At 41.3% G+C, this 70,498-nt stretch overlaps 7 protein-coding genes and 1 long non-coding RNA gene across 16 annotated transcripts in view; 3 read left to right on the forward strand and 5 right to left on the reverse strand.

Annotated features, from left to right (window-relative positions):
- Positions 1-3,264: 3,264 nt before the first annotated feature.
- LOC134189673 (uncharacterized) lies at positions 3,265-9,597 on the forward strand. Its single transcript, XM_062658027.1, has 7 exons — positions 3,265-3,485; positions 3,591-3,667; positions 6,675-6,972; positions 7,042-7,151; positions 7,213-8,656; positions 8,717-9,251; positions 9,312-9,597. The coding sequence occupies exons 1-7, from the start codon at positions 3,365-3,367 to the stop codon at positions 9,379-9,381; spliced, it is 2,655 nt and encodes an 884-aa protein (XP_062514011.1). The 5' UTR covers positions 3,265-3,364; the 3' UTR covers positions 9,382-9,597.
- A 9,104-nt stretch (positions 9,598-18,701) lies between these two features.
- Positions 18,702-20,820, reverse strand: LOC134190196 (uncharacterized). Of its 5 annotated transcripts, none has more exons than XR_009971608.1 (4): positions 20,670-20,820; positions 20,521-20,594; positions 19,231-19,360; positions 18,702-19,163 (listed from the first exon to the last, which is right to left on the reverse strand). It is a non-coding gene; the product is annotated as an uncharacterized LOC134190196 (long non-coding RNA). The 5 variants fall into 5 exon arrangements; XR_009971606.1 differs by adding an exon at positions 19,549-19,607 and having other exon boundaries at positions 19,231-19,351; positions 20,521-20,820; XR_009971604.1 differs by having other exon boundaries at positions 18,706-19,163; positions 19,231-19,351.
- A 1,015-nt stretch (positions 20,821-21,835) lies between these two features.
- LOC134189900 (uncharacterized protein K02A2.6-like) lies at positions 21,836-23,374 on the forward strand. The gene has a single exon (XM_062658294.1). It carries the CDS (start codon positions 21,836-21,838, stop codon positions 23,372-23,374), a length of 1,539 nt encoding a protein of 512 aa, XP_062514278.1.
- A 9,241-nt stretch (positions 23,375-32,615) lies between these two features.
- On the reverse strand, positions 32,616-33,222 carry LOC134190131 (large ribosomal subunit protein uL29m-like). Its single transcript, XM_062658558.1, has one exon. It carries the CDS (start codon positions 33,102-33,104, stop codon positions 32,691-32,693), a length of 414 nt encoding a protein of 137 aa, XP_062514542.1. The 5' UTR covers positions 33,105-33,222; the 3' UTR covers positions 32,616-32,690.
- Positions 33,223-34,614: 1,392 nt separating this feature from the next.
- On the reverse strand, positions 34,615-36,226 carry LOC134189496 (transmembrane protein 267-like). 2 transcript variants are annotated; one of them, XM_062657786.1, is made up of 3 exons: positions 36,020-36,147; positions 35,886-35,960; positions 34,615-35,046 (listed from the first exon to the last, which is right to left on the reverse strand). In XM_062657786.1, the coding sequence occupies exons 1-3, from the start codon at positions 36,071-36,073 to the stop codon at positions 34,711-34,713; spliced, it is 465 nt and encodes a 154-aa protein (XP_062513770.1). In that variant the 5' UTR covers positions 36,074-36,147; the 3' UTR covers positions 34,615-34,710. The 2 variants fall into 2 exon arrangements, with proteins under 2 accessions (XP_062513770.1, XP_062513769.1); XM_062657785.1 differs by having other exon boundaries at positions 35,886-36,226.
- Positions 36,227-36,259: 33 nt separating this feature from the next.
- On the forward strand, positions 36,260-51,036 carry LOC134189494 (apoptosis-inducing factor 1, mitochondrial-like). The gene is made up of 15 exons (XM_062657779.1): positions 36,260-36,480; positions 37,341-37,503; positions 42,571-42,683; positions 44,720-44,853; positions 44,920-45,004; positions 47,915-48,076; positions 48,135-48,243; positions 48,314-48,358; positions 48,471-48,533; positions 48,619-48,707; positions 49,005-49,145; positions 49,209-49,351; positions 49,417-49,570; positions 49,623-49,886; positions 50,795-51,036. Exons 1-15 carry the CDS (start codon positions 36,262-36,264, stop codon positions 50,879-50,881), a joined length of 1,971 nt encoding a protein of 656 aa, XP_062513763.1. The 5' UTR covers positions 36,260-36,261; the 3' UTR covers positions 50,882-51,036.
- Positions 51,037-51,462: 426 nt separating this feature from the next.
- LOC134189495 (protein phosphatase methylesterase 1-like) lies at positions 51,463-58,271 on the reverse strand. Of its 4 annotated transcripts, none has more exons than XM_062657782.1 (15): positions 58,181-58,271; positions 57,975-58,081; positions 57,785-57,876; positions 56,799-56,856; positions 53,087-53,138; positions 52,952-53,026; positions 52,742-52,827; positions 52,597-52,687; positions 52,441-52,506; positions 52,274-52,379; positions 52,138-52,207; positions 52,017-52,082; positions 51,913-51,957; positions 51,781-51,840; positions 51,463-51,716 (listed from the first exon to the last, which is right to left on the reverse strand). In XM_062657782.1, the coding sequence occupies exons 1-15, from the start codon at positions 58,252-58,254 to the stop codon at positions 51,709-51,711; spliced, it is 1,056 nt and encodes a 351-aa protein (XP_062513766.1). In that variant the 5' UTR covers positions 58,255-58,271; the 3' UTR covers positions 51,463-51,708. The 4 variants fall into 4 exon arrangements, with proteins under 4 accessions (XP_062513766.1, XP_062513765.1, XP_062513768.1 ...); XM_062657781.1 differs by having other exon boundaries at positions 51,776-51,840; XM_062657784.1 differs by lacking the exon at positions 58,181-58,271 and having other exon boundaries at positions 51,776-51,840; positions 56,799-56,852.
- Positions 58,272-66,444: 8,173 nt separating this feature from the next.
- LOC134189906 (uncharacterized) overlaps positions 66,445-70,498 on the reverse strand; it is a 19,106-nt gene continuing 15,052 nt past the window's right edge. Inside the window, exons 3-10 of the mRNA XM_062658304.1 lie at positions 69,752-69,865; positions 69,475-69,546; positions 69,350-69,415; positions 69,176-69,251; positions 69,059-69,112; positions 68,068-68,112; positions 67,965-68,006; positions 66,445-66,752 (exon numbers count right to left, since the gene is read on the reverse strand). Coding sequence (XP_062514288.1) covers positions 66,693-66,752; positions 67,965-68,006; positions 68,068-68,112; positions 69,059-69,112; positions 69,176-69,251; positions 69,350-69,415; positions 69,475-69,546; positions 69,752-69,865 — 529 coding nt within the window. The 3' untranslated portion in view covers positions 66,445-66,692. The remainder of the gene's footprint in view (positions 66,753-67,964; positions 68,007-68,067; positions 68,113-69,058; positions 69,113-69,175; positions 69,252-69,349; positions 69,416-69,474; positions 69,547-69,751; positions 69,866-70,498) is intronic.

A 70,498-nucleotide genomic window follows, 5' to 3' on the forward strand; every position in this document is an offset into this window, starting at 1 on the left:
GTCGCTCCGGAGGATATTGAGAAGACCGCGTTTATTACTCCTGTTGGATTGTTTGAGTTTACCACCATGCCATTCGGTGTCTGTAACGCTCCCAGTTCCTTTCAACGGGCAATGGATTCTGTTCTCGCTGGCCTCAAATGGCGTACTTTTATCGTGTATCTTGATCATATTCTTGTTTTTTCTATTGATTTTGACAGCAATCTTAAAGATTTGGAAACAGTATTCCAGCGACTCCGACACCACAACATCAAGTTGAAACCTATCAAATGCAATTTTGCCTAACAAGAACTTTGTTACCTTGGATATCTGATCAACCCTGACGGTATCGGCCTTAATCCCGCCAAAGTAACAGCTGTCACTTCACTCAAAGTGCCTCAAACCAAATCTCAGTTCAAGTCATTCCTGGGTTTGACGTCCTACTACCGCCATTTTGTTCCATCCTACGCCGCTGTTGCCGAACCACTGACGCGATTACTCCAAGACAACACTCCGTTCCAGTGGACTGTCGCTCAGCAAGAAGCTTTTGATAGTCTGAAACAACAACTCACGTCTGCGCCGCTTCTTGTTCATCCTGACTGGAGTAAGCCCTTTCTGTTACAACGGATGCTTCTGATCTTGCTATCGCCGCTATCCTGGCTCAGGTCGACGACCACAACAAAGAACATGCCATTTCTTATGCTAGTCGTCAGCTGTCCGCTGCCGAACGTCGATACGATACCCGCCAGAAAGAGCTTTTGGCCGTTCTGTACGGAGGTGAGTGTGTTCGGAAGTATCTTCTCGGTGTTCACTTCACGTTGGAGACAGATCACGCTAATCTTCGATGGCTAATGTCTGCTAATCATCAAGCAGGTCGTTTAGCTCGCTGGGTTCTGAGACTTCAAGAATTTGATTTCACTATCCGTCACAAGCCGGGCAAAGCGAATACTAACGTTGACGCCCTGTCTCGCCTACCGAACGACACATTCGTGATTCAGCCCTCTGATGTTCCTATCCTCGCTGTTGGTCCAGACACTATTGCTCTTCCGACTCGTGATGAAATCCGGCAACAACAGGTAACTGATCCGCTTTTACATGATGTCCTCGACTTTCTGAAACACCCTCAAACAAGGGAGGCTTCTCCAGAAGTTAAGCAGGTTCTTCGCGATACCGGCACCATTTCGATTGACTCCAGTACCGGTCTACTTATGCACACTACTGTTGTCAACGGACGTCGCTGTCATGTACCTATACTACCACCAGCCACCCATCTAGTAGCTATGAAAGCTTTACACGGTCTGCCGATCGCCGGTCACCTTGGGTACAAGAGCACCTATCACCGTATTCGTGCACAGTTCTACTGGAAAGATATGGCTCAAGACATTAAGACATTCGTTCGCTCGTGTCTTCCTTGCCAGTCCCGTAAGCCTCCTCCACCTCGTCACTCGGGTCATCTACAACTCTTCAGTGCATCTCATCCTTTCGAGACTGTTGGTGTTGACATCTTCGGTCCACTGCCACGTACAACTCACGGCAACCGTTATGAGGTCGTGATGGTTGACAGGTTTTCTAGATGGACAGAGTTCGCTCCAGTCCCGGACATCACTAGTACTACGGCTACTGTTGCTGATGCTTTTGTCAACTCCATCATCCTTCGTCATGGTTGCCCAAACCACGTAATCCCTGACCGTGGTTCCAAATTCACGTCCAATTTTTTTCGCGCATTGCAACTCGTCTTGGTATCTATAAGCTCTTTACCAGCGCCTATCATCCACAGACCAATGGTCAAGTTGAACGAATGAATCGATACCTCGCTGCAGCTCTGATCGTGTACGTCAATGAGCATCAAGACGACTGGGATCAATATCTAGAAGCCCTAGCTTTTGCATACCGCACTAGCTTCCTTGAGGCTATTGGCAACACCCCTTTCTACCTGGTGAACGGCCGTGATCCTCGTCTACCAACTGATGTTTCGTCCAGTACCCCTCACGATCTTGAAGTCGATGTACACCAGTACGGTTTGTCGCTCACCCAGTACATCAAAGACGCTCACACCGCCGCTCGTCATGCCCAAGACAAATCGGATGTCTCTCGTAAGCGATATTGTGATGCCACTTACCGTATCGTTCATTTTGACGAAGGCAGCCTGGTTCTTCTGCATCTGCCTTCCCGTCAACCAGGTCGTTCGCCTAAGCTCTCACCGCGTTATCAGGGGCCCTACCGAGTCATTCGCAGACTGTCCGACGTTCTCTACAAAATTTCTCACTTGAAAACCGGTGCTGTCACCACCATCCACGTACAGCGTCTTCAGCAGTACATACCTCTTGAACCTCCAGTGGCTGTACCTAGTCGACCAATCCTTCTGCACGACGATTCTAACAGTGACACGGAGTCCCGTTCTTCGGCCGACGTTCCTGCTCGCTCTACTGCAGCCACCGTCTCATCTGCTCGACCCGTTCGCAGTACTGCTGGTATTCCGGCACAACGGTTTGCAGATTTATGACTTTTGCTTGTTTATCCTGTCTTTTCGTTCGCTTCTTGTTTAGTCGTTTCGTTTCGTTTTGTGTGTACTGTTTTGCTGTAGCACACATGAGGACTTGTGCCCCAAGAGAGGGATTTATTGTAGAGTGTACCTAAGAATAGCTCATAATTAGATATGTGATCCGTGCTTCCGGTATCGTAGAGTATATAGCAGAGCACCTATAGTAATAAAGTGTCTTTCGTTTGTTCTACGATCCTGCACCCGCCTCTCACTACAGTATGCTTAAATAATCAATTAAATTGATTAATTAATAATAATTACAAACTTAGACAAATACACACATACACACATCTAATTTTACATGTCAGTAATGATGTAGTCGGTATTGTAGAGTTTTGTGAGATAAACATTGCAGAAATTTCCAAAAGATAGTTTCAAACTTAATGCACGACTAACAAGGTCCTTGGATTGAATTATTGTGTGAATTCATGTTAATTTGTTTCTGCTGTGTATGAAATCTCTACAATAACTAATATTAATGAAATAAATGGTCACATGACATAATATGTTACCAGTCCTTCTCCTGGCAAGTGGAACAAAAAGAACGTGGAGCGCGCGCGAGGAGGAGGACTGGGGTAAGTAGCCTCGTCCCCAGACTCTCTCGCGCTAGTCTTGTCCGGTACCCGTATGACAATTCCAGGCGCTGGAATTGTTATACGGGCACCGGACAAGACTAGCGCGAGAGAGTCTGTGTACTTGACAAGAGCTCGATCGACTATGACGTCATAGTTCTACTCGAAGTCCCGGCTAAGCGAATGATTGTCTTGTGCTTGCTAATCCTTGAATCATTGTGCCCATCAGATTGTAGTAGCAATATGATTCTTTCGAGCGCGTGAACTTTCTTTCATGGCAACAGACAAGCAGCCTACATCGTGCTCAGCGTACGACGCGGAAGCGACAGCTGCAGTAGACCAGCAGTCACATTTGAAATCCCAAACCAAGCTAAGCAACCGGCAACACATCGAAGGTATCGTGTACACTGCTTTTCGTATGAGAGTTGTCTGTTCAAAGTAGCAGACTTCCTGATCGGCCATGACCACGCCTACCTCCTTTCTGGTACTGTGCTGTTTAGTTGAACAAGGACAAAACTTACCAGGAACACGTGGGGAGTCTTCCGAAGATGATGCGATTAACAGTCGCTTACCACAGGTACGTTCTAATGTAGAAGTTGTTGCTACATCAACTTTCATTTTCGTTTATGGGCGTGGTTAGGTGCAGCCTGACATTATTGTACAGTACAGTCAACATTTTTAACGATATTTTCATCTATCACGTCGGTGGGCGGGACTCATCACTGATAGTAAACCGCGCCTGCAGCTTGGTCACTATTGTCTCTAGAACATGGTAGGAAAACATCAAGTTTCATCGTGTCACTTTCGTTTGCTGAAATTGAGGCGTCAAGAGAGTGGTAGGGGAGCTAGATTATGCGCAGTTGCATCAGAAGAGCCAAAGAAAGAAAGGAACGTTCAGAAGAGAATTCAAAAAAGCTTGCATGAGCGCTCACAAATTAGTAATACAGTAATATGTATGGAGATGATCTCGAAAGTAGGGTAGGTGTACCTGATTGTGGACACTCCCCGGTAATTTGAGTTACAATCGCTATTTTCTCTGGTTGCCTGCACGAAGAGACAGGGAAACATGTTGGATATATGCACCAATGTCTAGGCTTGGTAACAGTACCTGTAGGACTAGAATCGCACAACATCAGCTAGCGCACTATCACAATGTACAGGATAACGTCTGTAAACAGCCTGGACGCGGGGTGTATCCTAATTGTGGACATTTTTTCTCCGTTACAGAAAGCGACCGAGCCTGAGTAGCAGCTGGACTAGATACCTGAATGGTTGCCTCACAAGCTGATATTTTGGGCCGCAATCAAAACCATGTTCTGTGGTATATTACCTCTGTGTAAGATGGCGTCATGCCTTTCAAATTTTGCAGAAACCAAGTGTCCTGCCTATGATATGATGCAGGAGATGATCAATCATGTTTAGATGAACGTCTGAACTGTAAACTGTGGTTCTGGCATCTTTTTGCGTTGCTGGTAGAGCTGCTTATTGATATCAGACAAGGTAGTTTTGACCTTCCACCTATTCTAGGTGAGTTTATAGGTTTTCATTTTGTGTCTTATTGTTGCCAGATCTAGTAGCAGTGAAGACAGTCAAATTCTGACTGGATTACGAATGTCGCTGATATTGACATTCCACCTACTTTGTTCGTTCTCATTTCATACCCTATTGTGGCCAGATGTGGTAGCAGTGAAAACAGCTAGATTGTGGATTACTGATGTCTTTGTCTAGTATGTGTGAAGATATTCACGTGTTTACTGGACTGGAAATACACGTTCGCTCCCTGCACATAGTGCGCATCTCTAGCACGTTACAATCAACGTAACTATAGGCTCAGAACTTTACCAAAGTACTTGATAATTACTTAACTAACGTCAGGGCACTTTCATGATCCAACAAAAGATCGATTCGTATACCTTGAATTTGTGAACGTGATGGGAGGAACCTTGTAGGTGCTAACAGTTTTTCGCAGGTGAATTGTGGTGATACACAGCAGAACATGGTTTTGATTGCAGCCCAAAATACCAGCTTGTGAGGCAACCATTCAGGTATCTAGTCCAGCTGTTACTCAGACCCAGTCGCATTCTGTGGCGGAGAAAAAATGTCCACAATTAGGATACAACTCTGTTTGGGCTGATCACAGACGTTATCCCGTATATTTTGCTAGTGCGCTAGCATACGTTGTGTGATTCTAGCCATACATGTATTGTTCCAAAGCTTAGACATTGGTGCGTACATCAGACATGTTTCCCTCTCTCTCTGTTGCAGGTTACCAGAGAAACAGCGTTTGTAACTCAAATTGCGGGGAAGTGTCCACAATTAGGAACACCTACCCTAGTAGTTATTTAGTATAAGCAGAGCAATCTGGAGAGAGTTGAATAGCTACCTAAAATTTAGTTACGCATCTTACATAAGTGTATCATATTCCAATAGCTCCAGCTCAAAGTTGTCTAGATTCTGCTTTCGGTATTTTGGCCAAAAGAGACAGAAGAGATGTTGTGACTATTCTAGAACATTTTCAGAAGAAAGGGGACAAGCAAGAAATGATGAAAAGCGATCAAGGCGTGACTTTTGCAGCCTAATCCGGAAAACATAAAGAAATGCGTCCTAAATGCTATATTGACCTTGTGGCCAATCTGCTCAAAGAGTATATATAGTGCTCGTCAGCGTGTGCGAAATTGCTAGAACTCCAGGGAAGGGATGGGGTGTAGAACAGCTTTACTGTTGATGCACATATATATTTATTCAAAAGTACGTAATCAGGATGGCGTGATCTGTAAACAAAACAACTCCATTGATCCTGGGTACATCCCTAGCTCATGAATTCTGCAAGTGACACGCCTTTGCACCGTCTAGATGCGAGCGACAAAGAATACCCACAGAAACTCGTTAGTGCTACTCATGTTTGTCGTCTGTTTAATTAAAGAGTTTCCTACACTCTTCTCTATACTATAGTATTTTGCGTTCAATTATCCGATTGAGGCGTTCAATTATCCTATTCGAGCATTCAATTATCCGACTCAAGCATTCAATTATCCGAGGTTCAGTCATAGAAGTACCAAATCTCTAGCAATAATTCTCTCAGTGTGATACGTAAAGTCAAAACCGCACACATTTCTTTCATGACGTCTCTCTGGCATGCGTCGGGGGGGGGGGGGGGGACTGGGGAGGCTTTACCTTCTCCATGCAATCTTTTGTAGAAGTGCCAAGCAAAGCGCCATGTTTTCCTCAGGTTACCAAACAAACAGATTAATCTTGGTGTGGTGTGTTGACAACGACGTTATAACTATCTGTGTGATGGAACACATCATCATTTCAGTTTGGTGAAGGCTTAAGCCAGTGCCGAAAAAAGTAATGACAGCTGAAGTGCGCATATCACACCTTCCCCAAAAATGACGGACGTCCATGCTGTGGAAGTAAAAAAGTAAAAATGGGGCGTGGATTTGCAGTGTGATTTATTAGTACCTCGGACCACACTACGCCGGTGACCGCCTTATGTTCTAATCACGCTTGCCACAGTTGTATAGTCTTTGGACGTATTGTATACATATAATCACCACCTCTGATAACATCAACTCTTTAACTAGGTGTATTCAGGCTGCCGGACCGTTCTGTCAAAAGAATTCGCCATGTTTGTAGGAGTGCAGAAAATCAGTGAAATGTGTGATCGTTTACAGCTTCAAGTGTCTTGCCAACAGCATTCTACAGAAATAATTATCAGTGGTACTTTGCCATTCTTGAATATGTTTCGTCAGGATGCTCTTCAAGTATGGGCAGCATTCTCACATGACCATGCGTGTAGTGTGGCGTTTGGTAGTGGCTGCGAGCCACGTCATTCTCCTGCACAAGCGTCTGCAGAAAAGTTGGAAGGACAAGAGAAGCTTGGTATGGTGGTTTTACATCGCTTACCAACTTTCGTTTTCTTTATGTTTTTGTGTACTGACTTGATTTCAGCTGGTGAACTTGGCTTTGATACAACAAAGCAAAGCTCTCGTCATCGCCCTTCAGATGAAGAACATCATGAAGGTGCTGGTGTTCTTGACAATCACATGTCATCTGTTGACGTAAGATATTCGTGTAGCTTTTCCGTTATACGTTATGATCTGCATTATTGCATTCATTTAGATATTCCTTAAGACAAAGACACAGTTGGGGCAAGGAGTAGTTCTGTTTTTTGGCATCTTGAAAATCGATGACCTTTGCACACAGTTTCATTTGCAATTGGTTGCCGATCAGAAGCGTTCGTCTGTTTGTGTGGTTGGTATTTACAGCGATGTTACTGCCTTTGGTTTGCACATCAATCAGCTTCTTAGGGACTGTTCTTCTAGCTCGGCATATGTCCGCATGTTTGGCGAAAACCTCCCTGCTATACCGTCTTCCTATTTAGCCGCCTCCCCGTCTCCATTGCTAGATAGTAAGGCAACGGCTTGTGCGTCATCAACTAGTGACGGGGATGTGGTTCACAAGGAAACGGCAAAAAATGTAGCTACTGGAGAATCTTCGGATTCTACCCCGAAAAGGTCGGACCCCATGCAATTGAACAAATCTACCTACGACATCGTTGAAATTACTGCCAGAGAAAAGCTGGAGAGCATTCAAAAGGAATGTCACGTGAAAATAAGAAAAGAGTCTGTTCCAGGTTCAGCTAATACTGAGGTTTTACTTGTAGTGGAGAGCAACAGTAGCAATTGTGACATACAACATGCGGCTGAGTTACTGAAGCAAGAATGTCTAATGGTTTCTGGAGCCTTAAAAAGGGAAGTTAAGATTCCGTTGAAACGTGGCGCGAACGTTGTTGCATTAAAACAGACAAAATGGGAAGAAATGAGAGTGAAAGCAACATTTACAAATGACCAATGCACTGTATACGGTCTGGAAGAGGACGTTCGCGCAGCCGAAAAGCAGATAGGACACTTGCTGCGTCGTACACCATTATCGGAGGCAACTGAAGGGTTTGAGGCTAACTTTACCCTTCAGGGTGGCCAAACGATTATCGTAAAGAAAGGAAATATCGTAAATGAAGACGTCGATGTTATTGTAAATGCTGCAAATTCAAATTTACAACACGACGGAGGCGTGGCTGCCGCAATTTGTAAGGCCGCAGGAGGAACCTCATTTCGGGAAGAATGTGCACGTTTAGTTCGCAAACGTGGACGCGTTACCGAAGGTGACGCAGTGTGCTCAAGGGCGGGTCTATTGCCCTATAAAGCAATTGTTCACGCTGTAGCACCTCGTTGGTCTCACTGGTCAACGGAACACAAGCGTATCATTTCACTTCTAGAGAAAGCATGTTATAACAGTTTGCACTTAGCTGACAAAAGTAATGGAACGTCTGTAGCCATACCAGGTCTTGGCTCTGGTGTATTTGGTGTTCCAAAAGATGTTTGTGCTCAAGCACTTTTTGTTGGAACAGAAAGGTTCTTTCAAACTAATCGCTCTTCCGTCATTAGGCGAGTTGTTTTTATTGATCTTGATGACTCATCCGTGGCCGAGTTCACGAAAGAAGCAAGAAAGCGGTACGGAGATACTTCGGCAAGTTATACCACTCAAGCCAAACGTGACGCCAAGGGTAGCGACGGAACGTTTGCACAATTTTTTCAAACGTTAAAGTCTTTCGTGCCGTTTTTAGATTCAAAAGATACCAGCAAACCTACCACTGACAAAGATAAAAGTGCTGAACATGAGCAATGTCCTATCTGCTACGACCGAGATGTAAATATGAGTCTACCCTGTAGCCACCGTTTTTGCCAACAGTGTATTGACCAATGGGCAAAACAAAAAAAGCTTACTTGCCCTACGTGCTCGCGTCCGTTTGGAAAAGTGGAAGGGAATCAGCCTAAAGGTGGTAATATGACTACCACTATTTTTAAGACAACGTCATTGCCAGGTTATGAGCGATGCGGTACTATCGAACTCAGGTATAACATACCGTCTGGATGGCAGGGATCAGAGCATCCTAATCCTGGTCAACGGCATCATGGCACAACTCGAATAGGATACCTTCCAAACAACCAAGAAGGCCAAGAACTTCTTAGTCTACTTAGGAAAGCATTTGAAGCACGTTTAGTTTTTACCGTTGGAAGATCAATAACAACAGGAGCCGACAATGTCGTCACTTGGAACGACATTCATCACAAAACAAACATGTACGGAGGTCCCCAGAAGTGAGAAACATCTTGAAATTTTATTCGCAGAAAATTGTGTTACAACGTGTTTGTGTTTAGTTATGGCTATCCTGATCCAACGTACTTGCAACGACTGCGGGAAGATCTTCGTGCCAAGGGCATTCAGTAGTGGTCATGTGACCAAAACAGTGTTTGTGTACTGTGTGTTTTGTTTTTTGTTGCTTGCAAAGCTTATCGTAGTTACAGACTTATAATTTGTTTCTACTTTGATTTCTACGGTGTTGATGCAATCCAATTGCTTGCAGCTGTTGATGTTTGTTGTTGTGGAACATGGATCATATCGTATAGTCACTTGTACTTGTCGTTGCCGGTGAAGATAATGGTCTTCAATCACATGCACACTGACGGACCGCATTCATTTTAGTGCACGCAGCTGGACAGCATTCGATCATGCATGCATGCGCGAAAGTCTCAATTGTGAGCTTGGGAAGCTATATAGGTAATCTGAAGTCTGTGTACAGTAATACTCAATTAAATATTGATCTCTCTTTGGCGTCATTTCTATAGTAAACTTGTGGGAGATTTCTTAAAACTAGAAATGTCTATATGGACTCCATTATCAAGATCGGCTTTCTGACATTCCCTCTCTTTATTAACAACATCTTTCCGTACGTATACAATTAGTAAACGAGACGTTGGCAATTGGACAACGCGTAAATAGTGATAACAATCACCTTCATCTTTGATATGATATGAAACCACATATCAAACTAATATTCAATCACAAAACAGAAAGTTGCTACTAAAGTAATCAGACTGTACGTCAGACTTTAGTTCAATTATTCAGATTATATACAAGTAGTATATAGACTACCGGCTATGGACCACCTCTCTAAGGCTTCTAGGAAGCCAATATTTCTTGCACGTCCCAAGTCTGTAAGGATTCTAAGAAGTTATAGTACTGCTTGCACGAGTGATCCAGCTTTTTCCCCATCTATTTGATTGGTCCACCCCCTATCTCCCATCCGTGAGTCTAAAGTATGTATTATCTTGTCCATCCAGTAACTTCCCTCGTCGAGGGCGCGCTCCCCACTCGGCTCCCGAGACGCAAACACCTATTAGGAGCGCAAAAACATGTTTCGCGACCACGATTTTGCAACTCGGCTACCCATGTTTCGGCTACCAATATTTCTGCGCTTTCTATCGGTGCATTGTAGATAGTCCAACATGTCTTGGGGTAGCAAAATTGCGTCCTACTATGCGATGTAATCTATAGTATATAAAATGGCGATACCACCTTTACAAATTCTTGCCGCTGCTCACGCGGTGCGTTATCACGGATTGACTCTTACCGAATTTCCTGTGCGTACACAGAAAGTTCTAGGAGTCTACTGTTTGGGTGGTCGAATGCATCCCAATGGGAAAGGTTTCATTGCTGACCAGTATATACTTTCTCCCAATGAAGTCAATCATGACCATGGTTGCCGCTTGCGGTCATACCACTACGGTGCACCTAGCTCGACAACTTGGCGCCACTCACGTCCAAGAGGCTATGAACATGGCTGCATACGGTGGTCATACAAACGTCGTGCGATTGTGTTACAACTATTACAAGATCGATCTCGACGAAGCCATGGAATGGGCCGCAGAAGGTGGTCACGAGGCAGTCGTCCATTTATGTCGAGAATTGAGAGCGACCAATCTCGACTCGGCTATTTTATGGGTCGTAAAATGTGGTCGTGAAAACGTCATGCGCCTGTTTCGTGATTGGGGTGTCACTAATTTCGATCTACCCATGGCCTAGGCAGCAGACGACGGACGTGCGACTATGTCGCGAAAGGGGGAGCCACCGACGTCGACCAGGCAATGGTATTTGCCGCAAGCTGCGGTCACAAATCCATAGTTTGCCTGTGTCGCAGTTGGAGTGCCCACAAGATCGACTGGGCTATGGCGTTTGCGCAAAGAAGATCATGAATCTATCATGCGACTACGTCGTAATTTGAAAGCCACAGACGTCGACAAGGCTATGGTGTGTGCAGCAAGCAATGGTCACGAATCTATCGTGTCGTGATAGGGGTGGTGAAGACTTCGACACTACCATGGCTCACGCCGCCAGGTACGGTCACATTAGGATTGTGATTCTATGCCATAGATGAGGAGCAATCGACCTCGAATGGGCCATGACATGTGTCGAAGAGGGGGATCACAAAGAAATCGTGCAATTGTGTTCCATCTGGGCCGTTATCGATTCAGATTGAGCAGACTCGCCCACATCATCATTATCAATCCTATAAAAGAATATCTTTTAAATATGTTTTGGTTCCTCGGATGTCGGTTCGGGAGGTGGTATCCAAGCAAATTTTTTTTTGGGGTCCACTTCACACACACATCCCGGATATATAGCCCGGATAAGTTTAACTTGCACGTGCACGGTAGACCATTCTCACGTGCACGCATGCTGGATCATGCATGATTTAGTAGTTCGAAATGTGTTGTTACGCTGACAGATCGTGGGAATTGCGCTTTCTCTGCGAGCAGTTACCACACTCAGTAAACAGCAGTGTCTAGTGAAAGGAGAGCCCCAGTATGGGAATGTTGGTTGCTACAAACCGTTTTCTTTGCAGAAATCGACTTTCTCGAGAAACAATTGACTCCAGAAAAGCTTTGCGTGATGCAGCTATCATACAAGACGGCAGAGGTTTGTACATTTTGCTAGTTAATTGATATTAGTTAATTAAGTAATTATTAATTTATTAGAATACAGTATTTAGTAACATTAAAGCACAATTTATGTATTTATGGTAGTATTTTGAACCTTAAATGTGATTTAATAAATAGTAATTTATAATTTATAAGTGTATATATACAGTAGTGGACAAATTATTTGCCAGGCAAGAAATTTCAAGGGTTTTCAGGATGTTTGTGTTTGAGTGGAAGCACAAAATATTAATAAAGCGACTTCTTGGTCAATGTTGGTCATGCAATGGGAAAATCAAGACTAATTGGTACAGAATTGAGTCTAAATCAGTTGTTTGTTGCAATTTAATTAGATTATTGTTACAACCTAGTTAAAACAGATTAATTAAGTTTACATTACAACTTATCAAAGCATATTCAATGCAAACAATATTACAACCTTTGAAAACAAACTAACTTATCAATTTATGCTCATATCAGCACTTATTTCCATTCTGTAGTCCAGAATATGATGAAAAATCAACAACAAAACTACCCGGCAAATACTTTTGTCCACTACTGTATATACTAGTAACTATTGCAGAAGAACCTGTTTATTAATCATGTACTCTTCTGTTACTGCAATTAATTTGTTTGCATAAGAAATGTATGGCATACAGGCAGGATTAGAGGAAGTTGTTGATCCGGACAGTCTGTTGCCACAGAACAGTTTTTCGTTAGCCTAAAATACATAGAATCAATCCATGATCCATTTTAAAATAAAATTAAAACACACACAATGAAGATGCCTATTTCTCTAGTGGGTGCACAGTTTGCTGGACATAAAACTGGAATGACTTGTTGTGAACACTCATTCTGAACACTGTAATTACAATCTGTTTCTCTCTTTATATCAAGGAATATTAACATGAACAGTTTCCTCTACTCAAAAATCTTGTATCCTTGTACAGTTTAGATGGCATTAGGGGTATTTGTTTTCAAACTAATTGTCAGATTGTAGTTTCTCCCTGTTCTCTGGTGGATTCGTTTGGGGATAATGTTTCTGTTGAACGTGTTGGTTGTAGTTTTGGCTTTCATGAACAAACTTGGACGTCCTGCTGATGCTGGACGGGTAGAAAAGGACTTGAAGTGTCGTCTAGCTACAGCAGTAGGTTGCACTCGAATCTTTTTCTTTTGTTTCTGACTCCCACCTCTTTACCAAACATATGTAGAGCAGAACGCAGTCGCTGCTGTGTACCAGGCGAGTGGATTCCTTTGCCTTGTAGTTTCCAATAATTAGAACAAAACCTTTCTACTGCAGCTATGAAGCTGTCTGTGACATGACTTTCATGCAGTCCATCCTTGATATCTTTAGTGACCTGTAGTACTCTTTCAATGACGTCCCTTGACTTTTCATAGCTCCTCTGTTAATTGGTTGTGCTTGATCTCTTTTAAATGTATTGCTAAAATCACTGTTGTTGTCAGCTGCAGTTGCTACTTCAGTTGTTTCACAGGAACAAGGAGCAATTTTTTCAAAGGAACGTTTGATATCTTCGTCAGCCAATTCATACTGATGGAAAGAGACTTTAGATGTTCTTCTTCTGCTTTTTGGTGGACACTACTGTAAAAGGAAATGGGTTGGCAGTGTTGTCCTAATGCCACTGCTGCAAAAAGCTGACGGCCTTGAGGCGAATACGTTGGGATAGTATTGGCACTTCTTTTGCGATACTTCATTGCTGCTGCAAATTGGTGTTTGCAAGGTTGACTTTGCATTCCGATGGGACAGGTGCACTCACCCAGTTGTAAGTCTACTACCACATTGTATTCTTATCTGACTGACTCACAACAGTGTAAACGTCTGGGTCATCTGATGCGACAATGTCGTCAGATGGAATGGTGTACGCTTTTACTCCTGTCACAGTAAATCTTGTAGAGACAAAATGATCTAATCTGTTTGTGGCAACAGATATTAAACGTCGCTGGTAATAGAGTTTGCGAGTCTGTGTGAGAAGATTGAACATTTGTACCACATTCCAAGCTTTATTCCTTTGGAAAAGGATGTCTTTTATGATGCGTATGCTAGCCTCTGAATTATGGTTAGTATAGTTGCCTCGTGTGGGAAAGTTCTTTCGGAAACACACAGCCTGTTCTTTCCTCTGTTGCCAGTAATCACCTAGTCTCTTTTGAATGTCTGAAAAGGGCTTTTGTCTACTTTACGTTTGATTTCAGTCAATGCTTGCTCACTTGGGGCATAAACAAGTTGTTTTGTTAGTGCCATACAGGTAATTCTGTCTGTACCACAGATACCAAAATTTGAGCTCCAAAGCCATCTTCATATACTTTGTAAAAAATCAAAGACACATAGGTGTAATTCCGCTTGAGGCCATGTACTCTTTAGAGCAATCCGTTTGCTTGCACAGTCATCTGTCTATCATGTTAGTGGTCCAAGATTTGGGCCTCTTCAAGAAAATGCACACTTGGGCAGTATGTGGCACAGTACTGTAAACCCTGCTGACAAGGTAACAGCATCTTCACTGAATGTCATAACTGCAGCAAGTGGTAGAGCTCCTATTGATGTGCCGCAGCTAAGTATGAACACAGCTGTGTTCAAGTTATCAAGACTGGCTGTTGAGTTACAAAAGACTAGCTTTGCACTTTGTGTGACCATTTCATGGACTCTGGCCATGAGAGGAGTGACTAGAGCTAAAAGGAAGGGCATGGCATCAGTCTTTCTGGTTTTTGGTTTAGGTTCATTCATGTTCATTGCAGCTGCTGCTTCATAAGGTTGAAGAAATACTTTCCCAAGTTTAGGTTCATTCATGTTCATTGCAGCTGCTGCTTCATAAGGTTGAAGAAATACTTGCCCACCCTCTTTTTCATGTTCCTTGTTGTATCGTTGTACTTCCTCGAGCAGTCGCTCAAACATAGCCTCTCCATTTTCTGGTCCAGTGTTGTCTGATCGCCATTTTCTAAAGAGGCGTTGAATGTCTCGTACGTTTGGGGTTATGGCTCTGTCTGCAAGAGTGCTCTCAACTACTCGTGGATCACTTTTCAGTTGAATCTGGGTCAAGTATTCATGTTTTGCAGACGCAGCAGAGCTGCCAGACTCAAAGAGACTAATTCTTGCTTTTTCACAGCTTCTGTGACTGGCCTAAAGCTGAGAGCATGGCCACCGTGGATTGGGTGGTATGTGATTGTTAAGGCAAGATATTCAGGGTGGTCTGAGGTTCTAGATGCCTCAGGTGGGTATACCCTAACTATTAAAGTGCTAGGACACATTGACTTTTTGTCTTGTGTGGAACAATGTATGGTGGTTTTCTTTAGTTTGCACTTCTTTTCTGTGGACATTTGTTACAGAGTTTTCTGTTTCCTGTAATGATGACAATGACGAACAGTTTTAAAAAGGAGCCGCCATCCTTTTGCTTTGAAACCTGTAGTGATTCAATAGGTGGTTTTTGAAACCTCTTCAAAATGTGTAATTAACTGGACAGCTGCAGTTTCACAATTGGCACTTGTCCATGCTTCTAGAGTAAAGTTGCATGTTTCAGCTCCTAGGAAACTTTCCAATTCATGCTGACAATATGAGTCAACAAAATAGTTGTACCGCTGAGGGAGCAAGGGTATAATACTGGTAGGGAGGCCTGAATCAGATTTGCATTCTTGTTTGGCATCAAGTGGGTGCTCTAGATTGGCTTCACTGGTAGTTTGAAATTGTTGAAGTGTGTCTTTGCTTAAAGTGCATCTCTTGACATAAACTGACTGTTGTTCTACTACAGGCATGGAGGTTTCACTGACGTTGTCAGCTTTTGTACCCTGTGAATGACTCTCATTAGAAGTGCATCAGGTTACATTAGAAAGAAAGGATTCCTCTTGCCAGCTGAAACGGCCTTAGCGAGAGTGACTTTTTCTACCAACTTTGTTTGCTTTGTCAGGCATATAGCAGGAGGGCCAATCAGTAGTTGCTTTGCATGGTGAAATTGCTGAAGAGTTACATTTTCTCCTGAAACTTTGGTCTTGAAAATTTTACTCAGACTTAAGCAAAGCTTCTGGCGTTTAGGTTGCTTGAGATGGTGGCTTTGGATTTGCTGAGACTGCAAGTTTTCATCAGCTAATATGGACTTATCTATGGACTTATCTAGGATATTTAAAATTTTAATTTGATCAGAAAGCAGCCATACTGCTAAGGTATTCGTCAGGTAGTGAGTATAAGGGCTTGGTTGAAGCAGGGTTCTCCCCAGGGCGTTTGAGTGTAGCGCTGCGCTACGCTTGAATTTCTACTTCACTCTCAGAGATCACTGATTGAGATTGTCTAGATATGCTCTAGATACGGGATAGCAAGTGCATGTGAAGGAAACATAATCTTAATGATGTAATTTGCATGTTTAGAACCTGCTTACTAAGTAGGCGGCTTGAAGAAAGCCAATACTGAATAGGACCGCTGACTGACCACTTTTCAAGAATAGTTCCAGTCAGATTCCAACAGCTGTGCCACTTCAAAGTGCAACTTCTTTGCCATACAGAACAAGATGTGATGGCTACAATTGTGAAGAAAGAGAACCTTTCCTTAGTGTTTCCAAACATTTGTAACCTTGCAGCCATTGCCCAGCTAATCCCTGCTTCCACTGCTGACTGTGAGAGGGCTTTTCTGAACTGAATAGGATAAAGACACCTCTGAGAAACCCCGTCTGAGCAACAAAATCACAGTGCAACTGCTGTTTATCTCTATTGAAGGTCCCTGTTTAGAAGACTTTGACTTTAACGCTGCATGTCTGGAGTGGGCTTCCAAGAGGAACAGATGCATTACAATATTGTAACAGAGTCAGCATAATTTCATTATACAGTGGACAGCTTGTAAGATTGAACACAGTTTTGCTTGTTACTCTCTAATGTAGCAGCAACCTTAGGGTATATACTCAGTCACTGTTTGAAGCAATGATTACGAATAAATAGTATGTCATTGTGTTTATGCATTCAATTGTGTCACATTGTGTATCTAGCAAGCGTGCACTGCTACTTAGTAGACTAGTTAACAGGTTTGTCAATGCATGGTTACAAGTCACAGCAATATCTTGACTTCAACAGCTGTCCATGCTAAATTCGTCCAACTAATGGATTACTGATAGCTCACAGCCTGTAAACAACAGCTAGTATAGACGATTTTCAGCAGCAAGTCTAATATATATTGATAATAGATTAGTATTGCAATTGGGACTTTGTCGTGACGTCAGTGGATGGGCGTGGTCTTAGGGAGGGGCTAATGCTACGCTTTCCTGAAATCCTGGCGAGAACCCTGGTTGAAGGTAAAGTTTGAGTTTTGCTTTGTCACATAGAAGGACAGCTGTGGTGAACAGATGTGTGCCCACAGATTCTCTGGAGAAAATGCTGCAACTACCAAAAAACAAAGGCAATAACCCCACAAAGAGAAGAACATGTTTGTATTGGGAAATTTTGCAATGCCTTGATCATGCGTGTTTTCCATCTTTTCAAATGTCGGCCTATGCATAGGAATCAAATCATGAATATCCACTCTTTCACCTAAGGCAGTGCTTACATAGTCCAGTGTTTGTATTAGTTCTACCAACAATTTGGTAGGAACTGGCTATCCCAATGGGCCACCATAGAAGGAAACTTTGAATTCAAATCTAAAGCAACCACTGTCCAATGATTCCCACTGATCAATGTATTTGATGCAACAGAAGATCCAGTTATGGCATCAATTTGTACGTTGACAATCAGGAATATAAGTCTAATCTTCTTTCTGTTGTTCAGAGCTAATGCTATGGATGTGTTCAACGTGAATTAGCAAACTTTGGATAGCACAAGGCAAAGACAATCTTGTGATGAGCAATTGAGAAGCGATGCCATACCTTCAAGCAGTGTATCAGGTAACCATCTGTCACATGCCAGTCTAGACATTTAGTAGCTACTGTCACGTCACCAAATGCCACAGCAGAGGCTGGCTTGTCTGACAGAATTTGTTGAAATTGCTGTATCTTGCTCAAGTTCAAGAGTTCAAGATTCAAAGTGTCAGGAATGTGACAGACCTTGTTGAACCACTTGTCTTCTTGAATAACCTTTGGGAGGACACCACTTAGACAGGAGTATGGACATTAAATTAAGGAACAAACTTGTTCAACTCAAAGTATTTGTATTACTTTACTGCAGCTAGGTGGCAGAGTATTACTAATCGACATGTGTAGTTGTGAATTCAGTTAACATGACTAGTGGTGAGCTAATATGATTTGTAGTATTCTGGACACGAACAAATTCTCATGCATATTGGTTAATATCTACACTGTCTAAACAAGATAGTGTAGGCACACTTTAAAAGAAGCATGCTTTAGCTATAGGTACTTAGCAAGGATGTGTGGTACATGTGATTACAAGTAACTACTACATGTAATGTACAATCTCATAATTAAATGGGACATGAAATGCTAACTAAAATCATCTAGTCACTTAGACAGAACACTACAATGTGTAGAAAGAGATTTAAAAATTTACCTGAAGAATGAGATGCTTGATATTTTGCATTGTGTGTATAGGATGTGTGAAGAATATTGGAAGGTGGATCGGGGAATGACATGTTAAAGTACTCTCTAGCAAAATCTAGCGACTGCTGTGACATTTCTTACCAGATTTATGACGTTTGTTTACCAGTTTACAATGCTGTATACGCATAACTCAATCTTAACCAGTTATAGTCATTACCAGTTGGATATAACAGTGTACGCTCTAGATGTTAAAGAAAGACTCAAAGTAACATAATAATGTTTTGTGCTTGTATATACGTAGTTCTATTTGTGGTCAATTTGAGCATGGTATAAGATACTGTGAATATGCATCATCAACTGCTCCATCTCATCATAGTAAAGAAACACCGCCCTTTGGTATTTATCAAGTTTTGAAACCAGAATTACTGTAACAGCTAGCCCTCATATATGGAGCCCTATCTGAGAAGACTCCCAATCTAACAGCCAGGGACACAATGAATGGCAGATCGCTCAAGTGAGCATTATAGATATAAATAGATACACCCACCATCATCATGTATGCAAATCTATTCAGAAATCACTTTCAGCATGGCTGGTCTCCCAAAAGATCCTGCAAATAATCTATCAAATGTACAAAGTACAATAGCTAAAAGCACTACGAGTCAAACTGCAATGCAGCTATACAAACTTAGTTGCACTCATTTCTTCAGAAAATTGGTCACGGCAGCTCCCTGAAGAATAGGCACTTTCTGTGTAACTCTGGAGAATCTCGAAAGATGAACTAAAAATTCAAACCTTCTTTGACTTACAAGTGCAGTACATACAACTGAAACATTGCATGCAAGTACCTTATCGAGATCCAGAAATGTTAACTAATCAAAACATAGGTGACTTATGCCTAAACCACACATGTAATTCGTCTTCTGGCAGGTGCAATAATGGAAGTTATCCAGGTTACTCATCTAGAATCTGCAACAACTAGAATAAAGAAGTTACGTTGACTCTATTTACAATATTGACTGTGTTAATTAATCAAAGAAAATATGAAATGTATTAAATCAATAAATATTAACTGCAATAATCAATCGACATTTACTATATAAATTTAATTAATAACATTGACTGTAGACATCAATCAAAACTTCCACCACTAAATATTAGCTCACCACTACATATTAACTGAATTCACAACAACAAATGTCCTGGATTGTTCATATTCCTTGATCTATAGAGAGGAACAGATTGCAGTTAGAGTTTTCAGAATGAGTGTTCAGAACAAGTTATTCCTGTTTTATGTTCAGCAAACTGTGCACCCACTAGAGAAATAAGCATCTTCATTGTGTGTGTTCTAATTTTATTGTTAAAATGGATCATGGATTGATTCTATTTTAGGCTAATGAAAAACTGTGTTCTTTTGCAACAGACTGTCCATGGCGCAGATCAACAGCTTCCTGTAATCCTGCCTGTTTGCCATACATTTCTTATGTAAAACAAATTAATTGCAGTAACAGCAGAGTACATGATTAATTAAAAAACGAGTTCTTCTGCAATAGTTACTACATATATATACATATATTTAGAAATACATATATTTTTACATAAACCCACCTACGTGGGTATCTAACACACATTATCCATATATATATATATATATATATATATATATATATATATATATATATATATATATATATATATATATGTTCAGCATTAAAACGTTAAAAGCTATTGCATCTAAAACTTCAGCTGTCAGCGGAATTCGATTCCATCAAGCTTTCCAGAATTTGACGCAACAACTTTCGGTACAGTTGTGGAAATACAATGCAAGGATGTTGTTCAGAAGAATTCAACTTGAAGTACAGGACATTGATAGTTGGGATATACCCACCGTAGCGTAGTGTAGAATTTGGTAGTTAGTTCTGTTTAAAAAAAAAAAAAAAAAAAAAAATATATATATATATATATATATATATATACACTTATAAATTATAAATTACTATTTATTAAATCACATTTAAGGTTCAAAAATACTACCATAAATACATAAATTGTGCTTTAATGTTACTAAATACTTTATTCTAATAAATTAACAATTAGTTAAATTAACTAATATCAATTAACTAGCAAACTGTACAAACTTCTGCCGTCTTGTATAATAACTGCATCACGCAAAGCTTTTCTGGAGTCAATTGTTTCTCGAGAAAGTCGATTTCTGCAAAGAAAACGGTTTGTAGCAACCAACATTTCCCATATTGGGGCTCTCCCTTCACTAGCCACTGTTGCTTACTGAGTGTGGTAACTGCTCGCAGAGAAAGCGCAATTCCCACGATCTGTCAGCATAGCACCTCACATTTCGAACTACTAGCCATTTGTGCACGTGAGAATGGTCTACCGTGCACGTGCAAGTTAAACTTATCCGGGCTATATATCCGGGATGTGTGTGTGAAGTGGACCCAAAAAAAAATTTGCGTATCCAACCCGATATACACCAAGGTTCGTCGTACAGCTCTTCTTCCATCTCCTCCTGCTTGGGTGACATTTCCTCCACATCTGGAAGTTTCAGAACACGCAATGCCGAGTTAAGCGCCTCATCACCGATTCTATCATGCTCGCGTAGTTCTATGATGTATTTCAGCATCTTCGATGTTAGAACGAGCAATGCATAGTTGACTGCCGTGTACCACCTATATTTTTCTGGTCGTATAGTTGTAAGAGGTATGTGAGCTCTTTAGCGGATGGATTCAAAACACGTAATGCACTATCAAGCGCCACCGCACTGATATGACTTTCGTCGTACAAATGTAAGAAGTATTCGAGTGGCTCCATAGCTATATAAACAGTTACATAAAAACGTTGCGCCCTATTAGAGAAATAAAAAATCTATAGAGATATAAAAGGTTGTGTACGTGCAAAGCAGGCGATTATCAAGACATGCCGCGAACCTCGAGAAGTTCTCCAATGTTCTCATTGTTGGACCACCATCCACTACAACGACGAGTGTTGGTATTGCGCTTTCCATTGCCCTCCAAAATTGGAAGGGATTGATCCCATAGCTAAAAATGTGAGTTTGATTCAAAATCTAGTTAAAAGAGAGTGCAAATGGGAATACGAATGCGGAGGATGTGGTAGATTCTATGACATAGAATACCCGAGAGCGGGATCAAACACCCACTACTTTCAAAGATCCAAATACAAGATCAAATACAACCTCAAAAAAAACAATTAGAACGATTTGATATCACCGAAGATCAGAAGAGGACGGTCGTGATGAGAATATATGGTTTCATCCAAGAAAACTCATCAAATTGGCTTTGGCTTTTATTCTATCTAAGATGTTCACGCGAATAGGTCTTCCAGAGCAAGCCCAACGCTGTGCCCCCACATTCGAAAAGACTCTAATCAACTACGAGCAACTATGGAACACTATATCGAAGATCTTATTCAAGGGTGGAAATGTTGTCAACAGACACCGAACTGTTGAAAGGTGAACAGACACCGATCGCGAATTATATTGCTGAACTTCACAGGCTATCGAAGCACTGCGATTTTGGAGACTACCTGGATACAGCGCTCAGGGATCAACTGGTGTGCAAATTATATTACGAGGCTGTGCAGAGAAAGATCCTTGCCGAATCAGAGCTGACCTTAACGAAGGCAGTCCACATTGCACAAGCCGCTGAAACTGCGAGAGACGAAACGCATGCTTTACGTGGGACTACCACATGGCGACCACCTGCAAAGCAAGTCAAAACGGCGTTTAGCGTACAACGTGACACAGCAGGTGGCGCTTACAAGGCAAGGCAATTAGACAGCAGAGAATGCTATAGATGTAGCGGGCGTGGACATCACCCCAGTACATGCAAATTCAAGTCTCAGAAGTGTCATTTCTGCAAGGGACAAGGGCATATCAGTAGAGTATGCCGCAAACGATCTCAACAAGATGAGCTCAAGAAGGGCACCGCAGCCGTACGTACCACAGTGAAAGGCAAGCCACAACCCACTCATCAAATTGATGAAGATACTGTCAGTGTGGCGTTTGCTCAATCTGGAAAGGGCGGAGTCAAGATCACACTGGAAGTAGCCGGCAGTCAGATACCAATGGAAATGGACACAGGAGCCACAATGGCGGTAATACCCATCAGTGTATATGAGCAGTATCTGTCCCATGTCCAGCTACATGCAAGTACGGTGTCATTGAAGACGTACAATGGTGGAAGACTCAAGGTGAAAGGAGAGGCAACTGTATCAGTGAGGTACGGTGAGCAGCATGCTCCTGCTAAAATTATAGTAGTAGATGTACGGGGTAAACCAGCCATTCTGGGGAGGAACTGCTTAAGTAAGGTCCGGCTCGATTGGGGATCTCTGTTCAGTGTTGAGGCAAGCCAAATGTTTGACCCCAAGGAGAAGTTTCCAAGATTATTTGTTCCCGGCGTGGGTACTGTACAAGGGCATGAGGCAAGAATTACACTGACAGCTGAGGCTAACCCGAGATTTCACAGGCCTCGACCGGTGCCATATGCTCTACAAGAAAAGGTCAATCAGGAACTAGATCGCATGCAACGCGAGGGAGTGATACGACCAGTAGAGAAGAGTGACTGGGCAACTCCAGTAGTTGTAATTCGGAAAGGGAACGGTACAGTGAGACTGTGTGGTGACTACAATGTCTCGACAAACCCCTATATAGATATGGGAAGTTATCCAATGCCGAACCCCCAGAATTTGTTGGCAACCTTGGCTGGAGGAAGACGATTGTCGCGAATGGATCTGAAACAGGTGTACCAGCAGATGTGTGTTGCCTCTAATAGCCAACATTATTTGACGATTAATACCAACAAGGGTTCATTCACAATTAATCGGATGCCTTTCGGAATATGTTCAGCGCCTGGAATTTGGCAGCGAACTATGGACAACCTCTTGTCAGGAATTCCTGGTGTCATCTGCTATTTGGACGACATATTAGTAGTTGGCGAAAATGAAGAACAACATGAGTAGAGGTTGTTAACAGTGCTGAGACTATTGGATAAGGCTGGTATGAAACTGAAACAGGAAAAATGCGAATTCAATCAGCCGCAAGTGGACTACTTGGGTCATATTATCTGTGAGCAAGGCATCTCACCCTCGGAGACTAAGGTCCAGGCGATTAGAGATGCACCGGAACCGACGAACGTGACAGAGCTTAAGGCTTTCCTTGGCTTACTCAATTACTACGGGCGGTTTTTGCCAAAATTGTCAACGACCTTGCATCCCTTGTATGCGTTATTAGGCAAGAATCGACTGTGGAAGTGGGGATCTAAGGAAAGAGAAGCATTCCAAAAAGGGAAACAGAAGCTTCTGGAATCAAAATTTCTGACACATTACGACCTGCGAAGGCCAGTGAGTCTGAGTTGTGATGCATCACCTTATGGGCTAGGTGCCTGTCTGACACACATACTGCCAGATGGCGAGGAGAGACCGATAGCCGGATCTGCAGACTGATCAATATAAAGATGCTACCTTTCGAGCAAAAGACCTCGAACCAGGATCAACTGTAAGTGTCTGGAACCCGAGACAGGACAGTAGAGAGAAGTGGTTAGGTGGTACCATAGTTCAGAAACTGGGTTCCACAAATTACTTGGTCAATGTCGGAGGAAGTACTAGATATGTACATGTGGACCAACTAAGATCCAGAGATGAGAGGAGTATGTCACACGTGGCAGAGACAGAAGAAGCACCAATTTCAGTGGCCCTGGATAAAGACACACAGCGAGATAAAGCAGCAGTTGAAGAGAACACAACAGTTGAACTAGGTGAATCAAGCCAGGAGACACCAACGACAGCAACAGCCGAGTTATCACCCGGAGCAGAAAGAAGATATCCGGCGAGATCCAACAGGAGACCTCCTGCTAGATACCGACAAGACTAAGGATGGAGGACTGTGGTGTATTGTGTGTACTAATTAGTTAGAGGCGGAGTTACGATGACATGTATAAGATAGCCGTAAAGCAATTGCATTGTTAGAGTCTGTGTTCCGCGTTCAGATATAGTTTAGTGTGTCTATAGCAATAGAGCGTCAGTCTTCCATGGTGTAGAATCAGTGTGTGCGTTTAAGTGCAAATACAGTACAGTATTCTTCTGCGAACGCTGTCTACACGGATACACGCGACAAGACCTTCTCGAACAACACAAACCCGACTGTCGAGGTATCGGACATCGCGCCATCCGAGTAGAGATGCCCGAAAAAGGCAAGAACAAACTCACTTTCCAGAATTACCAAAACCAACTCAAAGTCCCTTACACCTATGCAGACTTTGAGTTTCTCATCAACAAGATCGAAGGTCCCATATGTGATCCCAACAAAAGCAACACCGAAAGACAGCTCATTACGAAGCTTTCGAGTGTTTGAGAGTCCCACTGAAGACGACTCGATCACCGAGTTTCAATACATCAAGTATCTTCCCAACAATCTTCCCAAGGTGGGCACGACTGACATCGAAGTGCGATGGCAACTGAGTGCGGACCCGGAATGGAATTATCACGTCTACTGTGTTATCTTGAATGATCGATACAAGACTTTGGAAACGGAGCTTGAAAAGATGAATGTGATCGTTTAACGTAACCGTATATATAAATAGAGACATGAGTTACATCAATTACGGATTCACTCTGACCGCTAGTCAGAAGCAGGCGCGACAAAATGCACATCAAAAACAAATGGGCTACACCCTACAATTATCTCATTCTCAGCTTTTGGAAGACGATTATCTCGCTCTCACTAAGACGCAATACAACAAGATTACCAAAGCGAAGAACGAACGGTTGGAATATCGAGTTGTAACTATCCAAGACGCAGACAGCATAAAATGGCTGAGCCATCGGTGCTATCATTGCTAAAATAATGCCCCATGTCTTCAAATACACTCCCAAAGTACTGGGCACTCTAGCTAGGTCTTGCCGCAGCATCTGACGGAATACAGAAAGCGATCTCTGGAAGTGGGAAAAAGCCAGGCGTTGTGAGAAACATCGTCGTACGAAGCAGGCGTTTTGGGACTATTAAATCAATGATGGGAATAATGCTCTGCAGTCTAGCAGCTCCTCTCATAGGTAAACTGTTTGAAGCCGGATCCCCAGGCAATGTTGGCGCTAGATTAATTGCCTGCTACCGCTGGCAAAAAAATTACCTAGTATTAAAGAAAGAAGAGGAAAACGTCTAACTCTTCCTGGAATCTGTTGATCAATATACTGAGAAATCACGTTGTAGACAACTACAGAGGAACTTATAGCAAAGATGCCATACCAGCTAATCCCAAAGACGACGAATGTCTCGTCATCAATCTGGAAGATTACTTTGATGGTAATGGTACCCATTGGGTAGCCATATACACATGTATAACGGGAAACGAGATGTAGAATATTTTGATAGTCTTGGTATGCGACCTCCAAGTGTGATCTATCAATATATGCAAAAAGACGGGTAAAGGTATCGTGTATAACTCCAGTATGCTACAGGATATCAATAGCGTTCTGAGTGGTTATTACTGTATCCACTTCATAGTCCACCATTGACAAGGGCGTCCTATGCGTGATATTCTTCTCGATTTCACCCAAGTACCATCATCGGGCAACGAACGACAAGTAGGAAATTTTATGTAGACGTATATATAGCACCATGTCGTCGTACTGTGTGAGGTGTAAAAAGAAAACTCCAGAAGTTAATTCCACCGCGGTAAAACCAAGAATAACAGAATAGCCATGAAATCTGTATGTCCTGTATGTAGAACCAAGAAATCCAGATTCATATCTATGAATGAAGCCAAAACGGTGGGTTTCTGGGTTAATAAAAAGTCTGCTTGGTTTGGGCGCTGCCAACCCTGTTGCTGGTCTGAGGTTGCCCGGCATTGTTGGTGGAGGTGGTAAAAACGTAAAAAGGGTAAAAAGAAAAAAAGTAGTGTTGACAGATCAACTCGCCGAAGGACTCCATAAACCCGCAAAACGACAATTTTCCAACGAGACGTGTCAGGGTGTGAGGTGTGGACGACAGTTGGTCTGCGGATCTCGTCGACATGCAGTCTTTCTCCAAATACAACGATGGGGTCAAGTATCTTCTCAATGCCATCGACGTGTTCAGCAAGTACGCGTGGTCGATTCCTCTACGGGATAAACGGGTAAAGCTATTGTAGAACCTTTGGATACGATCATACCTTCCAAACCAAGGAACTTGTGATTAGATCATGGTGGTGAGTTTTATAATGAAACCACGGGGATCGCTGGTTAAGGTTAAGAGAAAATAATATTCACAGGTATTCGACTTACAATGAAGGTAAAGCAGTGGTGGTAGAAAGATTTAATCGGACTCTGAAAACGTACACCGGTATACCCTTTCTCCCAATAAAGTCATGGCCATAGCTGCCACTTGCGGCCATGTCGTTATGGTGCATCTAGGTTGACAACTCGCCGCCACCCACGTCCGAGAGGCTATGAACAGCTGCCGGTGGAGGTCACGACTACGTCGTGCGATTGTGTTACAACTATGACAAGGTCGATCTCGATGGATCCGGAGTCGTGGAATGGGCTACACAGGTGGTCACAAGAACGTCGTGCGTTTATGTCAAGAATTGAGAGCCACGGATCTTGACCGGGCCATATTGTGGGCCCTAAAAGGTGGTCACGAAAACATCATGGGCCTGTGTCGTGATTGAAGTGTCACCAATTTTGATCTACCCATGGCCTGGGCAGCAGACGATGGTCGTGAAGATATAGTGCGACTATGGTCGCGAATGGAGAGCCACCGACGTCGACCGAGCTATGGCGTTTGCCGTAAGTGGTGGTCAAGAATCCATAGTTTGCCTGTGTCGTGATTGGGGCGCCAACGAGATCGACCGGGCTATGACGTATGCCGCAGAAGAAGGCCATGAATCTATCGTGCGACTATGTTGTGATTCTTGAGCCACCGACGTCGACCTGGCTATAGTGTCTGCTGCAAACAACGGTCACGAATCTATAGTGTACTTGTGTCGTGATCGGGGTAGTGAAGAATTCAACGCTACCATGACTCGCGCCGCCAGGTACGGTCACATTAGGATCGTGATTCTATGCAATAGGTGGGGCGCAACCGACATCGAATTGGCCATGGAATGTGTCGAAGAGGGGAATCACGAAGAAATCGCAATTGTATGTCATCTGGGCCACCATCGATTCAGATTGAGCAGACTCACCCACATCATCACCAACGCAACTAACCCTCTAGAAGGGTAATGTTTTAATATGTTTGGTCGCCCATGGCAAATGTCTTCCATGGTATACACCGAGATTCCTCGAATGTCGGTTCTGGAGATGGTACCCAACCCGACATACACCAAGGTTCGTCGTATGATTCCTTTTTGTTTCCTCTTCCTGCTTGGGTTTATACGACGCTTCCTCCATATCCAATCTTTGTCGGGAGGTCTCAGAACACGCAATGCCGAGTCAAGCACCTCATCACCAATTCTATCATGCTCGTGTAGTTCTAAGAGGTATTTCAACATCTTTGATGTCAGATCGCGCATAATCGAGTGCCGTGCCACCGATATGCTCCTGGTCGTATAGTTGTAAGAGGTACGTGAGCTCCTTGGTAGGTGGATTCAAAACGCGCAATGCACGGTCAGGTGCCACCGCACTGATATCACTTTCGTCGTACAAGTTCAAGAGATCTTCGAGTGTCTCCATGGCTATATGAATGGTTATATAAAAATATTGCACCCTGTTACATAAAAACTTATGAGAATAATATAGTCTATAAATATGAAATGTTGTGCACGTGCAAATCAGACGATTTGTACGACATCAGTACTTGCTGCGAATCTCGAGAGGTCATTTAATGTCCTCGTTGTCGGACCATCCACTACGACGGCGAGTGTTGGTATTGCGCCCTCCATCCTCCGAAGAAATTGGAATGGATCGAGCCCGTACCTAAAAATGTAAATGTGCTGCAAAGGTTTAAAAGGTGTACGAATAAGAATATGTATGCGTGGAATGTGGTAGCATCTACGACGTAGACCGCCCGAAAGCGGGACCAAACACTTACTACGTCAAAAGATCCAAATACAATCTCAAATACCACACCAGGAACCAAGAACGCTTCGATCTCACCGACGATGAGAAGAGGACGGTCGCGATGATAATTCGACAGATAGAGAAAATATAGTATATAGTCTCCACCAAAAAACTCATCAAATTGGATTTTATTCTATCCAAGATATTCTCGCGATTGGGTCTTCCACAGCAAACCCGACAATGTGCACCCGACGATGTGCACCCACCGCCCAAAAGACTGTAATCATGTACGGGAAACTATGCAACTCTATCGAAGATCTTATCCAAGGGTAGTGAGGTTGTCTACCCAACTGTTGAACGTTTCCATTTGACCAACGCTCGTCGACCCTTCCTCCGTATCACCTTCTCGATACGAAACACGTCTTGGAATTTCTTTTGTAATTCTGGCTCGTAGAAAGAGCCCTCTATATTCTCCCAGTTCCAGTGTTTGATCTTGTAGGTCACCGGGTTGATGTTCTGTATTTCGACAATCTCGAAGACATCTTCGGTCCAACTGGGTGTGTATCCCTTTTCAAAGATCTTCTATTTAGCAATACGAACACGATTACCGATTTTGAATTTTGAATTTTTACGGATACTTCATCACCATACAGATGATTTCAAACGAGTTCGTTTTTTTCTGGCTTTGGTGAGTGTCATTCGTATAGATCTATGATAGGAGGTATAGTATTGTTTCAGCAGGGTATCCGAAACGTCAATATACCTATTGGTGTTGTTGGCCAAGAAATACTTCCACATAACTAGAGCATGATAGGAGGCACCTAAGTTCATGTAATTAACAGTTACAAGGCCATCACGTGCTAAGAGACAAGGTTTACACTCACTTATGCGTACGATGGATGTTTTGTCCAAACACGTCCCAACACTGGTGGTTGATCGGACTAACAAAACAATTGGTAGAACATTGTCTTACGTCCTACTGTTATTTTCCACACTGATAGGGTGCAAACAAGTCAAAAATGTAACGTAAAGATAGAGGCCGCTCCTTTGACTGTATAACCATTTTAAGTAATTTCCGTTCCAGAAACCTTAGTGACATGTACTGTTCTTGATGCAGACAAGTGTACAATCAAACAGCTAATATACTTCTGCTAATGCCTAGAGCATAAGTGGTATGCGTGTCACAGGGTGTGTGTGTGTGTGTGTGTGTGCGCGCGCGCGCGCGCGCGTGTGTGTGGGGGCTCTCCATAAAGACACCAGTGGAGCTGTGAGAGCATATGACAACGTCTCCAAAGAGTTTTGGATTGGAAATGGTGTTAGACAGGGTAATGTGTTGGCACCCATTCTTTCTATTTTTAATTTTATTTATATTTTATTTATATTTTATTTATATTTTTATTGTTTCGCCTATTTTTTGATGCAGCTATTAGCATGTCCCTGCAGAAGCACCTGCAGGAGAATGCAATTACCATCTTGTTCAACACAAACGCTGAGCTAGTACGAGCAGAAAGCAGATGAGAGATCAAACCTTGGATCCTAGATCTTGAGTATGCAGATGACATGAGTCTGCTCAGCAACTCTCTGGATGAGTTGGAAGAGAATGTTACTAAATCTAGATCTGAGCTGCAACCAAATGGGCCTTTCCTTCAGTGCCCAAAAGACAAAAATTCTAGGCATTACTAACAACCACAACAACTTTCAAGAAGTATCACTTTAAAGAGCACACATGAGCCTGCAGATGTTGTGGAGGAGTTTCACTACTAACAAATTTTGTCACATCATCTTGTCAGTTAGACAGAAAGATTAGTACAAGAATATGTAAAGCATCCAACAGCTTCAGATCTTTGTAAAATCATCTGCAATCAGAAATCAATCAAAACAACCTATTAAACTAAGAATGCTCAAGACAGCTATCATACCAACTCTTCTTTTTTGCAGTGAGGCCTGGACACCTTCGTCTCAGCACATCAAGAGACTGCAGAGTTTCTGTATTGCTTACGAATCATCTTGGGCATATCAGTAAGAGAGAAGCAAAGGAATGCTGATGTTCGGGCTAAGGCAAGTATTGAGACTGTGGAAAAAATAATCAGGAAGAGAAGGCTAAGGTGGCTAGCCAGAATGGAACCTCATTGTATTCCAAGGCAACTTATGGTTTGCAAGTTTGAAGGAGGTAAACGTTCTGTAGGCAGCCAGAAGCTGAGATGGATCGATGCTGAGATGAGAGATTTGGAAAAATGTAAGCTCAACAATAAATGGATGCACATTGCCCAACACGATGCTAAGTGGAGATCCATAGTCAATGCTGTAGTTACAGAGTTGAATGAGAAAGCTGAGGAAATAGAAAAGATAGAAAAAGATAAGAGGAAGAAAAGAAATGAAATGAGGGGAAGCAAGTATCAGATCAGACCAACCTACTGTACAGCGTATTCAATCTGGTTGCACTTTTACAGCCCAAGCCAAGGCAGGTCTTGTCACCAACAACAGAAACATAGAGTAACAGCCCAAGAGATATTTTGTTGTCACTGCCACCAATACTTAGAGAGTCATCATCTTGCAGGATTGCAGGTTCAAGTCACAGTGATGGTGAGTTATGGCATAATTTGCTTGGGCAAGAAACTCACACGCAATTGCCTCTCTCAACTCAGGAGTATAAATGAGTACCTGGTCATTGACTGGGGTAGCAAAGGCCCCCAACTATGACAAAGTCCATCAGCCACTGGGGTCCTGGTGGGACTTTGGGGTCCACACCACAGTTGACATCGCAGTCGGTGCTCCTGAGAGTACCAGGCCAGACTCCAGGAGATTGTGAGAGTACCTGGCCAGGCTCCAGGAGATTGCTTAGCACGGCCCATAGCTCCTGCGTAGTGCACAGGAACCCAGCCATCTGGACGTGTAACCATAACAAACGGCAGCTCCTTATCCATTTGCCATTTGTGTGTGTGTGTGTGTGTGTGTGTGTGTGTGTGTGTGTGTGTGTGTGTGTGTGTGTGCGTGTGTGTGGTGCAAGGATGAGTGACAGAAGACAACTAAAGGAGGGTGTTTTATGGGCAGCTTTTAAATGCAATAGTTCAGGTACAAAGATGTGTCACACTACACAATGTGAACATTAGCCAAGAAGATTGGAAGCTGGTAGCATCAGGCCAGGCGGCTTGGAGAAAAGAAGTAAAATAACACGTCTAAACAGACTTGAAGAATCTAGACTAAAGAAGTTAGAAAAACGACAAATGTGTTATCAAATGGATACAGGAGCCATCAACAGTCAGCATGTATCCAGCACTTGTCAAAGAGATTGCCATTCTTGAATTGGCCTACTTGCCCACAAGCGTGCTTACCAGAGGGTGTTCGGTGACAGCACCCCCAACAAACAGTCATTGTCTACATCAACATCGTCTCTCCTCTCATATGAAAGCCCACAAATGCAGAAGGAAGATCAAGAATTGACAGAAAGAAGAGAATTCACCAACTCAATTTTACGAACAGCGATCAAAGAAGTGTGCGTGGTGTTTATATGTCAGTTGGTTAAAGATTCATCTTAGAGTGCTTATCCGGAACCCATCCGGGTTGCAGGTTCAAGTTACAGTGATGGCGAGATACGAAGTAATTTCCTCGGGCAGAAACTCACACACAATTGCTTCTCAACTCAGAAAAATAAATGAGTACCTGGTCATTGACTGGGGGTGGCAAAGCCCCAACTGTGACAAAGTCCATCAGCCACTTGGGTTCCAGTAAGACTTTGAATGCCCACACTGCAGTTGGCATTGCAGTCGGTACTCCTGCAAGTATCTGACCAGGTTCCAGGAGATTGCTTAGCACAGCCCATAGTTGCTGCGTAGTGCACCAAAACCCAGCTAACCCGCTGAGGGGTGTGACCATGTACAACAGCAGCTCTTTATCAATTTGCCAATTGCTGTGTGTTTGTGTGGGGTACATTTGTCAGCCACCTCCTCGTGGTATACACGGTAATGTGTCCATTAAATCAGCTAGGAGGTGACTTGGTCGTTACACTCCGTGTGGTTCAAGTAACCAGGGTGTGACTGCTATTTTTCCCCTTGGTCTTGCAAGCTAAGGCGGTGGTATTTATGCACAAGAGAGAATAACAGAAAACTTCAATTACAAACCGAGAGAGTATGAGAGTGCTGTGTGTGTGTGTGTGTGTGTGTGTGTGTGTGTGTGTGTGTGTGTGTGTGTGTGTGTGTGTGTGATGTCAGAAAAAACGTGACCCGTTTCAAACAATAAAAATCTGCTAGAGTTTGAATCTTAGCTCGCAGTACATTTTACTAAAGTTACCATTATGATCGATCTACTGTAGATCAGTACGCCTCTCCGTCTTTCTAATGTCTCTCACGGCTCGATCCCTCTCTCCAAGCACCACTTTGATCCGAGCCATAGATTTGCGTACTTTTCTCATTCTCTCTGGACTGGGTGTAAGCTCACCTTGTCTCCTTGCCTCGTGCTTCAAAGTTAGCAACATGTTCCGTTCCTTCAACAGTACGTACCACAGTTTGTGCAGATCTTCGTTGCTCTTACTTCTCATTTCACTAGCTCGCCACGATCTGCCCGTTTTCGCTTGTTCTTCGTTGTTCTCGTTAGGAAAGAACTCAGACAAGTCTGACAACGGTAAAGACATAGATATTGGACGAAAGTGCCAACTGGTGACTAAGCGACCACACAAAGTCTTCAGTTCTAATCTCAGCTGTCGTATAAGCAAAGACATGAACGTTCGAGATCACTGCTTGCTACGATTATACGGGACTTGGACCGTGCAGATGCAGTTCCACAAAATACTTACTCAACGAAACGTTTAATACCTTTTTACTGTACTATCATAACTGTGAAAGACTTCGTCATACTCTTGCAAATAAATATAGACAGCAAAGTAGCAAATCTAGAATCTAGCACTCCTACTTCACTGTATGTATAGTGAAGCAGCAGTGCTAGCACTAGATTTCTAGATTGCTCCACACTATAAGTCTACAAGGCAAAGCGTCGTTTCAGCCTAATAAAGCAGATTTAATTAAAGACAAAGCAAGGCATCCTTTGAGTCAAATAATGTTAATGTGGACGTCCTTTGTGGCAATTGCTGACAAGGGGACTGCGTGACTAAATTATATATAATCATTTATCCAATTTGTAGCGAAGTAGTGATATAAAATATTGGATATCTTGTATTCTACAATTGCTCAACAAATTTTAACAAATTACCACATTTAATGTCAATTGTTAGTCACATTTGTGGCCCCAAATGTCTCTCAAGCCACAATTTGAGCCCCTTTGTTAAATTCCACTATAGCAACACTGTGTGTGTGTGTGTGTGTGTGTGTGTGTGTGTGTGTGTGTGTACATGCTACAGTTGGTAGCATGGTAGCATGACAATGGTACATGTACACTTGTCCTCATGCATGGAATATTAATATTGAGGTCACAAGAAATAAAATGCAAGCATTACAACTTCATGTACTGAAATACAAAGTCTAGCTACAAGTCACATTTACATACAAACAATAGTCACAGACCCCATACAGGAACAACAGAACATATTCGAATGCTTAACAGTTTGAAGAGAAAATACCATGATTCTCAATGTGAGATAGATGATACTTTCAGATTTCACTTCTTGTCAAGTGGATCGATTAGTCCCACAGTGCCTATAGAGTCTGAAGACAGAACAGCAATGCTGCAAAAGAGATGGCAAAGTGCCTATAGAGTCTGAAGACAGAACAGCAATGCTGCAAAAGAGATGGCAAAGTGCCTATAACTATTCCCCTTCTGGTGAAATGCCTCAAAATTTGCCATCAAAGTCTTTTCAATTCATCAAGAATTTACTTTTTATCATGTCATGTCATAATTTACTCTTCAGCAAGTAGCAATATCATACTATCAACTGTAAAGGTGCACTAATGCATGCATCAGAAAAGTGAACGTAAACAAAGGATGTGTCTTAGCACATCCTTCCAGCGGGAAGGATCTGGCTACGCAAGACTATCTACAAGTAGGCATTTACTGTACTCAATACTACCAATATTATACTAACAATAATACTAATACTAATAATACGTATTACTACTACTACAATACTACTTAATTAATATTACTAATAGATATTTAATAATAATTAAGTTTGAAAACTGATCTCAAGATGGCAATTTTGAGATCTCACCTACACATATAAATGACATCAGTTGTGTCAAGCAAGATATTAGATAATTACACAAGTTAGCATCTATAATTTTTTAGTACACAATCAACCTTCATCATTTACCAACTAGCTCACAATTGCACAACAATTTTAGAGTCACCATAGCTACTGGCTAGAAATGCCATCATGTCAGTAATACATCAGAAAGAGAAACGCCTTTATGTGAAAACCTACTCAACTGCAACAGAAATCTGACTATTAAAGGAATTAGTAAAACCATTTGTAGATAAATAAGAAGTGGTAAAGGTGGAGTGTTTCCTATTGGCCAAAACCACAATCCTCTCCGAGTTGCATCTCTTAGATGATGTGATGCAGTTGCGACAAAGAAAAGCCAAGGCAGGAAACTAAGCAATAACAATTTCTGACAAATCAACATCTTAACACAACAGCAAGCTGCAGTTCCCAAAATGATGAACCACATCGAATGAGCAAATGATCTGTGCTGTAATGATGTAGCATCCTGAAAAACACCAGCAACATCGACATAGCACACAAAGTTATGTCACTCCATGCCCATCTCATTGTATACACTAGTAGGCCATATCTGTAGAACAGCCTCTGTCACATAACAATAATAATTTAAGTGAGTACCCAGATCTTGCAGTGCCGGCAGACACGTGACTTATTGCTGCCATGCATCACCAGCAATGTAAATAGAGTTTAGTGTTAAGAAACTTACAATTATAAATATTCAAAAAATGTAATTGCAACTTTGCATCCTCTGCAGTTCTCTGTCGTGGTGCTTCCTGTGCATGCCCATCTTTGCCGTTTCCCATCTGGATTCGATCTTGACCCCTCATCTCGTCGAGTTGCTCCATTGGTCTCAAGCTATGACGGATCCAGTTGGTAGAAAGCGATTAATTCTGCTATACATGAAGTATTCCCCGTCGCAGTACAAACTATACATAACACCGGCTGTCGACTGCTCCTTCCACTAACCGTAGACAAGATAAAAGCTAACGCTACCACCCCTATGAATTTGTCTCAACTCCTGTTGGCAACACCGGCATGGGTGGTATACCACCAACTGGCTGGTGCTCCCCCTCGACTTAGAGCCTCAATCCATTTAACCAATCGGCATGCTGGGTGATGCGTAGTAGTAATAGGTCACGTGGCTGCTGAGACTGGTTAATAATTTAAATAAATTGTAAGAGAGTATTTCTACATGCATTCTAAAATTTCTGATAAAATTTCTGATAATGTCTAGCTTGTTCAAGAATATTAAAAGAACACTTGCATCCCTTCACTGCATGTACTAGCGATGGTCTAAACTCCAGTACAGTACGTACGTACATGTACCTCTAATGAAAAAGATCTGGCTTGGACAAAATGATCAATATCCAAAGCACACGCCATTATTCCACAACAGCAGATCTGCATAATAGAACTCCAAAAGTCCCTTTTCCAGCCAATAACAGCTAGCCAGCTAAGACCTGCCAGAAATCCATGAGCAAAGTTGTCTTCAACAGCACGCCAGAAGTAGCCATAGTTCCCTTGACTGACGTTCTGCGTAATAAAATTGAACCATGGAAAGTCAATAAACAAGCACGAAATCGCGAGAAAAAATTCCGAAATTACGAAATCAACTGACGTACACGTTGTACACACTGTACTTTTCATTGACCAATAAGATACGGGGTCTCTCTGTACCCATGTCACGTGTAAGTGGAGAGAGATGTATGGAGTTCTCAGAGGACGTGGTTTTGTACTGAATGGAATAGCTAGAAATTTTCAGGCAAAGGAAAGATGTCTTTTGCGATTGAGTGCACAGTTTTCTCGAAAAAGAACTGTTGCTTCGCACTATTCCGCATATTCAGCTTCGTCTACTGGGTCCGGCATGAATACTACGTTACTTATCGGTAGTGGAGTGTGCCTAATTGGCGTTTCCTTTGCTGTAAGAATCATAAGTTAGGCTACACAATCTGCTCTTTTGGGTTTTTGGATGACTGCATGTCACAGGAGGTGAAAGTTAGCAGGATTAGATTCTCATGTTGTCATAATTAGAGTCATATAACTATAAGCTAATGCCATGGTTGACTAATAAGATAGCTTACTTAACTACAAAGTTTTTCGTAATTTCAGGTTTGTCTGCTACTTAGCTTTGTGTAACCAGAGTGTCTGCTAAAGAGTGAATTGCATGGTCTGTCATAATTAATTAAGGCAGTTGAGATATTTGATATGGTATTCTGACTAAGTTTCTGTGCTAAAATAGCAACCCGGACTGATACGCTGGGTGCAAATAGAAGTGACATGTCACTAGATGTTACTAGTTCATATTTTACAAGCAACTATGCTCTCTGGAATCATAGGGCTAACGAAGCATTTGCAGCACGGAAGGTATCCTGTTGTGCACTTGTTGCTTAATTTGTACACTTAATTAAAACCATTCCATGTTGACTAGTTGTTTTCTGTGGTTCAGTCATATCTAATTTAGCAAGAGCAACATGTTTGATATTCTCTCTCCTATGCCACCAATCACTAGCACTCTAACGATGGATGAAATGAGATTGACATTTGAACTTTGAATACTTGAATTGTGTTTCTTGAGGCACGTAAATTATACACAGCTGTATTTTTACTTGCTATTATGAACATTTTCATGGTTTGCCAGACACAGGTTTATGTTTAATCATTGTACAATTGTTTATTAAAGTGGCATTAGAAGAAGGTTGTTTTAGTTCTTCTAATGGTCAAAAGTAATGATAGTTGTGCAATATGAGTAATATGTGTGAGTCTCAGTTTTGATTTTTGTAGGTGTATCAACTTGGTATTTTTAATACATATCAGAAAAAGTCATCTAAATCTACACAAAATGCAAACAAAACTGTAGAGGACATTGAGAGTGCTCAAGACAGTTCAGCACCAAATACAGTAACACAGAAAACTGATGATGATTTGTCTTCACAAAAAGCTGCAAGTAAGTTAATCCATATACTGTAGTACTCAAGTTGCCATTGCATTTTAGGAACTGATTCGAAAAGCATTTTATAGATGAGAGTACCGTATGCTACAGGGCCATAGGAGCTGGTCAGGCTATGGCCGGACCACTTTTTTTAGAGTGAACTTCTATCAGCGGCTGAATTCAGGACCGTAAGAACCAGTCTTGTTGATTCTGTTTTAGCCGGAATTTCTTTTAAAAACTGTAGTTTGCACATGCAGTCGACGATTGCCAGAAACTTCCGGTTGAAAATACAGGAAATAACAACTAATATATTTATAGTTGAAACGAAAGTAAGTTATACCACCTTGACTTAATTGTTATTTATGCTGTCCTTTGAGGTATTTGCTTAGCCAAGTACTACAGTTGCTGGCGAGAGTAATTAATTATTCAAGAACTCGTTTGCAATATAGACTATTAGATACGAGTATGCTGAAAGACCGCTCTCTTGATACGCTATCCTTGAACCACACTCTCTTAGAACGTGTTAGGCAGGATCACATTTGAAATGCTTCCTACGGGTCTGTGCTAATTAAAGACAATGTTTCTACTGGAGTTTTAGAATTTGGATTGTTTTGCACGTTGGATTTACAGTGATGGTATTCTAGAGATTACTGTGTGTAGACATTCTTGTTAAAATGGCACTATTAAGACTGCTTTGTGCACAAGTCTCGCTGTAAAGGCTGATCAAAGCAGATTTGTTTCCTCTTTATATGCTTTCTTATTACTGGATGGTGTAATTGGATGTGATCTAAATTAGGGAAGACATCAACAGTACCTGTGCAATGCATAATATGCATGCATACTTACAGAGAAATTAGGATCACTACCAATGATTTAGCCTGAGTGATAGCTTTATGAATGACAGCAGAAACACTCATATCATGCCACTGTTAATACAACTTCACAATGTGTGGTGTGGTGTGTGTGTGTGTGTGTGTGTGTGTGTGTGTGTGTGTGTGTGTGTGTGTGTGTGTGTGTGTGTGTGTGTGTGTGTGTGTGGTTAGAAAGTGTTATGGAGTGTGTACCTGCGGGAAGTTGAAGAGTCACAAGTTCAAGTCACAGCGATGGCGAGCTATGGCATAACTTCCTTATTAAGCAAGAAACTAACACACATTTGCTTCTCTCGACTCAGGAGTATAAATGAGTACCTGGTCATTGACTGGGGACCTAAGCGGCCATCGGCTGTGACGTGACGTCAGCCATTGGGGTCCTGGTGAGACTTCAGGTGCTCACATCACAGTTAGCTTCACTAGTCAGTGCTTCTGCGATTGCCTGGCTCGGCTCCAGGAGTTTGCTAGCACAGGCCCAGAGTTCCTTGAGTAGTGCACAGGGTCCAGCTTAAGAGCTGGGGGCGTGACTCTTCTGAGAGGCAGCTCCTGATGTTTAGGTTTTAGGTTTAGGTGTGTGTGTGTGTGTGTGTGTGTGTGTGTGTGTGTGTGTGTGTGTGTGTGTGTGCAAGATTGTCTATGTAGCTGGTAGGCACGTAGCTATTTTGACTAATGGCAGAGTAGTCATGCATTGCAGTGAGGTTGTCGGCTTGCACTGACTTTTCTCTTGGACCTAGACTGGAGCCATTTTGGATCACCGGCTGTTATGAAACTATGGGATTGCGTACCAAGCCCGTATGAACTGGTAGTGTATGTTGCAAGTGTACATTATCAAAGTCAGTAGTGTTTAGCTCCAGTCGACACGAGGCAATTAGTTGTTATCCTTAGTCAAATGAGGCAATTGCAAATGAAGTTGTAAAGAAATAATGCTCATAACCATCTTTGAGAATCAGCACTAGACCATTGGACCTAAAATTCTTCTGGTCATGCAAGTGTGATTCTCTACCAATCAGGCTAACAATGCCACACGTGGTGAAATCTGTAGTTCAGCTGTTAAAAGTCACATTTGAGTGGAAACGATTGGGATTTTTTTATAATGCTAATTTAAATCTTGATGATTATCACAAGTGTAATTTCCTTGGGAAAGAATTGTACTGCCAATTGCTATTCTTGAATTGAACAAGAATACCGGTGTTTCAAATGTAAAACATCTTTTCTAACATAGCAGCATTTGTAACTTTTGGTGCTAGTTTTTATAGGACCTTAGCACCCAGTCAGGCCCTGGCCCAACCGGTTTTCACTGGGTGACTTTACTTCCGGTGACTTCAATTCAGCCAACAAGCTGTCCACATTACAGAAGTTTTCTGTGCAACCAGTGTGTATTTACAACTGGTGATCTGAAGTTCAAGGCTACCCAAATGCATCCAGGAGTTGGTATCGAATAGTTTTGCTTGAGAAAGCATGGCGGGACACAAGATATCGCTGTCTCTACCTGATGTTTGCGAAAGTCCCAATCAACTGAATCAGACAGCATTTCCCAAGAGGTCATATGGAAAGGCAATGGTAGTCAATCGCTTATTCCAGGTGGCTTAGTTTCAAAGGTGGAAATGACTACACAATGACTCTGCTGAAGGCTTGGTAGTTTGTCACATCTGGTGTGATTGCATTGTGTTCAGCAAGAATGCGGATTGACACTGCATGGTAATGTGGAAGACTCGATCTGCTTTCAGGTGGGTTTGGCTATTGGAAGAACGCGGCGGTGCCTTTCAGTAGTCACAAAAAGACAGTGATCCACAAAAGACCACAGAGGTGGTAATTACTTTGCCTCAAATGACAAAAGATGTCAGAGAACTACTTACTTTGTCCCACGCAGCTGAGAATAGTGCTAATTGCCAGTGTCTAATGAAAATAGCAGAAAACTTTCGGTTCTTGGTCAGACAAGGTGTCTCTTTACAAGGTGACTGCGATGAAATTGACACTAATTTTATCCAGTTTTTTTGCCTGAGAGAATTGACTTTCCATGGCCACAACTTCTTGATTGGATGAATGCAAGACTAACAAGAACATAAGTCCACAAATGCAAAGTGAGATTTTCAGTATCATGGCCAACCATGTGGTTAGAGATATAGGGTTGTCGATCAAAGAGGCCAAGTGCATTTCTGTTATGGCAGACGAAGTTACGGATAACAAGTACTTATTTGTTTTCGCATTGTGGATGACCAGTTTGATGAGTACAAGCAGTTATTACTCGTGTCCTGAAAGATACATTGTTCAGAATGAATCTCAGCAAGGAATTGTCATGGCCAATGTTATGATGGAGCGGCAAATATGGCTGGTTAAAAGTGTGTTGCAAGGCAAATATGCACAGAAGAGCCTTGTGCCACATTTACCCATATTTGTTCATCTTTGAATTTAGCGGTCAAAGAAAAGGAACAATGTTAGAGATGTGTTGGACACTACGTTATCAAAGCTCATAAAGTTTTCTTCAAGACGGAATGCCATGGTTGCACGTATTAAAAAGAAGATTTCTGCTTCAACCACTGGATTTTGCATGTTATTCCTACAAGATGGACTGTTCATGCATTCTCACTCAGAAGTATGTTAAATAGCTATGCGGTCTTTCAGACACTGTGGTATCGAAGAAATCAGAGCCATATCTACAGACTCAGAGGTAAGAGCCAGCCAGAGTAACAGGAATGGAGGCAGCTATGATCAGGTTCCATTTCTTTTTTTATGGGTTTTTAGCGAATGCCTCCTTGGGCACACAGATAACTTGAGCAGTACATTACAAAATTCTTGGCTCACAGCTTCAGAGGTGCAAGAGATTGCAGAAGTGACTTGCACTGCCGTCTATAGAATGAAAATGACAGAGTTGTTTGATCTGTTTTGGAAGAGAGTGGATCTTCTGCAGCAGCAGCAGCTCAGAGTAGACTCTGCAAATCTTCCCAGAAAGAGGAAAGTTCCAGCTGTGCTTGAAATTGGAGATGGTGAGGTTTATCACCCAACTTCTGCCAAGGATCATTGCTGTCGGCAATACTATGAGTGCATAGATGTTATGCTCAGTTCCATTTGGACCAATTTGATCATCCCATTTATAGAGTACTATACAAAAATTCAAAAAATTCTTGTTGAAAGCAAAGAAAGGACAACAACATGATGCAGAATTATCTTTTCTCTTTCACCATTAGATGATTTTTCTGCCTCAAGTTTGACAACACAGTTTGAACAGATAATAATGGTATTTGCTTTTTTCTCTGACTGACCAACTCCTGCAACTGTTAGGTCATGCTTGACATCTCTGTCGACTGCTCAGCATGTTTCATTGTCAGAAGTTGGCACACTCATGAAACTGCTCATTGTGTTACATGCCACCAATGCTGTCAGCGAACCCATTGAATCAGCCTTGAAAGTTATGTCTGCTACAATGTTATAGACTCACCTCAATCACCTCACCTTCTAGTCCTTCATGCACATAAGGGTATGACTGATTTACTTCCGTTGCAATCGTTTCTAAATCAATTGGTTTTGGGCAATGAACACAGACTAGGCAATTTCTGAGTCATGTGAGTTTATTGTTTCTTTACTTTGTTCTTTCATCTCTAGTACTCTAGTAGACAAGATTTGCTTTCCGAAAAGACCCTGTTGTCTCAACATAGTTGTTTAATATGATACTGTTTGGTGCTCACTTGGAGATCCTTGTCACATCTCTGCTGATGCAGGTGTTCGTCATTGACCATGCCTGTTAACGCGTGTTAGACCAGATTGGTTTTTTTGTCATTTCTACAGCCCTGTGTCAGTTGCATCATGGCTTGTAATATCTTTAGCTAAATGACTGTGTAGTGCACGGATGGTTTGTTTTTTGGCTAACTTTGAAGTCAGAAGGGTAGCATTTGTCTGTTTGACCATATTGTACAGGTGTGTGTGCATGTGTGTGTGCACGTGCGCATACTTTGCAGATGCACGTGCACACACACACACACACACACACACACACACACACACACACACACATACATACATACACACACACACACACACACACACACACACACACACACACACACACACACACACACACACACACACACGTGCACAAGTTACACACCTATGCACAAGTCCATGCATGTGACACAAGTGGATGATTCAGAACGTTTCAGTGTCAATTTTACTTGTACACGTTTTGGATGCTATTCACTGCATGATGTTCATTTCTTAGTTGTGGAAGAGCTACCGATCTTACCAAAGCATGTGCAGTATATATTGATTGGAGGTGGAACAGCTTCATATACTACTATGAAGACAATTCAAGAGCACGACTCTACTGCAAAGGCAAGGCTGGACACTTTCTGATGGCATAATTAACTTAAACTTTAACTTTGAGACACAATTTATTATTACTAATATGTGTTTGTTTCTTTCAACGGCTAAACATGTTTAGATGTTTCTAGCAAAAACCTAAACACGTTTTACAATTTGGACATGTCGTTACAAGCGTTAGACTTGTTGAAGCCTAAACCCAACCAGCTTCCTTAAAACACAGTTTAGATTTAGGTTTGCTTAATTAAGTAGTTTAGGTTTAAGTATTAAACTGTGACGTGATGACAACGTGCACCAAAGTAAAGATAGATCCTGAGCCATTTCACTTTTTTTGTAGCATTGCACTCCAACACTCTAAGAGGCTGCCACTTGTGAGTTTTCTGTAATACCAAGCTGATAAATTTCTGGATAAGAGTGTAAAGTTACAGAATTATGAAAGAAAGTTGGAGATGCCTCTTTTCCAAACATGTTAAGCTAGTTTAGGCTGAAGCAAGTGGAGATATGCGCTATGATTTGTGTTTACTTAACTAAAGAGAACGAAAGCCTTTTGCTCTATTGTGATTTGGTTTCACATCATTTGCATAAGGGGAGTTTTTAATACCTCAGATGGAATGTCAGTATCTAACAAGAAAAAGTATTTGGTGCAGAGCTATCATTTTGCCTTGTCTAATTAATTTTTTGAGATTAGCAATGTAGGCTCTTAAATTAAGTTAGTTTGTTTTCAGTGTTTTGATCTGAGATCACGCTGATACCCTCTTTTATTCAACTCTTAGATGGTATTGTTATCTCAACTTGATCTTGATCTTTATACTTCTCAATCTGTGGCGAATGACACATTACATGGTCACTTTTTCAAGCACATTTTGTATTTACTTGTGTTGGTGAATATGGCTTAGTTAAGGTTTCCAAATAGAATGTTTTCAGTTCACAAAATGTTATGACACTATAGTCATGCCCACACTAGACCAGAAATGGATCGCAATCTGATTGGGATAGCGAGTGTCCACACTGCACTTTGAAAACGATATCTTTGCCTTTCTTTGGTGTCATGTGACTGATATGTAGATATGTGTGTGGGTTTGTTACTTGTGGAAAGCGTTGATACAACGACATAAAGCAATTCAAATTGAGCGAGAACAAGAACAGTAAGGAAGGTTAGATGTGCACAACTACACTTTTAATCCACGTTAAGGTAATGCCCATTATTTTTATGCATTGATTCAACTGATTGCGATCAATGTGGATTGAATCCACCTCTTGATGTGGATTGGATTTATTGCGATCAGATTGCAATTGTCTCGAAAGTGGATTAGGTGTGGACACGACATTTGCAGTCAGATTATGATCCGATTGAGGTTCAGTTGCCAGTGTGGACAGGCCTTATGTTTAGTATCAGCTACTAACACTGTTACAGGTACAAAATTTGAATCAATTGCTGGGTCTGCTGCAATAGTGTACATACATGCTTTGTATTTGTTAGTCATCACACCACTTGATACTTCTTCAGTTAGCTGTTCTAGTTTGACGACAGGCAGTTTGCTGGTACATACTGCATGTTTGGAGGAAGTAAGTGCTCTAAAAGTATAGGGTGAAGTTTTGTCGAAACAACCATGAGGTGTTGATCTGTTGCAAGACAACTTAGTAATGTGAACTGCCTCTAATACTGTTATTAGACTCTGTTTTTAAGAGTTTGCCGACTTTATTCTTACTACTGTATCTACCAGCAGCTACTACTATTAAAGTCAAAATTGGTTATTAAGATTACCATTACGAAATGATCAAATCTGGTCTAAATAGTAAATTATTCAGATTAGTGACACACAAGTGTCGTATAATAGTAGTAGCTTTACTGTAGTATTGGACTGGAGCAAAGTGGTATTACGTGTCAGTTGAACACTATGGAAGTATTTGCTAACTAAGATTGCTGTACAATGGGGCTGAACTTTTAATTAGGTGTACACAGCTATAAGGTATCTGTTGAAAACTACAAGCTGTATGATATATGTGGTATATTGAGACTAATTGGCTTCGATAATGTTACATTTTAGATTTTGATTATTTGTGAAGAGGAATTTGCTCCATATATGCGACCTCCCCTTTCCAAAGAGCTATGGTTTACTGATGATCTGTCTGGTGCTGCTCGTTCTCTTAATTTCAAACAATGGGATGGTCAGGAAAGGAGGTATGCTGTTCTTGTGATTCTTGCAGAATGCTTGCTAAAGCAATCAAAGTTGTGTTGATGATTTAGTTTGTTTTACAAAGAGTCTAATGTTTTTCTTCAACCAGTGGAACTAAATGACAGCAATGGAGTGGCAATTATGACTGGTAGAAAGGTGATAATTCTGTTTATTATTAGAGAAAATTTATTACTGCATCTGTTAGAAAAGTGTGCATACAAATAATTCTTTTTTGTGTGTTCTTTCACAGTATGTGGTGCAGTAACACGAACACTACTTAACAGTTAACTAGATATACAGTTGCACTTTGCTGCTAATCCAAACCTCGCTAATCCGAATCTTTGCTAATCTAAATTAGCAAAGTACCAGATCCTATTGGGCATCCTGATCCGGGTTATAGTAGTTTTCAGCAAATGCGCATATCTGACATTTAAATCCTGATTGCCACATTGTTTAGAAGTACACATAGTCATTGCAGCGTTGTTCTTTTAATATCACGAGCATACGTAATGCTCCAGTCTGGGTGTCCGAGGCAAGGTCTGGACCTCCAAGGCTATGCGTTTTGCATTTTGGCATTTTTGGTAATCCAAACAACTTCACTAATCCAAACAGGCCTTGTCACAGGGCTGTTCAGATTAGCATGGTTCTACTGTATAGGCATTCTGTATAACTGAGTTCATCTTTTTTAACATACATCAGTTTATAGCACAAAATATATTCTTGTACTTACTGAAACAACGTAGCATTTACTAATTTAGCGAACATTGAAATAGTAATATTTTGTATTGGCAGTTTTGGACCTCATCAGGCAATTTGTCATGTTAAGTTGAGTATGCATGTGACTTACAATGGTCAAGTGTTAGGCACAATTTGTAAACACTATGTCAAAAGGATACCATAATGATCGAATAAACATATATTCTCGTAAGTCAACTAAAGAAAAATGATGTAATGTAATGCTAGTAGCTTGAGAAGCATGCACGTGCAGTCATTGTCTAGTGTTTACTGTGAACCCATATAGTTTTTGTCACTCAGAGAAAAGTTACTGGTCAGCTATTTTAATGCTTTGGCAGCAACCAGCATAACAGCCAATATTGGGCTGTGTTTCCACTAGCTGCACCTTAAACGCATTTAAAGACTAAAGCAGTTCAAGAAAGTGACTATTTCCACTTAGGAACTTGTACATCCAGGATGTGCAAAACAAATCGTCTAGGAACGCCTTAATTTGAAGTATTGCATCAGCTGCTCTGTCGCCAAGTCAGAGCAACTGTTGGTTGTCACTGATTTAGCATCTACTAGAAGGAATTTGCATGACGATGACCAAGAACACCATCTTCTCTCTCTCTCTCTCTCTCTCTCTCTCTCTCTCTCTCTCTCTCTCTCTCTCTCTCTCTCTCTCTCTCTCTCTCTCTCTCTCTCTCTCTCTCTCTCTCTCTCTCTCTCTCTCTCTCTCTTCGTAGCTGCTGATTTCTTTCCTTTAGTTAATGACCCTTACATCTCTAAGGCAATCCTATATCCCAGCAAAAGAGTCAATATCATCAAAACTGCATTGTCAGAAGCCATCTAAACAAGCGTTACCGTCACGTGACAGTTAAACCTAAACCACTTTGCTAGACCTAGTACAAAATGGTTTTAAGAAATCAGTTTATGTTTAGAATATAACTGGGTTAACGCAAGTTGAAACAGGTCAATCCTTAAACCAGTTTAGCTTAAACCACTTGTTAAACCGGTTTAGGTGCTAGTGGAAACGCTCCCTTGGTGTATGTAGACTTGCTGTGATTATACAAATTAATTCCTCGTGAATAGTGGATTCTCGGAATTGTACTTTTTTTATTTTCACACAAATAAGTTTGGGTAGGACAGTGTTTGCTTGTTGTCTTTCACAATAATGTTCTCATGGCATCGTGTTTTTAGAATTGTTTAGAAGGCAAGTTAGATAGGTAGCAATTTAATCACTGAGATGGTTGTGGCTGCAGTGGCTGTGTGTAAGGGGTCATATAGTTCATAATTTTATGTTATGCTGGATAATTTGGTGGTATTTTTCATAATGTGACACAACCATTGTACACTGGACTTAATAATTTATTGTACTTTAAAGGAGCACTTTACTGGTCCGTGCATCTCTGACTCTGCCCTCAGTACTAAATGTTTCTGCTCTCACATCATATTGGGAAGTATGACGATATCAGAGCAAATTTGATAGCAGAGCATTATGCTAAGGTTAGAAAACAAAAACGTACGAGGCGGTTTTCCAAGTAACGTCCAATAGGTGTAGGTTTCATTTTACTGCTTCGTGTAGACTCTGATATTTTTGCTTAGGCGAAAGGAAAATGTGCTTTCGCATTTAGTCTCACCTAGCCAGACCTTAACCCCACCCTCAAAATTCTGACCAGACCTTAACCCGCCCTCAACATTTTGGCAGAATGTTGAGGGCGGGGTAAAGGTCTGGCTACGCATCACTGACTCACCTTCAATCGACGGCAAAAAGCACTCTTACGGCAATGGTTCGGCTGTAGAACGAAGGCACTTTGTGTCACGTGTGATTATGTGTGGTGACGCACGTTTCTGTGTGTTTTTGGCATCACGCAAGACCTTTTGTACTGTAGTATAGCCTCCATTCGTAGAAAGAAACACGGAGAAAAGCTCAAAAGACCGAGTGATTGCAAATCGCTCAAAACAATCCATGTGGAGTCTACAACGTATGAACGACTGAGTCGCTTATTAACTGTAACTTGTTCTCTTTCACTGTTAGAGTCGCCTGAAGCATCTAGACCCGTCTTGTGTGCTCTAGTAGTTTGACTCGGAAAGCAAAACCAAAACAATGCGCCACGTAACACAGCAAGCATTCGGTCCATGGCCCAAGGCCTTAAAGTACATTAATGTCTACTGCGCGTGCATCAATCGGTGAAGTGTTTCTTTAAGGTAATGAGGGGAAACTATTGGAGTAATGTTTTTGAGGTGATTGAATTTTATACGTCTGTTGGCAGGTTTTAGTTTTGTGATCATACATTTATTTGTGTAAGAGTGTATTACATGATCTTTATTGATTGTTGTTGTATGTGTTAGGTTGTTTCTGTTGATGCTGATGGTCAATGTATTACACTGGACCATGGTGGTAGCATTGAATACGACAAGCTACTTATTGCAACTGGAGGTAGACCAAAGAACTTAACTGTGTTTCAACAGTCATCTGAAGATATCAAGAAAAGAGTTACTCTTTTTAGAGATGTAATTTGCTATAATCTTGTATTGGTTTCCTGTGTGCACAAACTATTTACTTTTTTAGATATCAGACTTTCAAAATTTGGTCAATGTCTCACAAAGAGCACAGTCTTTCCTTGTGGTAGGAGGAGGATTTCTTGGAAGTGAGTTGGCATGTGCTCTTGGATTCCAAGGTATTACAATCAAAGATTTCTTTATGTGAGCCACTCCCGTACTCATGGTATTGAATTTGGTTTTATGCAGCAAAAAGGACTGGACAGACAGTAACTCAAGTGTTCAGAGAAGAAGGTATTGAAGATGTGACATGTAGATGCAACTTAGATTTTTGGAATTAATTAAGGCTCAAATTAATTGCAGTTTAATTAGTGTGATTATCACTTGTAACTCGTTATTCGTTTAGGCAACATGTCAAAGGTGCTACCTAAGTATTTGAGTATTTGGACAACTGACAGAGTAAGAGAAGGTTTGAAGATCTGTGTGTTTTTATTTTTATTATGTACGAGTTTTCATCATATTAGCATATTAGACACTTTGGTGTTGTTGTTTAGAGGGTGTTGATGTTCAGCCAAAGACAGTGATTTCGTCTATCATGCTAAGGGATGGCCGCATTGTTGCAGTAACTGATGGTGGCAAAGAGGTTATAAATTTTTTTTATCTCTTTAGTTATGTTGTCTTTGTGTTGCCCTAGCTATTCATTGTAACAGGATGCAACTCTGCAGTTGAACCAGTTCTGACATACTCATAGTCTTTGTGTATAACTTTTGTTATGAATCTGTACGTATTCCTTTTGTGTCATGAGAAGTGCAGTAGTGTTTGCTTTGCAATGACTTGATATGGAATTTCCATAGTGCACAAAGACAGGCAAACTGCAGAGCAGCAATGTAGAGCATACTTTATATATGCTTATAAAAACCTTTATTGTTGTGTGATATAGTTGGTTGCTGACCATGTTGTTGTTGCTGTCGGCATTGATGCCAACACTGACTTAGCAGAGTCAGCTGGTTTGGAAACTGACCCACAGTTGGGTGGTTATCGAGTTAATGCGGAGCTTGGAGCTGCATCCAACATTTGGGTGGTAAGAGCTGTTGCTATTTCCTTCTTGAATTTTAGAATCTTATAACCTTTAATTTTAACAAAGGCAGGTGATGCTTCATGTTTTTATGACATCAAACTTGGTAGACGTCGTGTGGAACATCATGACCACGCCGTTGTTAGTGGTCGTTTAGCAGGAGAAAACATGACAGGAGCAGCCAAGAAATACAGGCACCAATCTATGTTTTGGTAGTTGAATAAATGACATTAAATGGTTGTGGTGTGTTTGTTTGTGTAAGATTTCATTGCCGTAGGAGTGATCTTGGTCCTAAACTGGGATACGAAGCTATTGGGCTTGTTGATTCATCTCTTTCCACAGTTGGTGTGTGGACTTTTGCAACTGCACAGGACACACCAGCAGCAGCAACTGCCGAGAGTGGCAGCAATATTCGATCTCAGCAAGAAGAGGTAGATTTGATATTGTAATCATTTCCATAACACTGAAACAACACGTCTTTAGGAAGTAGCAACAGTATGTGAAATGGAGTCTTCTACAGAGTCTAGTGGACCTCCTGCATTATCTACTGCTGTTGATGTTGGGTCATCGATATCAGAGTTAGCATCTTCTAGTGCTGACAATGATTTGGCAGGATTGACATCTCAAGAAGACATGGTTGAAATTCCAAGCAACTTTAGTAAAGGCGTAGTATTTTATGTGCGGGACAAGATGGTAGTTGGTGTTGTTTTGTGGAATCTCTTCAATCAGATGCCAATAGCAAGACGAGTAAGATTGACAGACTTTGATTATAGTAATTGCAATATACATGTATACTTAATATTTTACTTTGGCAGTTGCAGCAGGCTCTGTTGTTAGCAACTCTTATATTCCCTATGTAGCTTTGAACGTGTTAGATTCAAAACAAACCTTGTTTGTACATAGGCAAGGATTTCTTGTTTACTGAGAATATCGTGTGTAGCGCACTAATCATTGATAGTCTGATGTTAGAATGCTAGTCATCGTAAAGATTTTAGTACATATACAATAAAAGTATTTGCCGGGTAGTTTTTTTGTTGATTTTTCATCATATTGTGGCCTACAGAATGGAAAGAAGTGCTGATATGAGCATAACTGGATAAGCTAGTTTGTTTTCAAAGGTTGGAATATTGTTTGCGTTGAATATGCTTTGATAAGTTGTAATGTAAACTTAATGGGCTTTTAACTAGGTTGTAACGATAATCTTATATTGCAACAACCAACATATTTAGACTCAATTCTGTCCCAATTAGAACTATTATGTGTCAAAATGTCCAATTTCAGTCACTATAGTAATCATAAATGGCATTCTCTGAACCGGTTTCGAAAAACTGTATTGAGTCCTATCACTGGCAGAGGGATATTTTGAAGTATTTCATATCATTCTATTCTCAGATGTTGGTTCTAATTATTCGTCAGGTCACTACTGACCAACGCACCTAGGTTATAACAAACATCCTGAAAAACGATTGAAATTTCTTGCCCGGCAAATACTTTTGTCCACTACTGTGTATATATACATATATATATATATATATATATATATATATATATATATATATATATATATATATATATATATATATATATATATAACAGTTATGACTCTATGGTGTAGGGGATATCTATGGTGTATTGAGAATTGTCTTTATTTGCAGATTATTGAGGAAGGCAAGAGATATGGAGAAGCGACAGACTTTCATGAACTGGCAAAGGCACTTCACTTATATGGTGACAACAATTAGAGGTACAAACGTTGATTACAGACGTCTTACTATTGTTATGTGCATTGTTAAGGCTATTATGAGAGTACAAAGTATTGTATTTGTAGTTTTGTCGACTTGTCTTTATGTTTTGTTTGTAATTTTGTCAATAATGTGATGATAAGGGGAGTCATCTAGCAGGTCTTTGATCAACTCCTTATTTGACTGCTACCAATAGGAGCATGTAGATTGTTTGAAGGTACATATGGGATCTTGTTTGAAACATACCATACCTGGGGGAAAACCATAAAAGCAAAGCCTTAAACTGTTAACAGTTCTGAACTACCATGTATCAGACATTGGTGTGTGTGTGTGTGTGTGTGTGTGTGTGTGTGTGCACGCGCGCTGTTCGAGGGCCAAGTTGGGAAAAGCAAGGCATGTTCACAAACATAACTGTCCTTTCGACATCTATTGTACTGGCAAATGTGTACCTCTTGTCAAAGCATTCGAAAAGGGCAAGATCTGAAGACACACTAAGTGTCATGCAGGTGTTGACAAAAGGCTTCTTTGTGTTACTCTCAGACTGTGACTGTTGGCAGTAGCAGTGCTCTTACGATGGCTCTCTTGTACATGTATTGCACGTGTGTGCACTCTTTACATTCTTATGAACCTAGAGTACTATCACCAATGATGCTTCTATAACAGCTTAATTAAACACTGCTGGCAACAATTATGATAAATAAATAGCAACTTACTAAATTATGAGTAAATATCTATCTGTTCATTAATTCTAACAAGCGGGTAAAGAATGAGCATAGTCTTCTTTTGCTTGTGAAAACTTGTTTCTGACCAAGAAGCGTGTCAATACATCAGCCACCTGTAAAACGTACAAAGTAAAGAAAAATCCCACAGATGGTGTGAGTGTGTACCAAGCACCTTGCCTGGTGAATCTTCATGAACCACGTGTCCAACTTGTGGTAAGACATGCATTTCAAACTTTCCTATTGCAAACATGTTAAAGTTGATGTGTTTGCAATGCCCTCTGTATCTGTAGCGTTGTGTATAACATCTACCTTGCATCTGTCCAACAGTAAGATCCTTGTCTAGTCTGTCTACGCCTTTGAACAATAATTGCAAGACTCAACAAAAAGTCCAACAACAACCAAAGTGCAAATACCAGCCAGTAACAGTAACTTTGCAACAGTGCAGCCCAAAAATTTTTGTGACAATCCTTCAAACCAGCCTGAAATATCAACATAAGGCTGATATTGGAAATACCAAGACGACAATATTGTTACCCTTCCAATGTTGTTCCGTTTTTGACAAGTCAATTCTCCATTCATACTTATACTGAGAATTTTCACGTACCTTCCAATGGACATAATTTTGGTATAACCAATACAGGATGGTAGTGTATTTCTGAAATATCCTCACATCTGCTACAGTCATCTGACTAGCTGCTGCATCCTCTTCGTCTATTCTTTCATTTGCTGATCCCATTTCCTGATTGCCTTCAATGACACGATTGTTTGTAGGAACTCTAAATTTAGTTGCAACCATGCTTCAACATTTCAAAAGCAAATGCAGCAAAGTAGACTAACTTTCGTATTTGCCCTGGCATGGAAACACGTGCTGAGTCTCTGTTCTTTGTTTGGCCAGACCGAACACTGGTGTTCCACAGTGGCAATGTCAATGCAAAATGACAACAAATCTGCAACTTTCAGACATACAAAACGTTGAATATGCAACATCTCCACCTCCATTCAATTGCATTTTCAATCGATTCAAATGACTGTGGTCGACTTCTAAGAAAGCTTTGCATAGATGACAATGCATTCATTGCTGATCCTGCACATATACTATGATGCACAACATTAATAGGCTTACATAAACAACCAGCACCTTCAACAACATCAATAAGCACAAGTCCTACAACAGATGGGATCCGATTAAGGAAAACAGTATGAGCAGCAACAGCTCCACCCATGCTACAAACAAATTTCCATCAATTTCTTCCAGGTATTCATTGAGATCATTTTCTTATATATCAATAATAACAGACTGCAGAGTTTACTTGTTACATGCAACATCAATGTGACTGTTTCATACTACCTGTGACCAACAACTACTACTGGTGGTGGTGGTGATGACTCCTTGTACAGAGATTTCATGATGCTGGAAACATCTCTGCATTGACACAAATAACTCCTATTAATACCCCGGCAAGCTCAATTCCAATATAGTAACCTTGATTGTGAATCTATAGATAAGTCATCAGTGTTACTGGTCACTGTAGAGCCTGCAGAATACAATACACTAGTACATCATATACAAATAGCTGAATTTTCTTGACAATAATTACAGCACAACTGCCGAATACAAAAAAAACGTCGACCGATGATGTCAGATGGTTTAATCTCTTAAGCAAACGAGTTTCAATGCTATACACATGTTTTCATGGATCGCCTTTCTCAAACACCAGAAATGGATGTGGCTAGGCTATAAGGTCATTGGGCCTCTACTAATAATTCTGGATTCACGCATGATCAAGCAAGCCACATCAAACATCCAGAATTACAAAATTTTATGCTAACATACAAACAAACTAAGCAGAAATTCAGAGGCTGATTACATATGGGCACAAGGGCAAAATGCCCACTGTCAGACAGGTCCTAGTTTGTAAGTCTACAACTCTACTGTAATTATAGATACACAATTAATAGCTTGTTTCAACTTTGGCAGTACAACATTCTTAACTTGACATTTGACATCGAAAAATTATATTTATATCAATTCAATTCTAAGATTGCCTACAACTGGTCCATTGGCACTCCTCCTTCAGCAAAATCCTAAAGCTGCCCTAACAATGCTAACATTGTGAAGACTACAGATTGATCAAACAAGTACATAAACACAAACAACTTAAAGTGCACACATTGAAAAAATAAAAGAGAAACTGAATCCTGAAATTATGAAAAGCATGGAGGACTTGAACAATGGTTATAATGTTGGTTTGTCATGAAATAGTTGTAAGGCAGAAGCTTGGTATACAAGGTGAATCTACACATCATATTTCCGTGCACACAACACAAGGCTCTTTGTAGAACACTTTGGTACAGGTACAGTGCCTTTGCACAGTGTGGTTAGGGAATAGGGTAGAAGCCACGGAGTTCCATGAAGGATTGCAGACAAAGGAAGACATCATTGATAACCATATTTCTGATTCTGATTTGGTTGCTTTAGTCACAGATAAATTTTCAGTGGCAACTGCTGTCATGCATCAGTTACACTCATGTTGCAAACTTTCATCAGAACTGTAACAAGTGTGATGTCTTCTTTGTCTGCAATCCTCCAGGAATTCCATGGCTTCTACCCTATTCCCTAAACACACTGTACAAAGTCACATAGTGCCAAAATATTCTAATAAGAGCCCTGCTGTTGTATACGTAAAATTATAATAACTAGTAATTGAAGGGGTGTTTACACCCTCACTTCCACAGCTATGAACCTTCGAATCAAAAGTCCTGAGAATTGCAATTAATTAATTGTCGCAAAGAATTACAAATCTAGACGCTGTTTTCTTTCTAAACATGTTACCTGTAAAATGTATCTAAAACTGTACGCCGTTTCGCATGACCACAAAGTCTGCAAATAGCCTGTAGAGTCAGTCATTATATACGGGATATGAAATCTCTCCTAAAGTTACGTAATGTTAGATTCCCGTATAAATATCGTAATACAAAGAAAGCGATCGATTTCAGGTCAGCAGTTGCAGATAGGTAAGTTCTTTTGTTTATTTCCGACAAGTCCTGACAATCGCAAACATGAATTACATCGTTCTGGTACGAAAACTCTCTCAAGGAAGTTTCGTGCATAGGATTGGCTGTTCGTCCATTGTCTTTGGTTGCCACGTACGACATAGAGGAATCAATGTTTCGTGATTGGGCCGCATGAAGGAGGCGTGGCACATTCCTGCAGCATGCCAGACATAGCCAGCCAGTCAGCCAGCCAGCCAACCAGCCACATAGTCCCCATACCGGAAGTCGGTTCAGCCCTTTTTAGAGTACGCTACTCGCCAAGTCTCTTTTCTTATAGGCTCATAGCTGAATTATATGGTATTGAAACATGCAGAAGACTTGCTCCAATCTTTCTACAAGATGTTCAGTTTTTAGATATGCTAATGTCAGCAAAAGGTATGAGCCAAAAACTCACCCCATAACGTTAATCATAACTACATTGTGGTGTCTGCTGTCTGTAATACCGTATAACCAGTTATTTCTGCAGTCTTAAATTTCTGCGATTTGAGAACTTAGATAAAAGTTTTAATTACTGTGAATTAAATTTCTACGTTCTAACCAGGAAGACAGTTACTGGTACAGACATTACATTTTACACATGTACATGTCTCAAAACAGTGATTTCCTGGAACTCCGAGGATAGGTCTAAATGTCTGCAAATCTATTTGTGCACTTCGTGACTTCTTCACAGAATTCGCAGAGAAATAACCAGTTATACGGTATTACTTTAAAGACAAAGGTACTGTTATGGATTGGTAGATTGGTATCAAATAAAATTGTAATTTTTCAATTGAGAGACAAGTGAGAGAGAGGAGAGTAAAAGTAAAGGAAAGGACAAGGAAGAAATGAGGTCAGATAGGGAAGGGTACCAGAAAATAGACAGGAAAGAGAGGAAAATTCAAAAGAGAGTGAAAGACAGGAGAGAGAAGAGCAAAAAGAAAAAAGAGGAGAGGAAGGAAGGAAGGAAATGCTACGAGAAGAACAGAAGAAACAATGGGAGATGACTTAGGGATGGAGAGGGGAAGGAGATCGAGGAGAGATGAAGGGAAGCTCAAGGAAAAGGGAAAAGAGACGGAGACAGAAAAGGAGGGAGAGAGAAAGGAAAAGGGACAGGAGGAAAGACAGGGAGGAGGGAGGGACAGAGTGGAGAGAGGAGGGACAGAGAAGAGAAGAGGGACAGGGACAAACAGGGATAGCTACAAATTTAGCATGACATATTAAGGTGTTGTCTACAAATGACTTCTGTTGTAGCAAAGAAATTTTAGATCCATACAACTAAATCTCATGAGAAAAATTAATCTACCTCTTATAATTAATGCAATCTCTTCAACTTTAGTTATGTTCTCATTCTTGGTGTAGTGTCAGGTATCAGTCTTGCAGCACAACTCTCAAATGGTGCAAATTCCCCACCGGATTTGGAGTTAGTCTCGCGTAGCCAGACCCTTTTCACGAGGGTACTTCCAGGCATATGATGTGGAAATATGACAGGGCAGGAAAGGGTCTGGCTACGGAGACTAATTTGGAGTCACTGCAAGCAACAGAAGCGTGCTCTAATAACATGCAGTCATACCAGGAACCTGTAACCAGCAGTTCTCAGTCAAATCAGAAGATAGGATAATGGGATAAAAGGGTCAGTTTACAATAAGCTTTACCAGTTGCATACTAGTATTTGACATGATCGCTTCAAGTGAGATAATGCAGTATAGAGGAGTTTCAAAGTTTAAAGATTCAATGATTTTATGCAGTGATTGCATAAACAAGTAATCCTAACAAAATCTTGATGAGTCTAAACCTCAATATGTCGCTACTGAACTATTACAAAAGATGACATCAATTTTCATTAAACACAGCTGCAAATAAATAGACATGAATCATTAACAAAAAAGGTTCAAACTTCAACTTATGATAGCAGTAGAAATGTCATTTATGTACAGAGAATGGGAGAAAGCCTGATATCAAAACCCTGACATTCCTCTGTGACTTCAAAATTTGTAGAATGAGACAATAAGAGGGATTGTTAAACATGCCAGTTAGTTTCCTTCATGTTAATAAACGCTTATTACTTACTTGATCAATTGTAAACATTACTTACTTGATCAATTGTAAACATTACAAAAAAACAAACATTGCTCTTTCCCGAGTATTCAACTACAAGTACTTACCATGTCCTCGAGAATCAAATGCCACCACTTGACACTGGCATTGCACTGTAAGGACTTTCTAAATAGAAAAGGTTCATATACTAGTCACATTTACGCATATTAGCTTATGAAATTTCAATCATACTAGCTATCAGTCAGACTGTCTTAATTATTAAGAAATTAGACAGCAGTCTACTGTACTGTATATACATAATATGTAGTAACCATGACATACTTAATTACCTCCAGTTAAAATACTGTAAATGTACTACATGCAATAGTAGCCTCGAACTTCCAGATCAGAGAGCGCACGAAGACTAGACGAGAACAGCACTAAAATGATTTCAGAAATAGCCTTCTAAGCCAATCAGCACCTTAGAACTGAATGTCGGTTGTAAATTCTGATTGGTTAGCAGTAATTGGTTATGCTAAGTGTACTGATTACGAGAGTGTGAAATCCTCCTGGGCAGCTAAGTGCACACCAGAAGCACTAAGTGTGTCACAGAGCCGTGACTAGATACTCTGGTGCACGCACAGTCTTTAGCTCCAGTTCCTCAATCTTTTCAAGCTGACAGTGACAGGACATGCATGGCAGTGTAGCTAGAGTAGACCATCACCTTTCAAGGCTTTGACAACTGGTCAAGCAGTTAGACTAGCTAGTGTTCTGCCACAGAATCAAAGAGTCATCATTTCAAGCTGTCTACCAAGATATCGCTGCAAACGCAGCAAAGGTCTCTTCTTCGTTGGTGAGATCTCATGCCATTTACAAATTAATGATATATTTGCGTAATGCAAAAGCACGGTATCTTTGCATCTCATTATTGAACTCGGTAAAACAACCCTAGGCTGTTAGACTACCATATAGCATAGCTTTTTTATAAGTACTTCCGAAATCATTTTAGTATCGTTTTGGTCCAAACTACTAGAGTCGCGCACTTTGCGTGCTCTCTGGTCTAGAAGTTCAAGGCTAATGCAACAGATGCAATAACCACAAATTATATACACACCGTCATAACAGCCCATGATAAAGCAGAGTAGCCGCCTCCATGGAGAAGCAACACAACAGGTCCATCATTTCCAGAAGAATATACACAGAACTTGTACACAATTAATTAATTAAGGATGTCAAACATGAGAATGAATTACTACAAATTTCAGTTTACTCAATCTGTTATTAATTAATTAATATTTTGGATATATCTCCTCCATTGATTTCTACTAACCGCTTCGTCTCAAAGTATGCATCCCAAGACGACGGTGTGTAATCTCTTCGGCGCCGTTTTCCTTCAGTAGAGCCTGATGGCCTATTACAAATTCAGATAGATTACAGTGATTACAGTCACTGCAAAACATGCAAATTTGGGCATTGAGGTTGAAAACACACAAGAATTACATATCCAAACCTGTTGTGCAAAGCTTGAGAAGAAAATTGTGATGGTAACGGAGGAAGGCGACTTTGCAGGACACTTTTGCGCATTTTACCAACGAATATATATCAATATGAAAGCTCGGAGTCCCAACACCACTTTAGTAATGAGTAGCTATGATAGCTAGCTAGAGACGTAGGAAGCCTTTCCTGAGAGGGGTATATAATTTTTAATTAGACTTTGGTAAATTAACAACCCTAGCCTAAATAACACGGCGCGCGTGGTCTACGTGTTCAGTTCCCTAGTTAGCTAGTTAGCAAGCGGGAGTAGTCTATAGACTACCAGTTCTGGCGCACCCTCTGTAAGGCTTCTAGGAAGCCAATATTGTTTATATGGACTACTCGTTTCTAGCGTACTTTTGATTTTTGTCGCTGCGCTAGTATATCCCTGCGTTGGAGATGGTTCTACCCCATCTATTTCAATCCTCTACCGACTATCTCCCGTTCGTGAGTCTAGAGTGCAATGTATGTGTGTATCTTGTCTATCTAGTATCTTCCCTCGTCGAGGGCGCCCCTCCCCCACTCGGCGCCTGAGACGCGGAAGCTCGTGTTGAACGTCCTATTAGGCAAATGTGATCTATAGTATATGCACGATGGTGATACCTCTACAAATTCTTGCCGGTACCGATGCTCAAGCGGTGCGTTCTCACAGTTTGACTCTCGCAGAATTTCCTGTGCGTACGCAGAAAGTTTTCAGAGTTTATTTGTTGGGTGTTCAAATACATCTCAATTGGAGAGATCTCATTGAACGTACTATATTGCAGAATCAGTAGATGGGCGTACCCTTTCTCCTAGTCAAATCCTAACCATGGCTGCCACGTGCGGCCCTAACACTATGGTACATCTAGTTCGACAACTCGGCGCAACTTACATCCAAGAAGCTGTAAACATGGCTGCCTATGGAGGTCACACCCACATCGTGCAATTTTGCTACAACTATGACAAGGTGATTTCGACGAAGTCATGGTATGGGCTGCAGAAAGTGGTCACGAAGAAGTCGTCCGTTTATGACGAGAATTGAGAGCGACCGATCTCGACTGGGCTATATTATGGGCAGCAAGTGGTGGTCAAGAAAACGTCATACGCCTGTGTCGTGATTGGGGTGTCTGGGGTGTCACCAATTTCGATCAATCCATGGCCTGGGCCGCAGAAGATGGCCATGAAATATAGTACGACTATGTCGCGAATGGGGAGCCACTGACGTCGACAAGGCTATGGTTTGTGCTGCATACAAAAGTCACGAATCCATAGTTCGCCTGTGTCGCGATTGGGGCGCCCACGAGATCGACCGGGCTATGGCGTATGCCGCAGAAGAAGGCCATAAATCTATCGTGCGACTATTGGGAGTCACCGACGTCGACCTGGCTATGGTGAGAGCTGTATGCAACGGTCACGAATCTATAGTGCGTTTGTGTCATGATTGGGGTGGTGAAGCCTTCAACGCCACTATGCCTCACACCGCCAGGTACGGTCACATTGGGATCGTAATTCCATGTTGTAGATGGGGTGCCACCGACCTCGAATGGGCCATGACAATGCCGCAGAGGGGATCGCGAAGAAATCGTGCAATTGTGTTACATCTGGGTCGTTAACGATTCAGATTGAGCAGACTTGTACCCACATCGTCACCATCAATACTATAGAAAGGATATCCTTTTAATATGTTTTGGTGCGTCGGATATCGGTTCGGGAGATGGCCTCCACCCGGCATACACCAAGGTTCTTCGTATGATTCCTCTTTGATCTCTTTGAGCTCCTCTTCCTGCCTAAGTTTATACGACGCTTCCTCCACATCCATATCTTTACCGGAAGGTCTCAGAACACGCAATGCCGAGTCGAGTGCCTCGTCACCGATTCCATCATGCTCGTGTAGTTCTAAGAAGAATTTCAACATCTTCGATGCCAGAACGCGCAACCGAGTGCCGTGCCATCGATATGCTCCTGGTCGTATAGTTGTAAGAGGTACGTGAGCTCCTTAGCGGGCGGATTCCAATCGCGCAATGCACAGTCGAGCGCCACAGCACTGATATGACATTCGTAGTACAAGTTCAAGAGATATTCGAGTTGCTCCATAGCTATAAAAACAGTTAGATAAAAATGATGCGCCTTATTAGAGAAAAATTTATGAGAATAATATTATATAGTTTATAAGATGTTGTGTAGGTGCAAAGTGGACGATCGGTACGGCATTGGCACGTGTCGCGAACCTCGAGAGGTTATCCAATGTCCTCATTGTAGGACCATCATCCACGACGATGACGAGTGTTGGTATTGCGCCCTCCATCCCCCTCCAAACCTGAAATGGATCGATCCCATACCTAAGAAATGTGGTGTGGTGCGAAATTTAAAAAGGGTGCGAATGGGAATACGAATGCGTGGGATGTGGTAGCTTCTACGACGTAGAACGCCCGAGAGCCGGACCAAACCCCCACTACCTCCAAAGATCTAAATCCAACATCAAATACCATCTCAAAAGCAATTCAAACTATTCGATCTCACCGAGGGTGACAAGAGGACAGTCGCGATGAGAATTCGACAAATAGAGACAATATTGTAGATTCCACCAAAGAAAACTCATCAAATTGGCTTTTATTCTATCTAAGATATTTACGCGAATGGGTCTTTCAGAGCAAGCCCAACGGTGTGACCCCGCCGCCCAAAAGACTCTCAACAAATACGAGCAACTATGGAATAGTACTATCAAAGATCTTATCCAAAGGTTACAAACAGACGTTTTATCAATCCCAGAAACCCATCTTTTTGGCTTCATTCATAGATATGAATCTGGATTTCTTGGCTCCACGTACAGGACATACAGATTTTATGGCTATTCTGTTGTTCTTGGTCTTTACCGCGGTGGGATTAACTTCTGGAGTTTTCTTTCACACATTACACAGTACGACGACATGATGCTATATATACGATTACATAAAACTTTCTACTCGGCGTTCGTTCCCTGGGGATGGTACTTGGGTAAAATCGAGAAGAATATCACGCATAGGACGCCCTTGCCAACGGTGGACTATGAAGTAGATACAATAGTAGCCACACAGGACGCTACTGATTTATCCTGTAGCATAATGGAGTTATACACGATACCTTTACCTGTTGCATATACTGATAGACCACACTTAGAGGTCGCATACCAAAACTATCAAAATATTCTACATCTCGTTTCCAGTTATAGATCGCTACCCGATGGGTACCATTACCATCAAATTAATCTTCCAGATTGATGACGAGGCATTCGTCGTCTTTGGGATTAGTTGGTGTGGTATCTTTGCTATAGGTTCCAATACACAGTGATTTCTCAATATTTTGTCGATCTGCGTATTGGCCATCGACTTCCAGGAAGAGTCATTCTTTTTCCTCGTATTTTAACACAAGGTGATCCTTTGCCAGCGGTAGCAGGCAATCTCAATCTAGCGCCAACATTGCCCGGGGATCTGGCTTCAAACAGTTACTTATGAGAGAAGCTTCTAGACTGCCGAGCATCATCATTCCCATCCATGGCCCCAACTCGCACTGCTTCGTACGACGACTCTTATCACCATTCCTGGCTTTCTTTCCACTGCCAGAGATGGCTTTCTGTATTCCTCCAGATACTGCGGCAAGACCTAGAGTGCCCAGTACTTTGAGAGCGTGTTTGATAGTATGGAGCATTATTTTAGTAATGATAGCACCGATGCATGGCTCCCCATTTTTGCTATCTGCGTCTTAGATAGTTTCAACTCAATATTCCGACCATCGTTCTTCGCCTTGGTAATATTGTTGTATTGCGTCTTGGTGAGAGCGAGATTATCGTCTTCCAAAAGCTGAGAATGAGATAATCGTATGGCGTAGCCCATCTGTTTTGATAAGCATTTCGTAGCCTCCTTCTGACTAGCGGTCAGAGTGAATCCGTACTTGATGTAACTCATGTCTCTTTTTATATATAAGGTTAAATTAAATGATCACATTCATCTTTTCCAAGAACGCTTCCAATGTTATGTATCGATCGCGATCACTCAAGACCGCACAGTACACTTGATAACCCCATCCCGGGGCCGCACTTAGCTACCATCTCACTTCGATGTCGGACGGACCCATCTTCAAATTGTCTCGATGTTTGGATACGTCGACATGTATAATCGGGTAGAGTTTTGCAAAGTCTTCGATAGTCAATTGACTACCCTAATCCGTGTCGGAATATTTATGGACCCCTTCTTGGAATAGCATGTACGCTCTCGAGTAATTTCTAGAGACCTCGGTAAAGTTCGTCTCGATCTCCTTCTCCGGGTATTGTCTGCTATTGACTTGTGCGCTCAACCGTGTCAGGTTAGCACTGACGAAAACTTGATTGTTCTGTTCCTGATCCCTATCTTAAGCAACATTGGCAAAGACGACGAAGACGTGTCGAGGGAGTTGCTCGCTGGCAGTGCTGGCGACTCTCCAGGTGGGACTCATTTCGGCGGCTCCGAACTGATTTCTATAGACTCGCATCTGCTCAAAGTAGAGACTACGTCGCGCACCCGATACGAGCAAGGCTTCCAATTCCGTCTGCACGGACAATGACGGTCGAACCTTGGGCATCCATAAAGCCAAATGTTTGATCTTGAATTTACCTACATCGGCAGAGCCATCTCTATGAATGTAGTTATTGGGTGAATTTCTTTCAAGGACGTAGGTGTGTTTTACTCCCAAAATCACCGTGTCGATATCGCGATGAGATCCCAACACGGCACTCAAAGGCAGTTCCATGGTGATCGTTTTGTTGCCTGTCGTGATCAACTGTCGAGTGCGGAATCACGAGTTGTACGTGCTCTTTCGGAGTGTATTGGCAAGTCTAAAGCTCGAATGTGAGCTCCGGTTGGATTGGCACCATCACCCACGGTGGCTGCAGGTAGCAGAGCTGCTCCTGGCACACCGAACTCGTTGAGATCCGCAATTCCTGTCCCGGTATCGCGAAACCACATCATGTTGGTCGCCGCGCTTCTAGTGCAATCGTCCGAGAATTCTACCAAGTTCATGATCGTGCTGGCTTGTGGTACGTACTGATTGATATGTTCGACGATGTGACCGTCGATTTGGTATTGGAGAGATCGAAAGAGCGACCACCCGTTGTTGACGAGTGTGACAACTTCGGTGGCGGCGTAATTACCACCGGACGCAGCCTTGACCAGCCTGCCTATGACTTTGAGCAACGCTTTATGAGGAAGCAGGTATTCGTCCAGATTTCGAGTCTCTATTTTATTCTCTCCATCTTTGTCTATATTGCTGGCATCATTGGGAAGCTACTCGATGTATTCAAACTCGGTGATCGAGTCGTCTTCGATTGGACTCTCAAACACTCGAAAGTAAGGTGATATGATCTTTGTCGTTTCCATCGCTATACTATTACGGGTTACATAAAAATTCATCTCAATCATTTGACACCCCCACCAGTTTTGCATGCAAAACCACTACTACCCGCAATGCTGTTGCTCAAGATAGCACGAGAATCGACAAGTTGCTTGGCGCGATTTGCAAGACTTTCTTGACCTGTGGATTGGAGGTCAAAGATTTTATATTTTATTGAAACTGTGTGAGAGAGAGGGGACTACGGGCAATCTATCCCACTTTGATGCGATGGGTGCCAATAATTTGCTGCGAGAGATCTGTTCTACTTTGGCGGCTGCGAGATCCTGAGCCTTGCCGATCGCTTTCTGAGTGGCTTGCAGCCCCTTGTCAATCACTTATTGTGTCGACTTATTTCTCTTGATAAGAGCCAAGTCTTTACTCTTGTTCACTAGATCTTTTCCTAGGGTCAAAGCTTTCTCGGTCCCTAAATTGACTAAATCTTTGCCTTTGTCCAGGACCATCTTGGATCCTGTTTTCACGATATATTACCCAAGAGGGATCCACCGATGATTTTCTTACGATACAATTGATTGCGTCTGTACAACATCGTATATTATAGATTACATAGTTTTGATGTGGAACAAGAACGTCGTTCTCTCTTCATTGAATTCTATAGGTGTTCCATCTTGATCGGTAGCACACATGGTAATACTAGGGATTGACTCTGTTTTGTTCATGTGAATGTAGACCAACTGATTCGGATTGATAGAGAGTAGTGATCTCGGTGGTTTGTCGGGGGAGAAGCTGTAAAGGACATCACTGGTGCTACCGTTCAAGTAGCTAGAGGATATGAGTGAGCATCGTATCAATACCGAGTGGACATTGGTGATGTTGACCTGTCTTTGGCTATCGTACACTCCATCCTCTTCCAAGATCCCGCCATCGAATCCCAATAAATCTCTCAATCCTTTCCTGAATGAGACATCGACTTTACAACCATCAGCAAAAGCTATTCGTGATTTTAAGGTATTGCAATTGGGTCGTATGGTTATGCCATCTTCATCATCACCGTTGATTCTTAGTGAACATTCGATTTCTAAGTTCAAGTTGGTGATGTTGTAAGCACCCGGTAGAATCCGAATTCTAATCATCTTTGTACAGTTCCAGCACCTGAACAAATTGTTATTGCCGTGATAGTATACCACGAATACTATACATATCACTGGAGATCAACGCCAATTTATAATCGATGTCCTTCTCGAGGAGAAGAGGGGGGTTTAGTTCTACAGTAAACTCAGACCTCGGACCTCTCGCGGCGACCGCCTTGCTGTCTAGTGCAAGAACCGCTTCACTCATGACACTATATATAGAACTACATAAGATTTTCTCTCGTTTCATGAATGTGTTTGCCTAGATCCAAGTACTTGGCTCGTGTAAACTCTTTCTCCCGATACAATCGAGTCGCATAATCCAAGATGATATCGGTCAACACTCGATCGCTATTTTTTCGAATATCCATCACTAGTTGTAAAATGACAAGCTTGAATTCCATATGCATCGCTTTCATATATATTTCGAGCTGATCATAGAGCTGATGAGTAGCCATACCCCGACTCAATCGTGTTTGACCCATGTCTATGTTACTACTCTACATAATTGTGAATATTTTTCTAGTCTTCTTCGGTGATAATACTATTCGAACGCGGCGCATACGTGTTCTGGTTTTCAACTATTGCGTGTTGCGGTTGCAGTCTCAGGCACGGAATTAATGGCGTGTAAGGCATTAATTAATTAGACTCGATTTAACGATTTAATTTTGGAAGAACGTCTCTTGACAAGACTAATACGCTAGGTACGATCGGCGCCTCAAACTGATAATGATGGCATAAATTGTACAGTACGTGTTAACGGCGCCATCGTGTGAGATACCATCCCAATAGCACGTAGTAGTTTGCTTCGCTGTCGATTGACGGATTCGACAACCTTTTTGGCTGACAATCCAATTTAAGTCTTACACATGCACTTCATGCACTAGAGAGACTATGGAATGCGACCAGGACAACCGTGTTGCCCTCCGGTATCTATCGAAATTAAAGCTCTTTACCGGCAGGATCTAATTAGACTCACCAAGTCACTACTACTGACTAGGGATTCCGAAGTCAGAGGCGGAGAAAAGCCGGAATGTAGGCGGGATTAGGGTTACATGCGAGGGCGGGAATAGACAAAACCCTACGATGGCTAGCAGGTTGGCCGATAGCAGTAACTAAACAAGTCCCTCTCGAGTCTAACTTAGCGGTCTCCTTTGTTCAGATCGATCGAGTCATACAAAAAATTTTCTAATTGACTGTCACTATTCAGTCTAGCCGTAATCACTCTAATGACTTTCCATCTCCTCACGAATATCTAGATGATTGCAATTTTCCATGCTTTCTATATACAGTTACGTTTTGCCAGACTCTTCTACACAAGAGCACGAATGATCATGAACCAAGACATGCAGCTGCAACATTTCTTTTCACACTTTCGTTTGACCCAAGCACTACGCTACACGTATTCCAAAGTCTTTCTAATTCGTGAACGTACTTGGTACATACTAGATGTATAGAAATAGGAACAGTGGGGCCATAGCCCCAATCATTTTCCGTGTCTCACTGGAATGCATGCAATTATGTACGTTGCACAACTTCGTAATGTTTATAGCCTCCAAACCTCGAAAACTTCCAACGCCGTATTAAACAGTTTTAGAATGCGAAATCAGCGCATTCTATCGCAATTATGTTTTTACAGTTGAGTAAATCGGGTGTACTCTAATACTGGCGCCACTTGACACTAACTGATTTCAGAAGCAGCTCTGATGCCCAAACGACATTGTGTCAATGTATAGTAAAAACTCGCACAAACCACAAATTCAGAAATCCGTGCATATATAATTAATGTAGGCAAGCGTTGCAGAATATGGATCGCAAGCACATAGACATCAGTTACTGTACTAATTGAAATACGCACGGTTGTTTTCCATTACGACGCTCAAACTACACCTACACAGTAAAGAAGTTGCAACTAAAACGCGCCAGTGACAATCAAGTGTTCTATTTAACTTCTTTACTGCTGTACGTCCTACTAGTCATATACCCGTAATATATGTGTTACAAGTAATAATGTAGCAGTGATCAACGACGACGGTTTCGTGACATTTTGCTTTTCCAGTGCAGCTGCCTTTGACGATGAACCTAGAAAATGTTTTGTGGGATCAATACACAAAAACTCTATTGAGTTGGTAACATTCACAATGAAGTGAAAACCAACGTAAACGCACAACGAAACAACACCGCCTGTACGTGTACCACATGCAGAGACAAGAGAACACAACACAAAACCACACCACACACGTTCACGCATGTATGCACGCACGCGCACTTAGGCACACACACACACACACACACACACACACACACACACACACACACACACACACACACACACACACACACACACACACACACCACACCACACCACACTTCAACGCGCCCAGAGCAGGCAGTGGCACGGCCAAACTTCGTAGATTACGGGGTACATGTACAACGCCATTTTTCAAATAGTTGCAAACTCCGTTTTGAACCAAGTTTCGCCTTTATTACTTTCCCGCGAGTTTCGGAAATTCGCCTTCTTCTTTCAAGATACGTCTAGACGACAGCAACATGGACCTCGTTATCTTCTTCTCCAATGTGTATCCTACTGCATTTCGTATTTATTACAAGTACATATATTATTCGATCACTTAGGGTGACTTCCACTGCAAGAGCATTTATCCATAGTTTCTGTTAAATGCAATCAAATTAATCATGAAAGAAATATAATTATTAGAGAACAATCAACGTGCGGAAACTACTGCATGGATCGTGAGGAACAGTTAGACCTATAAGGTTAGAGGTTACCAAAAAAGAATTCGCAAGATAACGCACATCATACTAAAATCGAAGGCTGCATGAAACTTAGAGGCACGTGCCCCTACCAGGCCTCCGCATAGCTACACCACTGCCCAGAGCACCTGCCCCCACCCGACCACGCATGTCCCACTGCAGTTGCAGTATTTCTTATCATGTTCTGCATAATACATTGTAATTATAACTCAATCCATTGTAATCATAATACAATGTAATTATTACTCTTAATTAATTATAACTCAATACATTGCAATTATTACTCTTTAATTATAACTCCATATATTGTAATTATTACTCTATAACTATAACTCAATACATTGTAATTATTACTCTTTAATTATAACTCAATACATTGTAATAATAATACATAGTAATTATTACTCCTTAACTATGACTCAAAACTGGTAACTCTTATTCTTTAATTATAACTCAATACATTGTAATCATAATACAGTACATTGTAATTATAACTCAACCATCCACATATAAACTCTTTACCGTTGCCTTCTGTGGAGAAGCGCTAACTTTAGCCTTTTCAACCTGTCAACAATGCAACCATTACAATGAGAAACACAGGAAATAACCATAACCTGCAACACACCTTCTTCACTTTTGCAGTACTGGATGAGGACTCATTGAGTGGGCGCTACATATTCAGATAGGAATAAACAATTCTTATCCATCACCACGTATGCAACATAAGCAAGAGTTGTGTAACTTCCTAGCAAATTAACTAGCATGCAATCAAAGCTGCAAACCAAACAGGCTCAGTGTGTTACCTAAGCTTGCAGTAGACATCTGACAATACATGAATGCTGTTCCCAAATGTAATATGAGTTTACTCATCTAAAGCTTACAAATTTCTTAAATCGACAGAATAGTGGTAAGCTCTGTACTCCTAGTTTGCAAACCATCTAGCTCTCAGTTTGAAACCCAGAGGTAGGCAAATTGAATTACTACACTTTTACCACTATTGGTCTACTACTACATGATTCTGGTAAAATGTTGCCAACGCTTGTCTGTCAAGTATCAAGGAATGCCTTAGACGTATGACAAGTTTTAGAATAAATTTTTGCTCATGGTGCGTAAAAACGAAAGAAGCAGCTGCGAAGAGACACGCTTGTGATTTTTCTTCTTAATAAAGATAAATATGACTAAACTCGCAATGTCTCTACATACAAAAGAGTAATGTACAAAACACACGCACTTTAATCACTTCGCTACAAACAGAACACAGATCAACTGACACACCATATAGAAGGACGCGCGAAAGTTGACTGACAGGTATAGAAGATGTATTCATCAGTTAATTTAAGGGCATGGTGTATTTAAATCCACATAATACACATAATCAACAATATTGGCTAGCACTAACAAACCAATGTTTCTATAATGATAAAAATGTAAAGTAAGTAAAGTTTACAGGATACCACTCAAGAAAAGCAAAAGCACACTCTTGTCAATATTAGCATTGTGACATATTGACTTCTGCTACTATGCACCCACATGACAGAAATTACACATTCATCAGATTACTAATTTCATACTGTTATACTGTACGTGATGTCAAAATTGTAAGCAAACTTCCTAACCTGTCTTTTCCCACGAAATTTCACAGGTGAGGGCACCAGACTTTCAATAGCCTTCTGTGTAAAACAGTGTGAAACTTAATTACATGTGTCATCAACGACAATTCTAAAGATTCCTACCACACGCCTCCCTTTGCGTTGATATTTAGGCAAGCTGTCTTTCAAGCCGTCATCTGATAGAGAAGCTGCAGTCTCTCTAAACAAAACCCTTTCTATCAAACTTACACCATTGGTGCTTCTAGTTAGTATTCTCAAACACCATGGCTAATGCATCACATCCATAATATAACATACCCTGTATCATTGCCACTGCTACTAAGGATATCCAAAGCTTCATCTGTTGTCACTTGAGACAATTCCCTGTCACCAAGTACTCCCAGTAAGCTTAAATTACAATGTATTCATTGATCAAAGCGCACCTTTTGAATGACTGTTTGATACTAGACTGCTTGCTCTGGATATCTTTCCTAGGCATATTAGAAGAAGCCTCACTAAAGCAAAAATGGTAACATGAGTGAGTATAATGTGTGACAGTGTGGCATAATACATTCATTTTTTACAAACAACTCACTAATTTAGTAAAATACACTCTTGCGTGATTTTCTGCATGTGCATTAAATCGTTTAAGCCTTAATTAGTTCTCCACAATATTCATACTAACAATGAAGTACAACACACCTATCCATAAATACTTACAGTCTCTTTTTTACACCAACAGCAGTCACGATTCCTGACACAGCAGACATATCTTCACTGTTTTTTGCAGCACTTTGATAATTTTGTAAAGCGTCCATTTTCTCTTCATCATTTCTAACAATAGATCAAATCAAGATGACATACTATAACACACATATAATAAACCGTAATTATGACTCAAATTACTAAAGAAACAACACGTAGCACATAATGACGGCCTAAACAGCCTATTACATTTATATCATCTGCTTCCTTCATAGCAACCTACAAATACCAGTTAGAATCACAAAACTAGACCATAACCCTAATACAAACCCTTAAAATGAAAAAACCTTTCAATTATAAATTAATTATAGGAATTCAAACAAAAATGATGCATCTTTGTAACAAAATGCTTAACTCTGATTATTAGATAAAACTACTTAAACTGCTGACTTATTAACCCTTACAGTAGAACCTCAATTATCCAAACTATCCAAATTATCATAACCTTAACCCCTGACCCTAAACTCCACTGAATTCTGCCAATTGCAAATTGAGATAAATGCCATGCAGAAATAAGGAGGTGGGCTAAAGTCCAGCTTGGCGTTTGACACAATAACAAAGTGAATGCTCTATATCAGACCTGGAATTAAGTCAGTGAAAAGCATGTTTCTTGGTTTGTGTCTTTCTCGGTTGTGTCTCAAATCAACATGAATGGCTTGAAGTCACCCCAAGTTGATGGTATACACTTGTGGGACCAAACTG

The sequence above is a fragment of the Corticium candelabrum genome, chromosome 14 (assembly GCF_963422355.1).
Source record: "Corticium candelabrum chromosome 14, ooCorCand1.1, whole genome shotgun sequence".
In the NCBI taxonomy this organism is placed as follows: Eukaryota; Metazoa; Porifera; class Homoscleromorpha; order Homosclerophorida; family Plakinidae; genus Corticium; species Corticium candelabrum.

Bases quoted from the DNA above. Each gene is read 5' to 3' on its own strand.
- LOC134190131 (XM_062658558.1), bottom strand. From the start codon at position 33,104: ATGTCTTTGCTTATACGACAGCTGAGATTAGAACTGAAGACTTTGTGT.
- LOC134189495 (XM_062657781.1), bottom strand. From the start codon at position 58,254: ATGCGCAAAAGTGTCCTGCAAAGTCGCCTTCCTCCGTTACCATCACAA. The intron at 56,857-57,784 runs GTGTGTATATAA...TTTTCTATTTAG, and splicing joins TATCATGGGCTGTTATGACG to AAAGTCCTTACAGTGCAATG. The intron at 53,139-56,798 runs GTAAGTACTTGT...TGTATTCTGCAG, and splicing joins ATTTGATTCTCGAGGACATG to GCTCTACAGTGACCAGTAAC.
- LOC134189900 (XM_062658294.1), top strand. From the start codon at position 21,836: ATGTTGTCAACAGACACCGAACTGTTGAAAGGTGAACAGACACCGATC.
- LOC134189496 (XM_062657785.1), bottom strand. From the start codon at position 36,206: ATGAAAAGTACAGTGTGTACAACGTGTACGTCAGTTGATTTCGTAATT. The intron at 35,047-35,885 runs GTACATGTACGT...GGTGTTTTTCAG, and splicing joins CCAGATCTTTTTCATTAGAG to GATGCTACATCATTACAGCA.
- LOC134189494 (XM_062657779.1), top strand. From the start codon at position 36,262: ATGTATGGAGTTCTCAGAGGACGTGGTTTTGTACTGAATGGAATAGCT. The intron at 48,244-48,313 runs GTATTACAATCA...GGTTTTATGCAG, and splicing joins ATGTGCTCTTGGATTCCAAG to CAAAAAGGACTGGACAGACA. The intron at 48,534-48,618 runs GTTTGAAGATCT...GTTGTTGTTTAG, and splicing joins AACTGACAGAGTAAGAGAAG to AGGGTGTTGATGTTCAGCCA.
- LOC134189673 (XM_062658027.1), top strand. From the start codon at position 3,365: ATGGCAACAGACAAGCAGCCTACATCGTGCTCAGCGTACGACGCGGAA. The intron at 3,668-6,674 runs GTACGTTCTAAT...CTCTTTAACTAG, and splicing joins TTAACAGTCGCTTACCACAG to GTGTATTCAGGCTGCCGGAC. The intron at 6,973-7,041 runs GTATGGTGGTTT...ACTTGATTTCAG, and splicing joins GGAAGGACAAGAGAAGCTTG to CTGGTGAACTTGGCTTTGAT.